We start from the raw sequence: 62,559 nt of genomic DNA on the forward strand, positions 1-62,559 counted from the left end.
GAGAGCTCGTGCAATTTTTTGCTTAGACTTGTGAGCCCATCAGAAGCAGAGAGCTGTGATTGAATTTCTTGCTTTGGGAGGGGACTCACCACGGAACATTTTCAAAAGGTCACACTCTCCGAACTGTCTCCTTATTCTCGCCCGTTTCCTCTTATTTGGGGCCATCCGCTTCTTCATTGACAATCACGCCATGTTTTTGTGGTTCAATAAAAAAAATATTACAGTACAATATATCACATGTTGAGCATCAAATCCCGATACGGTTATAACATTTCCATTGCATGCCTGATGTGACAGTCAAGAAGGTAAATAATGAATTTAGGCGATGAAAGGAGTGGAGTCCCACTGCCCACCAGAGGCATTGCAACATAGTAGGCAATTGTCCCAATAGCAGACGTTGGCAATAAAAAAAATAATTAAAAAAGCACTGAGTGCTACGACACTGCGTGGCTGTAAAATTCCCCGCAAAAAGGGTCTCCTTGATAGCGGCTACCTAGTGGGCCCTATCGCGGACAGAGGGGGGGTGATATTTGTCCAAATCAACGATACACACCCAAAAAAATTTTTTAGGAAAATTTACATTTCTACAGATTCGAAGCCGGACAATGAATGAATGGGAAAAAAACGCGCAAAATTTAGTGAAATAAATCAGGCTTTTTTTCTTATCATTTTAACTATACACATTCACCGCCATATGATAAATTGCTTTACTTTTTTTTTTTTTTTTTTTTAAAGCTTATATGTCATTTAAGGGATGTTAACATTTCTGATGACAACAGTTTAACCCTTGAACCGATACATAATTTGTACATTGGTAACGTGAATTATGACCCCAAAACTACAACCAAGTGAGGAGAATGGCGCTCCATCCTGTAAGAGTCTCAACCCTGACCCATATTGACATAAAACCAACATCGCTCATGCTTGGCGCTCATTGGTCCTGGAGTAAGCGCTTGCGTGCACGCGCACGGCCTATGTTTCCAAGCGATTCTCCTGCACGCGCGCGCGCGTACGCCCACGCCATTCCCCTGTCGCCTTTCTCGGCTTCTCTCTGAACCAGCGAGATCGCGCGCACGTCGCCCATCTGTGCCGGGCGTGCCCGCCGGTGGAATGCGCGCGCCCCCGTGGACCTCCCGACGCCCCAGCCTGGCTCCTCCCCCCCCCCCCACCCCCTGCCTTCACTGCAGCTTGCATCGAGTCGCTAATTTTGCAGCGCAGCGCCGATGTTCGCGTATAGTTTTCACATTTGCTTCCAGTTTAGTTTCTGCCATCATTAACTAGGATGGAGTGCGCGTGCGCGCACCTGGCGTGTCTTTTGTGACGGCCGTGGCCGCGCGTGGAGGCGACAAGTTGAGCGTGCTTGCTTGGAACAAGTGCATCTCCCCAAATGGGACAACTATTGTGGATTATCCCCACGATATTGGAGCGTTTTGGTGCATGTTAAACGAGGGGAAATCCGCCCACTTGGGAGCTCTCTTGCAACACCTGCGACTGCGGTTTCTTTCGATTCGTATTGTTTAAAAAAAAAAAAGGAAATGCTTTTACAACGTTGAATGGTTGGAGTAACCACGGAATATTTGCGCTGGTCGTCCATGTAGCGCAAGAAAAAGGCGCAGAGTGTTTGCGGCTCTCAGGCTTACATAAGCAGCAGCGTCATGTATGCAGGACGCAAGAGGAGAAAACCGGTCCAGAGAGCGTAAGTTAGTTTTATTTTATTTAAAAAAAAAAAAAAAAAAATATATATATATATATATATATATATATATATATATATATATATATATATACGTTTACTTTAACATGAATGTAAATAAAAGCAGTGGGGGGAAAAATGATTCGTTTTTTTGCCCAGAAAAAAAAAAAATCAAATAGTCACCAATGTGCAATTGAATATATTTTTAAATAATGTATTTAAACGGAACGAAAATCATTAAAAATATGTATCTATTTGAATTTGTATTTGAAAGTATTGCTTGTTAACAATTAAAGCGAGCTTTCGAGTCAATGTTGTGCACCAGGCTGCTTTAATGCCTTGGGATTATTGCAGGCCTGCTACTTCCAAGGCCGGATTTTGACCTTCAAAACAAACATGCATGACAAAAATACAATAAAATACAAATAAATCCACGCACAATTTTTAACTCATTGCTGTAAATCACTGAAAACGAATAATGTACATTTTATTCTTTAGATTGAGTCATTTAGATTCCGTAAATTATCTCGGTGGGGTGTGTTTTCGTACGCCCGTTGAGGATATTATCGTTATTTAATATGATGGGGGGGCACGAACGATTTTATTCCTAAAACAAAAAAATATATACATTTATTTTTATAAATTTAAATATTTACTTTAAATTAATTGCAGCTTTCACATGGTTCACCCCCAGCAGTTTCAATTCATGAATTAAAAAAAAAAAAAAAAAGGAATATTTTTTTTCAAGTAAAATTATTTTGTTTACATCCAATGTTCGTTCATGAATGTCATCAAATGCTTCTTTCTACAGATGCGAAGTGACTGCAACTGTAAACAAAGAATCTCATGACGCATTATACCGTTAAAATATATTGTTAACATATTGTTATATACATACGCACATATGTTATTCGACCACTGAACTAACCTGCGACTTTAATCAACTGATTGAATCTATAAAGACGATTTTTAAGGTGGAATTTCGTTTTTTTTAAGTAAATAAATAAATAATAATACAACTTAACCACTCATATGGGGATTTTTTTTTATATTGAATTATGATATGATGTGCCAGTCGAAAAGAAATAAAACACGCATAACGACAAAGGCCAGCAGAGCAGAGCAGGTCAAGCATGCTGACATCGATCAGTGATGCAGTCTAAACACATCTCATGGTCACTGATAAAACTGATAAAGGAACATTTTGACTTGAAAGGAAGAAAAAAAAATCCTCCGTTTTGCGTTTTTTTTTGTTTTTTTTTTAGCTCAGCACAATCTGTTTTTTAAATATTATTTTAGTTACACAACAAGCTGTCGCTTCCTTTGACGTGCCACCTAAATGTTTTTGTTTTAAACAGTGCCTGATTTGATCGAGGAATATAAGGCCCTCGTACACAATCAAATGAGGTCCAACACAAAAGCTGGATCAAACATGTTGAATTTCCTGATACAGCAGCTGTACAGTGATGCTCATTTCTGATTGACACTGATTGGCGGATGCATGGTGGCATAAATTCAATTGGACTGCATCACACAGACAGCATTTTTCTTCATATTTTGGTCAGCTCTTTATTCATATTTTGTCCCCACAAGCAAAACAAATAACCAAACTATCAAAATCAGCTGTCAGTATGATGCAAACTACAAACACCACAATCGCCCATGGATGGTCATTTGTTATACAGAGTGCTGTACAGGAAATTACAGTTGTTATATTACTCGGTAATAGTAATTCAAATTTGTCCTTAAACTTTCTTTTCCATTCAGGATGTCTACTCAAAGCCCAACCAACAATTTAGCATAAACTTAAATTTTATGCAAATTAGAAAATATACTATATCGTCAACGAAAAAGCAATGCCGGATATGCGGACCGTCACATGACCTACCCCGCAAAACAGGTTAGCTGACTTCCTGTGGACTAACGAGCATGACTTACGGAAAATGTTATTTTCTTTATGGCTGGTGTCTTCGGACAAAAGTTAAATGTCATTTATTTATACAAATATACGTAAACACGAACAAAGCCTAAACATTAAAGATTGTCATCTTTGGTGGCTCTATGGTGACATTTTGTGTTAAAAAAAAAAAAAAAAAGACAAGTTTGTATGGGCGCCATTCACCCGAGCAAGGAGGAAGTACTTCGACCTGTTAAGCCAAATGCGGAAGTAGGTTGCGCATATATCCGATTGTGCTCGTATGATTCAAAATAATTGCGTTCCGTCCTGCAGGGTGAAACAGCCGCCCAACGAGGGTGCCAAGTCCAACCCGTCCAAGCGGCACCGGGACCGGCTAAATGGGGAGCTGGAGAGGCTGGCCAGCCTCCTGCCGTTTCCCGAGGAGGTCACGGCCAGCCTGGACAAACTGTCCATCCTGCGACTGAGTGTCAGCTACCTGCGAGCCAAGAACTTCTTCTCTGGTACGTTCCGTCCCAATGACGCGACAATGACAGTGAGATGAGCTCACTGTGTGGTGCCACAGTCTTGGGTGTTTGAGTGCCAAACAGCACGTTGGCTTCACCCTCGAGCTGAATCAATTCAGTTTACTGCCATTGATATTGTAAAAGAAATCACACAAGAGAAGAAGAGGACAAGCGGTTGGTCTGAGGCAATTTGACTACTTGGCAGCAGAAGGCAAAAGTCATTTAGACCCAACTAGTTTACGGCAAATGGGTTGCTATCGGAACTGAAACCGAGTAATCATGAAGATGGCAAGAGTTTTGCGTGAGACCATTTGACTACTTGGCAGTAACCAACAGTGAGCAAGAGATGTTCAGGCTTGAAATCAAAACAGAATGCAGACATTAAGATCGCCAGTTGCAGGTGCAAGACCATTTGCTACTATGGCAGAAAGTCATTCAGTCCCAAATTGGTTTGCTGGGGAAATGGGTTGGGATAGAAATTGTGGGACGATTGTGATTCTACGTGTGGTATTGACAACTAATAGAGTTGTTGCATTTACCTCTGATTGTTGTAGTAAGTTAGGCTAGTGTCCAAATTCTGGCCATTTGTGGCCCACCTTTTAAATTTTTTTTTTTACTGATAATTACGTTTGACACGGGCCGCATCACCAATATTTAAAAACGAGGCAGCATGAAAAGTGTGTGTCGAAAAGGAGGAGACACGACACCTATAACTAACACGAATTTTTTTTATTTAATATAGAGCTTTTCTAGATATGGTCAGGCTGATTGCATAATTACCATATTACCATTACCAAGTCATTTATTAACGTTTTTGGGAAAATAACAAAGCATAAAACGAATTCAACAATCAACTAGAATCCAGTAGCCTCAATTCTACCTTTGCTGATTTCAATAATCTGGATGACTGCGAATCTACACAGACATGAAGAAAAACAATTGTCTTTAGCAAGCACATTAGTATTTTCTATTGATATTGTGACAGTGAGTTACAAATGACTCAGACTATCATGCGATTGGGCTTACAATATGCAAAAATGCAAACAAATAATTGACATCTAAAATAGTAAAAAAAAATTCTGTTCCTTACAGTGAGTGAAACTAATAAGCAAAAACTGTTACCTCTACTTTCTGCTTCTTGTCAAGGTCCAATTAATGATCGTAAAAAATGTCAGCTTACAACACATTTCTCTTGTTTTGGTACTGAATGTGGAGAGCAACACAATGCAGGGGCAGATCTATTCTAGTGGGTTAAAGGGCTGCGGGCCACCCCAAAATTAGCTTCATCACCTTTAACAGAAAACTGTGATCTAGTAGGTTTTTAAAATAGCTACAATTTATAAACAATATATAATTGCTTGGTAGATCGTTTTTTTAAAAATCACGTTTAATAAATTAAAGGTGAAGAATTTCAAAGTGGCCCTTGCATCCTTTGATTTTTCTGTATACGCCCCTCAGAGGAAAAGGTTTGGACACTCCTGGGCTAGGTAACATACCGAATATATGAGATAAACAATGGTTTGTTTGCGTTGCCTTTTGTTCTAGTGTTGGATGTGTTTGTTGGCCGACATCTTCTAGTTGATCGGAGTTGTTGTGATGACAAGTGTGAGCAGCCACCACCTTATTCCAATGATTTCATCACGGGGGGGGGGAGTAGCCTCAATATTTAATTGAGACAGCATGTCAACGCGTGGCGGTGACGTCAAGCGATTTGAGGGTGAGGAGTGACCATTAACACTCCGCGAGAACGTGAGAGTCGCACACCAACCGACAGGCTACGATCCGCAAAGACGGAGAAGGCGGCATTATTTCAGGCCATGATCTTCCAGAGAGAAAAGCTGCAATGCGGCCATCAGATGCTCTCGACGGATGAATAATTCACAAGAACCTTTGACGTTTAAAGAATTTATGAAATGGAGGCAGAGCAATGTTTGTTTAAGACGACGCCTGTTTGGGGCGGGACGAAGGTGGGCAGGATGAAGGCGGCCAGGATCCTTTGATACGAACTCGATGCACATATGTGTTGGCTGTTGGGTTTGAGAATCCTCTAAACAGAAACCAGGGTGTTTTTTTTTTTTTTTAATATTTCATGAGTCTTTTTAGATTTCCCCTCCAACAACGTATGGACATTTTCAGCTTCGTCTGAGTAAATTATTGATTATGGATTTTTTTCATAGCAATAGGTCAAATTGTCTTATTAGACACATAGGCTAGTCCTCTTGTCTAACTGCATTAGCCTACTTCCTGTACACGCTTACTAAGTAATTAACGAGCTCAAAGGCGCTTTCGTAAAGCAAGCAGCTCCACTTGAGGGCTTCGTTGCTTTGGGCTGCCTTTGCGGTCAGCCATAATTTGTTGTATGTAAACACACTAAAGCTTGCTTGTCAGAGGCATCCCAGTGCAGACGCTTCGAGGAGGAGGGGGTTGTGGGAATGCTTGAATATGGTGTTCACGCTGGGACTGTCGCAAACGCTGTTGTTACAAAAACATCATAAACGACTGAAAGTATTCACGTTGTTTTTAAAACTGCTAAAATGGTGATTCTTCTGTCTGCTGTATAATTTTGAACAAAGCCTCAGCAGTTAAGCTGGCATTATCCAGCCTGTCGGCCATCTTGGTTGTTGTCAGGAGCTATAATGAACTGGCACGTCTCAACCAGGCTGAGAAGAAGAAGGAAAACTGGGGTGTTTGATGGGAGGGTGGAGGATGGGGGAATAATGCATTAAAGCATACAGCACCACCAAGTATGACCCCAGCTCAAGCAGCAGCAGCCCAGCTACCATTTGAATTGGAAATTGTTACATTTGATCATTTCAAAACCGTGTGTGCGTGTGTGTGTGTGTGTGTGTGTGTGTGTGTGTGTGTGTGTGTGTGTTTGTGTGTGTGTGTGTATGAAGAGATTTTGGTTTCGTATCAAAATATTCATGAGACAAACGTTTAGAATTCCAGCTTTTATTTCATGGTCTTTATATCTAGATGTGTTAAACAACTCAGGACAGAGCACCTTTTGTTTGAACCCACCCACTTTTCAAGTGACCAAAAGTATTAGAACATGTGACTGATGGGTGTTTCTAGTTGCTGTTATGGCAAAATGAGAAAGCCAAGTGCAATCTGAAAAGGCCTTGACACTTCAGAACAACAACACTCAACCTTTCAGTGTGACCAAATCACTGGTTCAAAGCCCTTTAGATACTCATACTGTTTGTTGCAAAGTATCTTGGCAAATAATCATTTTCAAGGATGATAGACATAAAAAAAAGACCTATTCACAAAATTAGATGATCTTGTCCATAAGAGAAAAGGGAGGTTGGTACAGCTACAGAGACAGTATGACGGAAAGGACTAAGACTAAGAAACAATTTGGCTACTCGACAATTTAGCTATTAGGCCACACAAGAACAAAGGACTATTGAAGTAATAAAATCACACACAAAAACTATGGGATAATACAATAAAAGAGTATATAGACTATATTTTGTCATTTTACCATAACATTGCTCAGGTGTTTCCTTTTAGATTGATTGCTTAAACATTAGATAGTGCTTGTTTTCGGCTTTGGGTTTCACATGTGAAAACTGCATTTGCAGTTAAGCAAACATGAGAAAGCTGTCTATGGCAGAAAAGCTTTTTGAAACAGAGAAGAGGGAAAATCGATCAGAGCTATTGCACAAACATTAGGCATGGTCAATTCAACAATTTGGAACGTCCTGGAAAAGAAAGAAACTACTGGTGTACGAAGCAACAGACATCTAACAGGTCAGCCAAGGGTAAAAACAGCAGTTGATGACAGAAACATTGTGAGAGCTGTGAAGGAACACCCAAAGACAACAGTCAGTGACATCACTGACAACCTCCACATATATATATGTGTATATATATATATATACATACATACATATACATATATATATAAATATACATATATATATATATATATATATATATATATATATATACATATATATTTTGTCCCGAGGCCAGCGATATGTATAATATCGTTGATCCATATTCAGTACAGTCGTCACATACGGTACAACGAAGCGACCTATTCTTATTGCTTATTTGTATAGTTGTCACTCTACTCTGCTGATGGTTAAAACTTGATACTATATTCCAGTTTGCTGCTATATAAATATAATTTCCCCCTAGTGGGACTAATAATGTCTCAATATATATAGAAAGCTATTCTCATCAATTTGGCATTAATGGATCACTTAATTCTACAAGTAAGTTTTCTCTGTTGTTCATGGTTTTCCAGGAGAAGTATGGTTAACTGATTAGGATTATAGCAAAATAAAGACTGAAGAGTTCTAAAATCCATTTTGCTGACTAATGTGTAGCATTAGCCAGTGGAACAGACGGCTTGCTTGTCAGGGTTAGCGGTTAACGGTTAGCCCAGCGCCCCATTTGTCCTATATTTTGGGTCTGGTTGAAGTTAATCTGGTTTGGACTCCTTATCCTTTGGGTATATTTAAATAAGACAACATGCAGAGTCAGCAGTTACTGTAGATTGGCGACCTGCATGTGTTTGCCAAACTTTTTACACAACACAATCAGACAATGTGGATCAGTACTTCTGCTTCTGGGAGTGTTTCTTTACCGCCAAGATCCTGACGAGATCCAGGATGACACAAGTAAGCCAATAAGGACTTTCCCTGCTTTCACAGAAGTACAACCTCTCCTCCCCACCTTCTTGCCTTAAACCCACGGTCACATGATCACCACAACGTAACTATCAGTCTTCCTGGTGCATGTCACATGGCCATTATTATGCCGCTACTCAAGACGATGTCCTTCATTTTGCTGTGATATTGATAGTGTTATTGAGAATGAAGGCTTTAGTGGTGGCATATAACAAAAACAATTGCCATATTTCAGAGTGTTCTGGTTGACAAAAGCACGTTATTTAATAATTACTAAGTTACTTTGGAGATTGGGATTTTCTACATCCATCCATCCATCCATTTTCTGAGCCGCTTCTCCTCACTCGGGTCGCGGGCGTGCTGGAGCCTATCCCAGCTGTCATCGGGCAGGAGGCGGGGTACACCCTGAACTGGTTGTCAGCCAATCGCAGGGCACATAGAAACAAACAACCATTCGCACTCACAGTCATGCCTAAAGCAATTTAGAGTCTCCAATTAATGCATATTTTTGGGATGTGGGAGGAAACCGAAGTGCCTGGAGAAAACCCACGCAGGCACGGGGAGAACATGCAAACTGCACACAGGCGGGGCCGGGGATTGAACCCGGGTCCTCAGAACTGTGAGGCTGACGCTCTAACCAGTCGGCCACCATACCGCCGGATTTTCTACATATACTATTAAAATGTATTACTTCAGTATAGAGTAGCAAAACTCGTATAAATTGAAATGCAATTCATGTGTATGCTGAAGAAAGTGTGTATTGAATGGTTATTTAAACATAAAATGATGAAAATACTGCTTTTATTGTCAATATTTGATATTGTAGATTTCAACGCTGCTTGCAGCTTCTGGTATTCTCCTTATTACAAAAAGTAAATTGCTTGTTTGGCGAGTTTAACATACTGTACATGAAATCTCACCAACCTGGTGCGCGATTCCAGGAGAACATTTATGTTTGCTGTCTGTTACCAATGTGACACCCCCAAATTTGACTGGCTCGTGAAGGGCAGAGCAGGGAGCAAGTACCTCGTATTATCCTTCAGCATTGAGCATCAAAAATTCACAAGATAAGTGCACATGATTTGATCGCCTCCAAAATACACAGGAGTGAACTGTCTGGCCATGAACCCAACTCTTTGCATTTCCAAGACACACTAATGCCCCCCACCTTCCCCAGAAAGTTTTGCAGTTTTAAATCTTTCATTTTATCCATTTTTTTTCTTTTCTGGGAGACATGACATGGTTCTAGTTAAGAATACAGGGTAAATTTTTAATACTGACGTTACTAATTAAGATTCCTTGCCAGATAAGGTACTGCTATTGTATAGTAATGTAACTATGGGAAATGTTCACAATTCTTATCTTTCCCCCGAATTTTTAGAAATATATTCTGCTCCTGGAATTGTAAACTTTAGAACTACAACTTTAAAAAAAATGTATGCAGTACATACCAAGCACAATCGAGCTAAGGGATATGAATATTTAACATGTATCCATAAGGTAGAGCATTATATTGCTTATAAACGCATTCCATTCATAGAGCAATGGTAAACATGGTGCTGTGCGCCTTTTATGTAAGTCCCACTGGAAGTAGCAATAGATATGGACAATGAATTATGCACATCTCCAACAAATAGTGCATGCTCAAGAACTTGATAACAATGAGGATAATGGCATAGAAACGACATGTGAAGTCTTCAATCAGCTGGCGGCATATTTACCAAATTAAAGAAAACAAGGCCTCTGTTCATGCAATTAACATCCATATTGTTAGCCTAATAGCATAGTAGCCAAAGTCATATTTGAATGTTTTTGGAAGACAAGGGAAAAAATCTACAAATTCAACAGATTCAACCTTTGCGGATTATCAGGACCTGATGACCGAGATTCTAAACAGGCATAAAGAAAAATCCAAATTTTTAGATTAATATTTTAACAGTAAGTTAAAAATTACTTCGTAATTATTGTATGAGGCTAACGATAGGTGGATGATGCGGTGGCACAGCACGTACATGCTCAGCAGACAGCCACAACCATGTGGGGGCAGCCATGTTTTGGGAGCATGTGGAAGAGCTCGCCACCGCCGCTACAATCATTCCCCCACAGCAGGGATGCTTACATAAGCTGTAAAGTCCTAACTTGTCATGACATTTGTTTGTTTTTATGTCATATATAAAGCGACCATCCTCCACATCTTCCTGTAGGGAGAGCTATGTGGGCTACATAATCAGCAGTGGGTCATCCCTTCATAACCAACCCCCATCCTGCCCTTCCATCCGTCCTTCCCCCTCCCTGTCAGCGACATAATACGCCACTACGAGGAATGCAGGCCAATGGAAGAGAGAACCTGTTAATCACCTGTGAGCCCACCCAAATCCCATCACCGCCCCACCGTTAAGCAAATATGCAAGCATGTGATGGAGAAAACCTCAGAAGACACGAAAGCAGCACAGGATGTGCGTGCCCACCCCACTACCCTGCATTATTGACTGTGTGTTCTTTGTCATGTGTGTTGCGTGCATCCACGTGTATGTGTGTGGTGGGTATGTGTGTGGGGGCAGTGGAGGTGGTACGTGTACATTTTGTGTTCACTCTGCAGTGTTTGAGAGTTGAAGGAGTTGAAACGTTCTATAGTTACTCGCTGCCATTCACACTCTGAGAATAATTAGCACACAAACACACATGCACAGTGTGTATGAATGCATGAATTGGGCGCACTTCATGCTGAGACACACATTCACTCTGCCGCCAGACTTACACGTTGAGAATGACTTTTTACATTATGCACAGTAAACCAGAATTTGTTTGATAGTAGCGAAAGCATCTCAAGTCCTGTCGAAGTAGCGTATCGCACCTTGTTAGTTGACCTGTACATAAGCGACGACATGAAGTAGTCAACATTGCACTTAACTCAGGTACACACAAAGCAATTTTTAAGCTCTTAACTGATTCTTAAAATGTGAAAGGAACAAAATCGACATGTGTTCTTACTGCTCTTACAATTTATGGTGTAATGGCGATGACCAGCAGAGCACACTACACAAAGAAAGATCTCCACCGATAATCGAGAGTCTCCTTTCCCAAAAGCAGATGTTTGTTGTAGTATTAAGACTGACCTGGGTGAGGCAACATGGTGCCACAGGTTATATAGACTGCTGGAAAATATAAACAAGAAGAAAGAGTAGTTGTTGTAGTAGTAGAAGAAGAAGAAATATAAGAAGCTTGGGCAATTTTTATCTGATCTGGAATACATTGCATTTGTAAATCTCTTTTTGTTGTTTATATTATGGTGAATGACTTACACATTATACAAACAAAAAACCAAACCAGTTGTTCCTCTGTTTGTGTCCAGCAACAGCGCAAGGTTTACGTCACATTCTAATTGTCTGTTATTCCCGTTTCACATCACAATCCCTCCATGGCTTGGCCAAACTTGGTGTTTACCACACACAAGGATTTGTGATTGTAAGTAATGAGCAGGTTTAACATTTTACATTTTGGCTAATCACTTTTACCACACCACTCACCACACAGTAACTGCGCAGAATCATCTTTTAGACGCATCCAATAACACTTTGTTAGTCACAAATAACGCTACTGACCATGTCAGTGTGACAGCTGTAATGCTGCCTTGCCCTCCCCACACTACGCCACTGTCCGGTCACAATTAGCTCTGCATCTAAGCGGAGGCTAAAGGCAGCTTAAGTGTGTTTAGTTTCGACTCTGGGAACAGCCAGTAATCCCAAATCAGCCGACCTCCAAGAGGTCTGCAATGTTTCATAATGGGTCAGGAGATCCCATAAGTATTTGGGACCTGATCCATTCACTGGTTTTAAGTTTTGAGGTTGATTCTGTGAGAAACTGCCAGTTAGTAGCTCCAGTCAGAGGAAATTTTAGTTCTCAGTAGTTGGCACTTTGTGTTTATGGTGCTTGGTACTTTTATTACTTGGTTTCTGTGGCCCATTGTGTGGGATTCAAACTGTTGACCCTCCGGTTTAAAACAATCAAGTCAAACAACAAAAAAATCCTTTTCATTGTGTTTTTGGAAAAAATAAAAGCAAATTTCCCCAAAACTAATTGACATTTATTTTTCATGTTGTTTGGATAATAAGGAAAAAAACTTTTTTTTTTTCCAAGAATAGACACAACTATCTCAGTTGTTTACTGTTAAAATGACAGGCTACTGGAATTTCAGTAGCCTATTGATCATACAAAACTGTTGTTTATAATTAGCAGCAAACCTTATTCAACATCTGGGTCTGATGAATAAATCAGCCTCAGGGGTTCTTGCATAAAACAGCAGCGAACTTATACACAATGATGCCTGCTTTGTCCTGTGCCCTACATTTTCAACTCTGGCTCGCAGCCACGGCCGATTGGAGTCAACTTTGCTGAACTTGCGGGTTTATTTTTAATTTTGGACCACATTCTGACATGTTGCGTCTCGGGACATTGGATTTGGATCATTTGCCATAATTCTCTGAATGACTGTGTGTTATTTTGACCCCAGAAATGCTCCATGGATGCTGAAAGTATTTCGTACTGTCGAAAAAGCATTGAAGTCAGACCACTTGATTTCCATCCAATACGCAATTGTTTTGGGATGTGTGGGCGGTTCTCATCTTGTAATGGCCTTTGTCACTCTTCATCACCAGTCTAGCCCCGCCTTCATCGGGCTTAATACGGCGGGTTAATGCTGTCCAAAAATAGCAGCGTTTCATGTATCAGAGCGCTGCTATTGTTATCTCATGTGACCCGACAGTGGCGACATGTAATCAGGGATGTAAACAAACAAGTTAATTCTCCACAAAGAGAACAGTGTTTCAATTATGTATCGCCTTTTATGCCACAACGCTAAAAAACAAACTAGTCCATAATGCTAATGTCAACTGAAACCGTCCACCTAAAAATACTTCCTTAATGACCAATAAGCGAAAGTGTAACCATCTTCATTTTGGAACGGCAGCTTGTTGTTTTATGCATCTGAAGTCAAGGAAGATTTTGCTAATTCTTCTTTGGCTGAGTTGTGTGTTTTTGTTATCAAGCGGCATGCTGGGATGACGTCAAGATGACATGTAGGGATTGGGGAGGGAATTGAAGCAGCACAAGCCCAGAACATCCGCACTAATCCGGTTGTAAATAGCATGATGGAACAAATTGAAAATGATCCAATATTTTGTAAATATTTGCAGTTGCTTAATTTAAAAAAAAGTATATTAATGGATAACCGAGGTTGGCCATGGCTCTGCATGAAGCCATGTTACTAAGCTTCATGCTGGAGGCTGTATGACCGAAGCCAAGATGGCCTTTCTGCATAAATAATGTTCAGATGCTAGTAGCAATGTCTTAAAAGGCCTTTTTTTTTTTTTTTTTTCTTCTTCTCCCAAGCAGCATTTGTCCAACAGGACAATGTTTTCCTGTAGTCCCTATTAAAAGATGTACGCTTCCATGAATCAAATGTTTTACTTTTGCTCTATTAGTATTGATATTATGTTATGTTATGTTCAGTATCGGCTGTAGAAGGTCCTAGGGCGCTGCCCTACCGGTCACCTGAGTCACCTTGAATGATACAAAAATTACATGAAAATGACATAATAAAAAATATTTTAAAATATTGTCATCTACTTACAACCCCAATTCCAATGAAATTGGGACGTTGTGTTAAACATAAATAAAAACAGAATACAATGATTTGCAAATCATGTTCAACCTATATTTAATTGAATACACTCCAAAGATATGTAATGTTCAAACTGATAAATTTTATTGTTTTTAGGAAATAATCATTAACTTAGAATTTTATGGCTGCAACGCGTTCCAAAAAAGCTGGGACAGGGTCATGTTTACCACTGTGTTAGATCACCTTTTCTTTTAACAACATTCAATGAACGTTTGGGAACTGAGGACACTAATTGTAGAAGCTTTGTAGGTGGAATTCTTTCCCATTCTTGCTTGATGTACAGCTTCAGCTGTTCAACAGTCCGGGGTCTCCGTTGTCATATTTTCATAATGCGCCACACATTTTCAATGGGAGACAGGTCTGGACTGCAGACAGGCCAGTCGAGTATCCGCACTCTTTTACTACGAAGCCACACTGTTGTAACACATGCAGAATGTGGTTTGGCATTATCTTGTTGAAATAAGCAGGGGCGTCCATGAAAAAGACATTGCTCCGATGGCAGCATATGTTTCTCCAAAACCTGTATGTGCCTTTCAACATTAATGGTGCCTTCACAGATGTGTAAGTTACCCATGCCATTGGCACTAACACAGCCCCATACCATCACAGATGCTGGCTTTTGAACCTTGCGTCCATAACAGTCCTGATGGTTCTTTTCCTCTTTGGCCCAGAGGACATGACGTCCACAATTTCAAAAAAATAATTTGAAATGTGGAATCGTCGGACCACAGAACACTTTTCCACTTTGCATCAGTCCATCTTAGATGAGCTCAGGCCCAGAGAAGCCGGTGCCGTTTCTGGGTGTTGTTGATAAATGGCTTTTGCTTTGCATAGTAGAGTTTCAAGTTGCACTTATGGATGTAGTGCCAAACTGTATTTACTGACATTGGTTTTCTGAAGTGTTCCTGAGCCCATGTGGTGATGTCCTTTACACATTAATGTTGGTTTTTGATGCAGTGCCGCCTGAGGGATCGAAGGTCACAGGCATTCAATGTTGGTTTTCGGCCTTGCCGCTTACATGCAGTGATTTCTCCAGATTCTCTGAACCTTTTGATGATATTATGGACCGTAGATGATGAAATCCCTAAAGTCCTTGCAAATGTATGTTGAGAAACATTGTCCTTAGACTCTTCGACTATTTTCTCACGCACTTGTTCACAAAGAGGTGAACCTTGCCCCATCTTTGCTTGTGAATGACTGAGCAATTCAGGGAAGCTCCTTTTATACCCAATCATGGCACCCACCTGTTTCCAATTAGCATGTTCACCTGTGGGATGTTCCAAACAGGTGTTTGATGAGCATTCCTCAACTTTCTCAGTCTTTTTTGCCACCTGTCCCAGCTTTTTTGGAACGTGTTGCAGACATAAAATTCTAAGTTAATGATTATTTGCTAAAAACAATCACGTTTATCAGTTTGAACATTAAATATCTTGTCTTTGTAGTGTATTCAATTAAATATAGGTTGAACATGATTTGCAAATCATTGGATTCTGTTTTTATTTATGTTTAACACAATGTCCCAACTTCATTGAAATTGGGGTTGTACATAAGTAGGATAAATAGTGTACAGTTATATACATAATAAGTAATTTTTTTTGTTTAGTTAGTTTTTGTTTTACTGACTCTTGTTATAAGTTTGACATGTTTTGAGGAATTGACACTGCCACCATGGAGTTGACACAATAAAGCTGACATCAAATCTGGATATTAATAATATCCAGATTTGATAATCAATCAAGCATTGATTGCTACCTTGATATTATCTGTCTTGTACGTGCGTTGTGTGTTGGGGCTTCCTTCTGTCACGTCAGTGCTGCTCTTGTTTAAGGTAATACATTTTAAATATATCAAAAACTGTTAGCCCTATTAACAATATTTGGTTCCCAGAATGCCCCTCCTTGAGCCGTCACCTTGTCGTGGTGGAGGGGTTTGTGTGTCCCAGTGATCCTAGGAGCTAAGTTGTCTGGGGCTTTATGCCCCTGGCAGGGTCACCCATGACAAACAGGTCCTAGGTGAGGGACCAGACAAAGCACGGCTCAAAGACCCCTAATGATGACGACAAACAATGGACTTCGTTTTCCCTTGCCCGGACGCGGGCCACCGGGGCCCCCCGCTGGAGCCAGGCCTGGTGGTGGGGCTCGAAGGCGAGCGCCTGGTGGCCGGGCCTGCACCCATGGGGTCCGGCCGGGCACAGCCCGAAAGGGTAACGTGGGTCCCCCTTCCCATGGGCTCACCACCTGTGGGAGGGGCCATAGGGGTCGGGTGCAGTGTGAGCCGGGCGGTGGCCGAAGGCGGGGACCTTGGCGATCCGATCCCCGGCTACAGAAGCTGGCTCTAGGGACGTGGAATGTCACCTCTCTGGCAGGGAAGGAGCCCGAGTTGGTGTGTGAGGTCGAGAAGTTCCGACTCGATATAGTCGGACTCGCCTCCACACACACCTGGGGCTCTGGTACCAGTCCTCTCGAGAGGGGTTGGACTCTCTTCCACTCTGGAGTTGCCCATGGTGAGAGGCGCCGAGCAGGTGTGGGTATACTTATTGCCCCCCGGCTCGGCGCCTGTACGTTGGGGTTCACCCCGGTGGACGAGAGGGTAGCCTCCCTCCGCCTTCGGGTGGGGGGACGGGTCCTGACTGTTGTTTGTGCCTATGCACCAAACAGCAGTTCAGAGTACCCACCCTTTTTGGAGTCCTTGGAGGGGGTGCTGGAGAGCGCTCCCGCTGGGGACTCCATTGTTCTGTTGGGGGACTTCAATGCTCACGTGGGCAATGACAGTGAGACCTGGAAGGGCGCGATTGGGAGGAACGGCCCCCCCGATCAGAACCCGAGCGGTGTTCTGTTATTGGACTTCTGTGCTCGTCACGGATTGTCCATAACGAACACCATGTTCAAGCATAAGGGTGTCCACACGTGCACTTGGCACCAGGACACCCTAGGTCGCAGTTCGATGATCGACTTTGTGGTCGTGTCATCGGACTTGCGGCCGCATGTCTTGGACACTCGGGTGAAGAGAGGGGCGGAGCTGTCAACTGATCACCACCTGGTGGTGAGTTGGCTCCGATGGTGGGGGAAGATGCCGGTCCGACGTGGCAGGCCCAAACGTATTGTGAGGGTCTGCTGGGAACGTCTGGCAGAATCCCCTGTCAGAAGGAGTTTCAACTCCCACCTCCGACAGAACTTTGCTCATGTTCCGGGGGAGGCGGGGGACATCGAGTCCGAGTGGACCATGTTCCGCGCCTCCATTGCTGAGGCGGCCGACCGGAGCTGTGGCCGTAAGGTGGTCGGTGCCTGTCGTGGCGGCAATCCGCGAACCCGTTGGTGGACACCAACGGTGAGGGATGCCGTCAAGCTGAAGAAGGAGTCCTATCGGGCCTTTTTGGCCTGTGGGACTCCTGAGGCAGCTGATGGGTACCGGCTGGCCAAGCGGAATGCAGCTCTGGTGGTCGCTGAAGCAAAAACCCGGGCATGGGAGGAGTTCGGTGAGGCAATGGAGAAAGACTTCCGGACGGCTTCGAGGAAATTCTGGTCCACCATCCGACGTCTCAGGAGAGGAAAGCAGTGCACCACCAACACTGTGTATAGTGGGGATGGGGCGCTGCTGACCTCGACTCGGGACGTTGTGAGTCGGTGGGGAGAATACTTCGAAGACCTCCTCAATTCCACCGACACGCCTTCCCATGGGGAAGCAGAGTGTGGGTTCTCTGAGGCGGGCTCTCCTATCTCTGGGTTTGAGGTCACCGAGGTAGTTAAAAAGCTCCTCGGTGGCAGGGCCCCGGGGGTGGATGAGATTCGCCCGGAGTTCCTAAAGGCTCTGGATGTTGTGGGGCTGTCCTGGTTGACACGCCTCTGCAACATCGCGTGGACATCGGGGACAGTGCCTCTGGATTGGCAGACTGGGGTGGTGGTTCCCCTTTTTAAGAAGGGGGACCGGAGGGTGTGTTCCAACTACAGGGGGATCACACTGCTCAGCCTCCCTGGTAAGGTCTATTCAGGGGTGCTGGAGAGGAGGGTCCGTCGGGAAGTCGAATCTCAGATTCAGGAGGAGCAGTGTGGTTTTCGTCCTGGCCGTGGAACAGTGGACCAGCTCTACACCCTCGGCAGGGTCCTCGAGGGTGCATGGGAGTTCGCCCAACCAGTCTACATGTGTTTTGTGGACTTGGAGAAGGCGTTCGACCGTGTCCCTCGGGGAGTCCTGTGGAGAGTGCTTCGGGAGTATGGGGTACCGAACCCCCTGATACGGGCTGTTCGGTCCCTGTACGACCGGAGTCAGAGTTTGGTCCGCATATCCGGCAGTAAGTCGAACTCGTTCCCGGTGAGGGTTGGACTCCGCCAAGGCTGCCCTTTGTCGCCGATTCTGTTCATAACTTTTATGGACAGAATTTCTAGGCGCAGCCGAGGCGTAGAGGGGGTCCGGTTTGGTGGCCTCAGTATTGCATCTCTGCTTTTTGCAGATGATGTGGTTCTGTTGGCTTCATCAAGCCGTGACCTCCAACTCTCATTGGAGCAGTTCGCAGCCGAGTGTGAAGCGGCTGGGATGAGAATCAGCACCTCCAAATCTGAGACCATGGTCCTCAGTCGGGAAAGGGTGGCATGCCATCTCCAGGTCGGGGATGAGATCCTGCCCCAAGTGGAGGAATTCAAGTATCTTGGGGTCTTGTTCACGAGTGAGGGAAGAATGGAACGGGAGATCGACAGGCGGATCGGTGCAGCGTCTGCAGTGATGCGGACTTTGTATCGGTCCGTTGTGGTAAAGAAAGAGCTAAGCCGAAAGGCGAAGCTCTCAATTTACCGGTCGATCTTCGTTCCTACCCTCACCTATGGTCATGAGCTGTGGGTCGTGACCGAAAGAACAAGATCCCGGATACAAGCGGCCGAAATGAGTTTCCTCCGCAGGGTGTCCGGGCTCTCCCTTAGAGATAGGGTGAGAAGCTCGGTCATCCGGGAGGATCTCAGAGTAGAGCCGCTACTCCTCCGCATTGAGAGGAGCCAGATGAGGTGGCTGGGGCATCTGATTCGGATGCCTCCCGGACGCCTCCCTGGTGAGGTGTTCCGGGCATGTCCCACCGGGAGGAGACCCCGGGGACGACCCAGGACGCGCTGGAGAGACTACATCCTTCGGCTGGCCTGGGAACGCCTCGGGATCCCCCCGGAAGAGCTGGATGAAGTGGCTGGGGAGAGGGTAGTCTGGGCGTCCCTGCTGAAGCTACTGCCCCCGCGACCCGACCCGGATAAGCGGTAGAGAATGGATGGATGGATGGATGGTTCCCAGAATGTTCTATACGAGTTTCCACCTCGCGCTGTGCTTTAATAGCATTAAAACCGTCATTGGCTGTTGTGACGTCATCTGGCCGCATGGCTCAACAGGTAACTTTAAAGCTGGTGAGCATGTCGTCAAGGTTAGAATCTTGGTTAGGACTCTGTCAGAACACATTTGTGTATACTATGTGTTTACTATGTCAAATTTTGCTCTCTTGTTATTTTTTTTTGCCCTGCGGTTCATCTGATCATTTTAAACACTGTATTAGCCTTGGAAATATGTCACCGAGGGTAATCAAAAACTGATTTGCAATACTATGAGCAATCATAATACATTGCAAAGAATTGATCAGGTTGTTAATTGTGGCCTATGGAATGTTTGGTCCATGTTTTCAGGTTCCAGGAATTGTGTATATGAATGGCACAGAGTGGGCCTCAGGATCTCACTATGGTATCTCTGAGCATTCAAAATACCATCAATAAAATGCACCAGTGTTCATTGTCTGAAAGATACCCCTGCTCATACCATAATCCCACCTCTCTTACGTACACAAGAGGTGGGACCAAGTCATTGCTTTGTAAGTCACAAAGAAGGCGCAAGTCTTTGCCCTCAAGTCCCAAGTCAAGTCTCAAGTCGAGGCATGCAAGTCCCAAGTCCTTCAATTTGAGCTTTGAGTCCTTTCGAGTCTTTTTACCAACAAAATAAAAATATATTTTAATATATATATACATTTATACTTAATTAATATGTACATATTATATAGGGCATTTATATATTTACTCTATTTTAAAATCCATATTGTTTTATCAAAGCATTTGATAAACAAGTGCACTGAACCTTTATAAGAAAACAAGGAGGCTGTCAAGGGGGGGCTTAGTTTATTGCACTTGAGGAACACAAGTTTGTCAGCTTCTTGTAAAGGTACAATTTTATCCAACTGCGGTATATCAGTCAGAACACTAGGGGGCACTATATAAAGAAATACATAAAAAAGAGGTGAGGAAAAGGACACGAAGAAGAATATAGTTTAATGTTGAATAGATGGTAGCTGTGTGCTGGTCAATTTGTAAATAAAGTGAATAAAAAAAAAAGAAATACAGTACAAGACTTAGTCTTGACAACACTACACTGACTAAACCAAACTGTAATGAACAGGAAGCTCAGACAGCACACAGTGTAACTATTTACGTGATCGCTCACAAAGCTAGCTGCTAATGCTAACGAAACAAGCATACGTGATGTCAAGCGGCGCAATTCCCACAATGTAATATGGATTTTGTTGTTGTTGTTGTTGCAATAATTAACATCCTTATTGTTACATTAAATATGGTGGTCATTTCTGTGTATGTTAACGGTGGTTCTTGGAATGTATACCTTATTTAGATGTCACATTTATTGTTGATTTAAGTTGTACTTTAGGTAGTGTGTGAAAGAAGGATCTATTGGTCAATTCGCCAACCAGAGCGTGGCCAACAGTTAAATGAACTACACATTAGCAATATTGACATGAGACAATCCAACCTAATAAATAATCATTAAGACCTTCAGCATTATGTTGTTACTTATCATTTTCCTGTGGTAAAATAGTAAGTTGCACAAGTAGTTATAGAAAGACAAAGTGTTGCTTTCTCAGTGCTTTGGTCAAAGTAGCAAGTCTTTTCAAGTCAGTGGGTTCAAGTCCAAGTGAAGTCACAAGTCATTTGCTGTTCAAGTCCAAGTCAAGTTGCAAGTCTTTTAACATATTGTCGAGTCTGAAGTCATCAAATGCATGACTCGAGTCTGACTCGACTCCAAGTCATGTGACTCGAGTCCACACCTCTGCCGCACACCCACACGACGCTATACACGCTTTCTGCCATCTGCATTGTACAGTGAAACACAGGATTCATCCTTGAAGAGAACACATCTCTAAAGTGTCAGACAGCATTGAATGTGAGCATTTGCCCACTCCAGTTGGTTACGAACGTCACTCAGGATGAGATTCCAGTTAGGACAACGAGCATGCAAATTAGCTTCCTTGAGATGGTTTCAGAGAGTTTTTGCAGAAATTATTTGGTTATGCAAACCCATTGTTGCAGGAGCTGTCCGGGTGGCTGGTACCAGATGATCTTGGAGGTGAAGATGCTGAATGTGGAGGTCCTGGATTAGTGTGGTCTGCAGTTGTGGGGTTGATTGGATGTACTGCCAAATTATCTGACACGCTTTTGAAGATAGCTCATGGCAGAGGAATGAACATTGAATTCACGGGTGACACCTCTGGTGGACATTTCTGCAGTCAGCATTCCAATTGCACGCTCCCTTAAAACTTGCGACGTGTGGCAAGGTGCTATATGAAAAAAAAATGCACGTTCTAGAGTGGACTTTTATTGTCGGCAGCCTAAGGCACACCTATGCAAGAATCATACTGTCTAATCAGCACCTAGGTATGTCACACCTGTAATATTATTTCAGCAAAGTAAAAGTACTCAGTAACACAGATTTCTGAACAATATTTGAGAGAAACAGGCCTTTTGTGTACATTGAAAAAGTCTGAGATCTTTGAGTTCAACTGAGTAGTATCTGCAACATTTGCACAATCAACATTGTCCCAGATTATCCCACTATTAGTCACTTTAAACTGCATACAGTTCTTGAAGTCTCGTCCCCCTTTGCACAATGGTCATTGCACCGGACTATTGCTCTATTAGTTATACAAACTGCTCTCATTGCTAGAGAAAAAAATAATAATTGTACCGGCATTACCAGATTACTAGCAACCTTTTATTGCTCAGTGACTGTTTTTCTCAATGTCTTTATGTCTCAAAAGTGTTCCCTGTCAATTGACTGTCTGTTGTCGTACTAGAGCGGCTACAACTACTGGAGATAAATTCCTTCTGTGTATTTGACATACTTGACAAAATAAAGATGATTCTGATGAAAAATTGGAGCAAGAATAAAAGTGTTGCATTTATATTTTTGTTCAGTATAAATTGCTATTTATCAGGCAGGCTTTATTCATTGTTTATAGAACTCAAAACAAAACACACAAACTAGAAGTGGTAAAAATGTTCAAAGCTGCTAAGTCAGAGTTTCGCATGCTGCAGTATGAGCTAGCACACAGTAACAGGCAGTGCTATGGTTACTAAAAGTTTTTATCTGTGTGAATCAAACGTTTCACATTTGGTATATTCATATTATTCAAGAAGTAGGATGTGTGCATCAACCAGATACTGCTACCCACAAAAATATATTTTAAAAGGGTAGACTGTTATTTGGTCTTTTCCATTTTTGTTTATGTGTCACATTAAGTGGTAATTTGTCAAATTGATTTTCTGCTAAAGCGTATCAGCTGCAGCGTAGACTACACACTGGAGTATTTATGAATCTGTATTGTAACTATTAGTCTTGTGTTTTATCCTCGCTGCTGTGTACAACACTTTGGTCAGTTTATAATAATAAAACTTTTAATGGATTGGAATATATTATAGGGTGGCTGTAGTTACTATTTCTTTTTTTGATGCCTTAAATATTTAAAATAAAATATGAGTTTGCCTTTCACCGAGTGACAGAATAATGTCCATTGAGGAAAAATGAATAAGACCTCTATTTAGTGCAAAGTCAACAAAATGAAGGACAAGCAATGGATTAAAAAAGCTCCTGAAGGCAGCTGAAGTATGATGAACTGTCTGATTTTCAGGGTCAGTGCTCATCTGTCAGCTTTCATTTATCAATCATCAGAGCATACGTCAAAGCTCATGAAGTCTTTCTTGTTGTCCAAGCACATTAACGATGATATCAATATCTTATTGCATTGGACATTCATTTTGTTCAATTAGGATCATTGTCTGACAGTAATGAGGTGCTAACCAAGCTGCTTTTGTATGCTAATGGTTAGCATGCACAGATGGTGTAGCCTCAAAACGTTGTTGCTTATCCAGTGGTTCCATTTTCACAAAGAAATGGTATACAAAATTCAGTCATATGAAACATTATGTCAGGTGGATAGGCTCCAGCTCACCCATGACCCTAATGAGGACAAACAATACAAAACAATGGATAAATGGATGGAAAAATGAAACCGTATTCTTTGCATGCTCGGTTGACTGGTCGTCGGTGTGGGGTAAATTACATGAAGTCTCTTGTTCATGTAAAATGGCTTGTGTTAGACATGCAATTTAATCAGTTGCAAAAGATCAGTCAAATGTGTAAATTTCACATACAAATTTAAAAAAGGTAAGGTAAAGCAACAATAATGCTTGAAAGTTGCTTTGAAAGTCACGTTGCACTATTGTCTGCTTACTTATAACATAAAGTGTGACCCTTCAAAATAAAACTCTTAACAATGGAAATGATTGCCTTCATGTTTGAACCGCTTAGTTTGGTTCTTTTGTGGTTCTTGTTTGGTGTGCAGTGACCTAGTAAAAGAATAACAAATAATGGGATTTTTGGGGGGGGGGGGGGGGGAGAATTCATTATTATAAACTCCGGCGCAAAGACAAACATTGTAGTCGAGGACACTAGTGTTGTAGTGTCGTGTCATACAAGGTCACTTGGGCCTTTTCCATGTATATTCTTTGTTTTGGTGGCACCCCATTATGCTAAAATTAACCCATTTGGGAACGGCAAGATGTTCCATGCAGTTAACTGGAAACGCCCGTGGGTGACTGCTGCAGTGCTAGCTATTATGCCACATGTATGTTATGGCAGCGGGGGAATGTAAATTTTTCATAGCGTACACTTCTGCCCACTGAAGCTTGCTAACGAGAGCCGCTCTTTGTCCTCCTTTGGCCATTCAAGAGGCTTTGTGCTGGCCCACTTTTACAAGCTGGATTAAGCTGCTAGCCATGTTGCTGCATACCTTCGATTTACGATGTGTTGGGTAAACCAACCAAATATAACAGACATTAGGATACTAATAGTAATACTATTGGAACATTTTGGAGTTATTTGATTTACTACGGGTATTTGTATTTTTTTTAATTATTATTGTTTATATTAGTCTTTTTGCAGCCTGATGTTGACGCTTTTGGTATGCATTATATTTTGCATCTCTTGTACTGGATCTCATATTATTGTGTAGGTGTACCTAATCAAGTGTCCAGAGTGTTTTTAATTCGTGCTTGCCCTCATTAGGGTCACGGGTGAGCTGGAGCCTATCCCAATCCCTAAAATTGTGCAAGATGTGGGGTACAACCTGCGCTGGTGCCCAGTCATTTGCAGGGCACATACAGTATAGATAAACAGCCGTTCACACCTATGTGCAATTTAGAGTCGTCAGGGAAACCCCACGCAAATTCCAAACAGAAGGGCCTGAGACGAGAAACCAGACCAAGCCAAACCCAGGACCTCTCGGTGTGAGGCAGGGGTGCAAATGGCTGATTTGAATGACTATTTGGTGAAAATATCTGAATCAAATGGATATGATCATAACTGGGATGCTCATGAATGAGGTCTCCAACATTGTGAGACAAAAGGGCTAGTCGATCATGAGGTGATGTCATGAGAAAGAGAGCAAGGGGCCAGCACATCAATCTCTGAACCCTGCAGGAGCACCGTGCCGCGACCCATGATGACCGCTGACCTGGGGGTTCGAGGGAGTGACGTATGACATGATGGGACAACGAGGTTTTGGGTTGGCACTTTTGTTGTTTGCAAAGGACGGTTAACTTTTCCTGACATTTTTGTAGTCACATCCTAAAACACAAGCCACGTTGTTCTGCAGCACCCAAGGGGTTTCATTGTTCAAAGGTATTAATTAGTCTTTGGTCTTGAGCAAAAGGGCAGGTGCTTGAGCACCACTTGGGGTCTATGCGTGCACGTGCCTGTGTCTTTTGAATAACCTTGCAATTGGCTGACGACCAGTCCAGTGTACACCACCTCTCGCCCATTAGTCAGCTAGGCCCAGCTCCATCTTACCCGCAAACTCAATGAGGACAAGTGGAATAGAATCTTTCCTTTTCTCCCATGATGAAATCTCAAGTACTCTTACAAAAAAAAAATCTCTGATTAAAAAAATAATCTAGGTGAAATTGGATTAACGACTAAGAACACAATGTGGGTAGCCCAAGACTGTTGTGTGAAGATGAAAGTCTTCAGAAATATAAAGCATTCCCGATTAATTACAATTTTGTCTGTAACCCTAGTGAGGATAAGCGGAACGGAAGATGAATGAATGAATGAATGTTGATCATTTATCATGGCAACCCTCATCAATTTAGACCGGTTTTGTATTTGGGAATTAAAGATGCAATGAGCCAAAGTACACTAACATTCGCCTCCTTAGCATCACAGGACTAAACCATGTCTGCACACCCCCAACCCCCACCCCACCCCCTCTATCTAGCTTCATGTGTCTCCTCTCCCCACCCACAGTGGCCCTGACCAACCAGGACAGAGTCACTCCAGTCAGCGAAAATAATGTCGATGGAAAAGCAGCAGGAGCTGTGGACGCTAAGATACCTGAAGGAGAACTTTTGCTGCAGGTCAGTAAAGGCGTAAAGTGATCAAATGATTATTTGAAGATGTCATTAAATCCCAACAACTGTTCATGGGCTGACAACTTCCTCTCAACCATGTATTTTGCAATCTCTGAAAAGTCCCCAAAATTCTATTTAGGCCATCGTCAGATGCCAAGGTCCTCATGGTGGCTTTTCCACTCGACACATCTGGTTTGCTGAGCACTCATGCAACAATACTGCACTATTTTGTGCACTTGTACAGTCTGCCGTTTGCTGAATAAAATACTTGTCATCTGAAGGTGCAGTAAAGCGCTCAGTTTTTGAGAGCGCTTAGAATGCCCTGCATCTGTTTGTTTGTCAGCAGGATAATACAACATTAAGACTTGGCCAGTTTTCCAGACTTTTTTGGGGACAACGTCAAGGAGGAAGCCATTACATTGTAGGGTAGTTCTACATGAGCACAGGAGCAGTCGAGAAGAAAATCATTTACAACTTCAATGATGAGCAAATCTAGATTATGTCTGAGGACTGATACAATTGGCTGGTAATAAATGAGTGGACCCATCAGCATCCTTTTTGGTGAAAATTTTGGCACATAGGGGTTTTGATGTGGTCAGCTGATGCTGTTTAGTGTTACAGGGAGCTGGCGGTTATCCCAGCAGATTTCGGGAACCCAGTGCTGGTTGCCAGTCAGTGACACATTTTTCACATTGATAAGTCTTCACACTCACATTCACATTCACTCTGAGTAGGAACTGAACCAACATTATCTGGATGGGAGACAGGCCACTATACGAGGGGTACTCACATACAAATCTTAAAGGGCCACACATAATTATTTCAATGACGCAAAGGTCCATTTATCGAGGTTGGTTAGGCCGTATGCGATAATACTGTGATATTCAAAACAAAATTGTCATGAACCGCCCTGCAGTCCTATGGTTGGAGCCTGGGTCGCGCTTTGGGCCAGCTCGCCCTCTCTCTCTCTCCCTTCTCTCTCTTTCCAGCACCTTCCTTGGCCGCGCACCTGACACCAATCAGCCCTCACTACCACCTGCATAAAAGCCTGCCAGATCCCGGGAACTCTCGCCAGAGTATTGAAGCTTCCCCAGCGGTACAACAGCTCCCCAGTTTCCATGTAAGCTACGCAAACCCTTGTCATCGTTCTGACCTCCATGTTTTCCTTGTCCTCAGTGTTTCCTCCATGTCCCTCGCCAAGTGGATTTCTGCCATCACGCCGCCAAGCCAGCCGCCTGTCCTCGTCACTGTCTGACATGCATCTTCTGCCTCAACAACTGCCAGCGCATCTCAAGGACCATCTACATTTTCATTTTCAATAAACTGTTCATCACAACCTCTCAGACTCCGCCTGCTCTTGGGTCCAGTCTCCATCCGTTCGTGACAGAATACTCTGGCCACAAATGGACCCAGCAACCCCGGAGGCGCTAAAACATGCACTTACCCTCCAAGGCACCCACATAGGGTGACAAGAAAAGACTCTTCAAGAAATCATGGAATCTCTACACAACAAGTATCCCTCCTTTCTTCGAAGATTCAATCTGATCACCCCCCAGTAAGTACTACTTCTGAGCCCGCAGCTTCCGAGCCACCCCGCCTCCTGTACAAAGAACCTCGTGTCCCTACTCCGGGGACCTAGGTGCATGTAGCCAGTGTCTCCTCAATTGCTCCCTAGTTTTCAACCTTCAACCGTACAGTTATCCCACTGAACAATACAAGGTTATGTTTGTCACTAACCTCCTTCACGGCAAAGCAGCCAAATGGTCCACCACGTTATGGCACAACTCCTCCCCGGTACTCCAGTCATTCAATTATTTTTCCGCCAAACTTAAAAAGCTATTTGATCACCCCGTTCAGGGCAGAGAAGCCACCCACCGCCTCCTTAGGCTCACTCAGGGTGCTAGTTCTGTAGCTGCATATTCCATTGAATTTCGGATACTTGCGGGTGGCGATGACGCTACGCTGAGGGGGATTTTTCTGAAAGGCCTTTCGGAGCAACTTAAAGACGAGCTCGCTGCCCAGGACGAGCCCTCCTCTCTCTCGAGGATCTTATTACACTTGCCATTCGCCTAGATAACAGACTACGTGAGAGAATACGAGAGAGGGGGGTCCGAACGCATAAAATTACTTTCACCGTGAGTGCCGCGCTGTCAGCATCTCACCCGCCTTCTGCACCACCTACTTCCCCTTCGTCACCCCCCCACTGCACCTGATGATCCCATGCAAATTTGTAACACACGTCTAGATCCCCAGCAACGTCAGAGTCGCGTAATCCAGTGGCTGTGTATTTATTTATCAGGCCACTTCATTGCCACATGCCCCTTGCGGCCAAAAGACGAGGCTCGCCACGATCCGAGAGCGCCGTGGTGATCCAAATCACCATGTCCTCTAGCGCTCCCTCCCGTATGACCGTTCCTGCTTGCATTCTAGGTTCTGCTCATAACACACCCGTAGTTGCTCTTATAGATTCCGGTGCAGACGATAATTTTATTCACGAAGGTATAGCACATCAGCTCCAACTCCCTCTCCAACCACGACCATCTCCTAAAAAAGTCACAGCCCCGGATGGCAGAATCATCTCCCCTGTCACCCACCAAACAGTGCCATTCATTCACCTTGCTCATTTTCGGAAATCACCGCGAGAACATTTTTCTTTTCGTTATCCTTTCCCCTGAGACCCATTAGTCCTTGGAATTCCTTGGCTTAAACAACATAACCCCGCCCTTGACTGGTTGCGCTTATCCATCACTGGATGGAGCCCTCACTGCCATTCACACTGCCTGCTCTCTGCTATTCCGCCCTCTGGAAACCCACCACCACATACCACACCAGTTGACCTCTCCCGAGTCCCCAAAGAATATCATGATCTCTCTCCGGTGTTCAGTAAAGACCTGGTCATTTCTCTACCCCCTCGCCCTTACGACTGCGCAATAAATCTCCTGCCGGGATCCCCTCTTCCCTCCAGCCATCTCTTCAATCTCTCCCGCCTGGAGAAAAAGGCGATGGAGGACTACATCCGTGATTCCCTGGCTTCTGGACTCATTCGCCCTTCCTCGTCTCCGGTTGGGGCCGGATTCTTCTTCATCTAAAAGAAAGACACCACTCTCCGCCCATGCATAAACTACTGTGGACTCAATAACATCACCATAAAGAACAAATCACCACTACCCCTCATCAACCCGTCATTCGAACCCCTGTGCGATGCCCAGATATTCACCAAATTGGACCTACGAAATTCCTACCACCTCCTCCGTATCCAAGAGGGGGATGTATGGAAGACCGCTTTCAATACCCCCCTCGGACACTTTGAATATCTGGTCATGCCATTTGGATTAACCAATGCCCCCGCAAGTCTTCCAAGCATTCATCAACGACGTCCTCTGTGATATGTTAAACCGGTTTTTTTTTGTTTACCTGGACGACATCCTCATTTTCTCCTGCTCCCCCGAAAAACACCGGGGTCCTACAGCGCCTCCTCGAAAACCGGCTGTACATCAAACCAGAAACATGCGAATTCCACCTCTCCTCCGTACATTTTTTAGGCTATATCATCGCCAAAGGACAGTTGCAACCAGACCCTGCCAAAATCCAAGCAATCATTGACTGGCCCGTTCCCACCACCCGGAAAGAACTACAATGTTTCCTTGGCTTCGCCAACTTCTACCGCCGCGTCGTCCGCAATTACAGCAAGGTCGCACTTCCCCTCACCAGCATTACTTCCACCAGCTCCGCCTTTCAGTGGACTCCGGCAGCATCCAAAGCTTTCAGCCAACTAACTAAAAACCCTTTCCAGTGCTCCCATCCTACGCCACCCCGACCCCTCCCTCGAGTTCGTGATGGAGATTGCCGCCTCGGACACTGGGGCAGGAGCCGTCCTCTCGCAGCGGGACTCCTCGTCCCAGAAACTTCATCCATGTGCCTTTTTCTCCCGTCGCCTGTCCTCTGCCGAGAGGAATTACGACGTTGGCAACCTAGAGCTGCTAGCCATAATATGGGCATTGGAAGAGTGGAGGCACTGGCTGGAGGGGTATCATCTTGACTGATCACAAGAACCTTTCTTACTTCCGTTCCGCCAAACGCCTTAACCCCCGACAATCTCGCTGGGCCCTAAGCCGATTCAAATTCAGCCTTTCCTTCCGACCTGGATCCCGCAACAACAAACCTGACGCCCTATCCCGCATATACTCACCCCCTTCCAGCCCGGTAGAACACGAAACAATCCTCCCTTCCTCCTGCTTCGTTGGTGCTGCCACATGGAAGATTGAACGTATTGTCAAAAACGCTCAAAAGACTGACCCTGACCCCAAGACCGGACCTCTGAACCGACTATTCTTACCCAATTCAGCACGCTCTGACGTCCTTCAGTGGAGCCACAACTCCTAGCTCACGTCATCCCGGCATCACCCGTACAATCCAGTTCATCCAGCAGCACTTCTTCAAAGACACCCGGGGGTTCGTCCAAGCCTGATCCGTTTGCGCCCGAGGGAAGTCGTCACACCTGCCCCCAGCTGGTCTGCTGCGCCCCTTACCCATCCCGAGCCGCCCCTGGTCCCATATCGCTTTAGACTTCATCACCGGTCTGTGCCCTTCTGAAAGTAACACCATGATTTTCACTGTTGTCGATCGATTTTCTAAATATGTCCATTACGTACCCCTTCCCAAGCTACCCTCTGCTTTTGAAACTGCTAACCTCCTTGTTCATCATATTTTCAAACTCCACGATATCCCCATCGTCTCTGACCGGGGTCCCCAGTTCTCCTCCCTGGTCTGGAAAGAATTCTGTAAAGCAGTGGGCGCAGCAGCCAGCTTGTCTTCAGGGTACCATCCACAGACCATCGACCAGACGGAGCGGGCAAATCAATCCCTGGAGACTGCCCTTCGCTGCGTTGACGCACGCAACCCCACCTCCTGGAGCGCATTCCTTGCATGGATCGAATACGTCCACAACTCCTTCACCAGCTCCGCCACCAGTATGTCTCCGTTCATGGCCTGGTACGGTTTCCAACTTCCATTGTTTAAGGAACAGGAATATGCGGTGGGGGTTCCCGCGGTGAGGGATCACCTGAGAAGGGTCAAGTCTGTGTGGAAGGAGGTCAGGGCGGCCTTGGTCCGATCTGCGCCGAGGAATAAACGGCTTGCTGACCTTCGCTGTTTCCCTGCACCTGATTACAAGGTGGGCCAGTCAGTTTGGCTTTCCTCCCGTGACCTCCCACTCCAAACAGAATCCCGCAAACTCACTCCACGATTGATCGGTCTGTTTCCCATCACTAAAATAATAAATCCCACGTCTGTTCATCTCCAACTCCTGCAGTCTCTAAAAATTCCTCCGACCTTCCACGTGTCATTGCTTAAGCCTGTCTCCAACTACGCCTTGAGCCCTCAGGCCGTATCCCCTGCGCCCCCCCCGTGTTATCAAAAACCATTCGGCCTTCACGGTTTTGCGCATCCTGGACGTGAGGCCCAGGGGGAGGGGTTACCAGTACCTGGTGGACTGGGAGGGGTATGGTCCGGAGGAGCATTCCTGGATTTCCAGTAAGCTTATCCTTGACGACTCCATGCTATCAAACATTTATGCGGCTAACTCGTGGAAGCCTGGCAGGATGCCGGGAGGCGTCCGTTGAGAGGGGGGTACTTTCATGAGCCACCCTGCAGTACTACGGTTGGAGCCTTGGTGGCCCTTTGCGCCATCTCGACCTCTCTCTCTCCCCTTCCCTCTCTCTCTTTCCAGCACCTTCCTCGGCCGCGCACCTGTCACCAATCAGCCCTCATTATCGCCTGCATAAAAGCCTGACAGATCCCGGAAACTCACACCGGAGTATTGAATCTTCCCCAGCGGTACAACGGCTCCCCATTTTCCACGTAAGCTACTCAAACCCTTGTCATTGTTCTGACCTCCGTATTTTTCCTTGTCCTCAGTGTTTACTCCGTGTCCCTCGCCAAGTGGATTTCTGTCACCAAGCCAGCCGCCTGTCTTCATCACTGCCTGCCACGCATCCTCTGCCTCAACAACCCGCCACTGTATCTCAAGGACCATCTACATTTCCATTTTCAATAAACTGTTCATCACAACCTCTCAGCCTCCGTCTGCTCTTGGGTCCAGTCTCCATCCGTTCGTGACAAAAATGTCCTTTTCATTCAAAACAACAAAAATACCAACTAAAATAAAATGTAATTTCCATTTTGACATAAATTAAAATAGTTGGATAAAACATTACACAACACCTGTCATTAATCCAAAACACATATATCAGAAGAGGGTTAAGAACATAGAGCATTTCTTTTTAAAAATGCAAAGCCTGCCGCACACTGAACGATGCGGCCGAACCCGACTGAACCGTCGTGCAGTGTTTTGGGTTTGAGAACTATTTTAATGAACTGCCAATCAGCCTGCCACCGATTTTGCCATGATTCAAAATTTGAATAGCCGCAATGTTGCCGCTTACAGCAAATCAAAATGTACATAAGCTTTGACATACTGCCTCAAGCCATACAAATACTATATAAGGCATCAAATATTGTGTTTTACATCAATACTTAACTTTATTCAGAATTTATAATGTGCTTGTGACCAAAATGTCCACAAGAGGTACATACATTACTGGGTATGTTCAAAAGAATGGAGTCAGCGAGACTCCTTTAAAATATCCACTTTCTCGCATTTACTGTCACCCTCATCCTCTCTCTTGAGCAACCTGCTTCTTCCTTAACTATTAATCTATCTTTTTATGGTTTAATAAATGTGATAAAGTACAATATACTCTACATACAGCATCAAATGCCTATACAGGCTCACTGTTCATGCCGTCCATATTTCTAATCCCTCAATGTACGGGGGTGCATAGGTACTGCAATTTTTATTTTTATGCAATGGTCCGCTCCAATCGGGTTCGACTGCATCACGCAGTGTGCAGCGGGTTTAACGTTCACTAATAAATAAAACGTAAACCTCTCTAATAACATATTCTGGTGCAGCAAATAATGGCTAACGCTAACAGGCACTTAAACTTACTTTGTCATTGATACGCACAATCAAACGAAATTTATACCGATTGAGTCGCACCTCTGCTTCCAGCCACTGTGAAGTCACTGTTCATGCACAAGCTACGTGAACTGGACCCCTCGAAAAACAAATATACAAATGAACACAAAAGTAATAAAAAATAAAGGCACTTAAATTATAGCTGTTCATATTTTTTTCTTGAACAATTGATGACTTTGGGGCCTTTTCTACAGGCTGTCTGTGTATCGTTAGCATAGAGAGAAGTCCCGATCTACACGTGCTGACCCAACCAGCACCCAATGTAGAAAAACATTTTTCAATTAAGGTGCACTGCCATGCGCCCACGTAGTGCAATGCCAGCCTCAAATACACAATTAATGGACTGGTCATCCGCGCACTGTCAAGTCAAGTCAGTCACAGTCAAGTGTGGCTTACGGCCAAACCACTACTCTGAGAACACCCAAGCTCATCTGATCTTGGAAAGTGCCGTAACCGTATTGAGTATCCCTCCATAACACCATCAATGACTTGTACGAGACGCCCGTAAGAATGTAAACAATGACTGATGGATATCATCACGGCAGACGTTTATTGGAATCTCTGTGTAAAATAGGCTTTAGTCTGCCTTTCTCTACACAAGTTCTATGAGCTCTTTTCCATGTGGACAAACAGTTTTGTGATATAAACCATCTGGCACATCAGGTTAATTAAATCTGTCTGATGTGAACATTTGCGGGAAGTCTGGCCTCAACTTTGCCCCGAATTAAATATTATTTAGTACGCTGCTAAACACTGTCCAATCTTATCATAGCGAAAAACATTTTAATGATACCATACATCTAAAAAATAAATGAAATTTGTCCATACTAGATTAATATTGGTACTTTAAAAAAAGGCTAAACTCAGTGGCTCAAGTCTTGTTTTTTGTACTGTATGTGAGATTGTATAGAGCGAAAACTCACTGGCTGCCAGATCGCTTTTGATCTGCTGGAGTCATTGATTTTCCAGTCCAGTTCCTCTCAATGTGCACCACACTGGCATTCCAGGAGGGGTAGGCGCAAACTACCCACCCACCGCAACCCGATCCTACAGGGGAGATTTCGTTCTGTCTTTATAGTCTGAAATTCTTTTGGCTCGCTCATAATGAAACATGAAAGCTCCTACGGAGAAACGGGCTCGGTCAGGAGGTGACCATTCCAAAAAAGGGGGCCTCTCCCTGCTCGCTTCTGGTTGATTTGTGAAAATGATCTTTTTCTTTGATTTTGTACCTATCTGAAATACATAATGCCACCATTACTTCAAAACCTAAACTTTGATTGATGTCATGTGGTCCAGGCTTCACAAAATGGTTTGGATCGGTAAATCCTGATCAAGCCTGCGATACCACCACAAGATAGGCGATTTCTGCATCAGCTATGTAAATAACGCAACATCGGAGCAGTGCTGCATGCCAGCATTCTCCATGAAAAAGTTTCCACTCCCATTCCCATTTCCATTCCACTCCCTTCAGGAAATCATATGAAAGTGTTATTTACGGGTATCCCAGGAACATCATAAACAAACAAAAAAAAAATTATAGACAGAAAAATAATGAAAAAAATGCAGAATATGGGTTTCATTACAATAAGGGAAAAAAGATTAGGTGTGTTTTCAATGACTTTTTAAAGGCTGGGTAAGATGGTAGCTAGAAGATATATCCAGGTCATTCCAAGGTTTTGGACCTCTAAATCTACCGTAATATTGATGACTAGATGTCCAGGAGAAGGGTAGATGAAAATTGGTACATCTAGTTGGATAAAAATTAGTCAACTGAAAATGCAAAGAAAAGTGTCAGGTATCATCCTCTTCCTTATTGTTGATTTACTTATACATGAACAGGCAGGAATGGAAAATATGGAGCCTATGAAAAGGTAATATTGAGTAATGTCTAAAAAGAGGTGCAGATGGTTCATGTCTGCCAGACTGACAAATTGTTCTTAATTATCTCTTCTGGATGATCAGTAATTTGTTCAGATACTCTATGGTGACCGACTGGTTAGCACATCTGCCTCACAGTTCTGAGGCCCCGGGTTCAAATCCGGCCTCGCCTGTGTGGAGCTTGCACGTTTCCCCCGTGCCTGCGTGGATTTTCTCCGGGTACTCCGGTTTCCTCCCATATCCCAAAAACATACATTGGAGGTTAAGTGAAAACTCTAAATTGCCCGTAGGTGTATATGTGAGTGTGAATGGTTGTTTGTCTATATGTGCCCTGCGATTGGCTGGCGACCAGTTCAGGGTGTACCTCGCCTCTCGCCCAGAGTCAGCTGGGATAGGCTCCAGCACGCCCGTGACCCTAATGAGGATAAGCGGTTAAGATAATGGATGGATGGATTTTGGGTATGTTGCAGCTAGGGCTGTCACTATCGAATCTTTTTAGAATCGATTAACCTCGATATTTGTTCGAGTGCTTGAGTAATCGTCGCCCCGACCTCTTTTTTTTTTAAAAACTACTAACTGGCATTTTATTCTCTTGTATGAGGGCTGGACTTCTACCCTTAAACTGTATACAGTATGTTGGTACTGAGTGTATGGCATACATTTAGTCTACAGAATTTGAGACAACAGAAATAGCCGTTGCTGAATGGTTAGCATTCCTGATTAGCATTAGTGGGGGAAACAAAACGCTTACTACCTTTTAGTTACACATTTTATAGCATCTTCAGTTACACATTTTATAGCATCTTAAAAATCACTTACAAATGCTCCTCTGTCATTTTGGCAATGTTTTTTACTTGTCCAACAGTGCATCCGTCTACAACTAATGTCCGTGCGGTAAACAAAGACAGAGGCCAAATGGTTCCGGGCAATGCAAATTCGGTCCTGGCTTTGCAAATATGCTTTTATTAATATTTTCTATCGCCTCAAGGTACACATTTTTGCATCAACCAATTTTTTTGGTTAACTTATCCGAGTTAGCCGAATTATTTTTTAAGTTTAATTTTTTTTCTCACTGCCCTAATTGCAGTCCAGACAATGTTACAATAGTTCATGAATGGAAACAAAATACATAATACAAAGTGAGTAAGTACTGTACACAAACAGCTAAGACTTCAATCCCTTTTGTTTTCTTTGTATTCCATTGTCAACACACAAGTGACCATTCTCTATTGACCAATCAATGGTCAGCAGCAAATTATACCAAGCCATTGCAACCAGTGGCAAGAGTATGGTGAGAAATGGTACGGTTACACGTCAGATACTTTGGGAGTCATTACGATGGAAATAATGAAAAATGCATACTTATCCAAATTCAACATATGACGTCAATCCCAAGTAAACTCCAGTCCATTTGGTGGTAGTACAGTAGGTTTACCAATATGGGTAAAAAGTGAAGAGGGTCCCGTGGACCAAATGTAAGGATGCTGGAAAGCGGGATAGTAAGGGAGAGATATTTTGGAAATGAAGAAATATCCTTACTGTGCCAAACATTGACGTACTGCTCATCGGAAACACGGCTGGAGTGACTACATAACATACCCTTATACGATGAGCTCAAAATCCACGATGGACAAAAATCAGTTAACTATTATGGCAATACATAGTTAACCAGTCATTCCACTTCATGGTAGTACAGTTACTTTGCCCCTCTCTCAAGGAAACAACCCCTCCCCCACAAAATAATCGATTTTAACCTATTAAATTTGGATGATTTTTTTTCAAAAGTAATATGTTTACATGAAAACAATATACCTCTTATATCATTAAACTGCTTCTCACATTTTGGCGGCAGCTAATGTGAAATCCTCAACGTTGACATTTGGGCGTTGATGTTTATCGTGAATGAAGTGTGGCAGATAATTGTGGCGACTATGTGTATGTGTGTCTGTCTAAAAGAATAACATGAAATCTTTAGCATTAGTCACTCGCTCAACCCCCGCAGCCGCCCCTGGCCTGGTTTGGCAACGAGAAGCCTGTACTTCTATGCATGTTAGTGTTGACATTTTTGTGTTTTTATTGTGACCTGTTTGTTTACGGAACGTTGGTAAATGCAGAAAGGGCATGTGCGCACATGGTGAGCTGGAAATATCAGCGCTCCTATTCAACTAAGAGGCTTCTTCTTTCCTCCTTTTTTCCTCCTTTTTCTACCTCCTCTGTATTCAATTTAGCTGTCAGGTTTTGCTATAAACCGTTAACGAGGATCCCAAAGCAAACTCTGGACACCGATTAAATAATAATAAAAGTTTCATTACACATGGGTGCACATAGAACTTGAGTGAACGAATAGAAATACGGTAACAAAACACAAAAAGACAAAAGGTCAATGCAGTGTGGGGGAAAAGTCATAACGTATACCTGTACAATATAACCAAAGCCACTGGACGGAGCCACGGTAAAAAAGGAGATGCCAAAACCAAAAATCTAGTCAAAATATCAAACAGCAAATAGTAAGCAGGTGCGTAACAAGGAGACTCCACCCACCAGTGTTCATCAAGGCAACTGAAACACAAAACAGAAACTAAAACAGGAACATAACAATTGTACTCTAAATGTCCCCAGTGTACTGTATTAAATACCAGAGGAAAATAGATTTTCAAATGCAGCTCATCCGACAAAATTCTTTATTGTATCTATGTATATATTTTTAAGGGTTGGCCGTTATTCATCAATTATCAGGTAATTGATTTTGAAGAATTTTGTCCAGCATAACCTCACCAGGGAGACTGAGGAGTATGATCCTTTTGATGAGGTTTTTATGTTTTTATCTTTGTCTTGATAAAATAAGTGTAAACAAATGTATTCAGTGGCAGCAACGAGCTAGCGTCAATATTAATTTAGGTGTAGAAGTGTGATGCCTAAACCAGCCTTACCATGGTGGAGGGGCTTTCGTGTCCCAGTAATCCTAGGAGCTAAGTTTTCAGGTGCTCCATGGCACTGGTAGGGTCACCCAGGCAAACAGGTCCTAGATGGAAGACCTGAAAAAGTGTGGCATTCTGTGACAAATAAAAAATAATTATTGAAAAACATTCTGCCTTACTCGGACGTGGTCCACCGGGGCGTCTCTCTGGAGGCAGGCCTAGTGGTGGAGCTCCATGGCAAGTGCCTGGTAGTTGGCACCCATGGGGCTGGGCACAGTCTGAAGAGACAACGTGGGTTGCCCTTCCCATGGGCTCACCACTTGTGGGAGGGGCCAAGCGGGATAGTAAGGGAGAGATATTTTGGAAATAAAGAAATATGAGTGATGGGCCACAGTCGAAGGTGGGGACTTTGGCGGTCTGACACCTGGCTACAGAAGCTGACCCTACGGACATGGAACATCACCTCTCTGACAGGGAAGGACATTGAGCTGTTATGGGAGGTTTAGAAGTTCTGATTAAATATAGTCAAGCTCGCCTAAACGCACAGTTAGGGCTCTGAAACCACTCCTCTGGAGTGGGGTTGACTCCCTTCCACTCTGGAGTTGACCCCATGAGAGGGGCCGAGTACGCGTGGGCATACTTATGAACATCGGGGACTGGCCTTTGCCCAGGGCCCTAGAGAGGTGCCTTAGCACTTTGGCTGTGCGGGATGGGAAGGTTTCCTGGACTCCTGGCAGTTTTTCTGTGCTTGGGTCCTTGGCTTCTGTGTCATGGAGGTTTCCCTTGCTTGGGGGCGGGATGGTCTGAGCACCTTGTCTCGCTGGCGAGAGGTTGGCTGCGTGATCTTACTTGTAGATCAATACATCAGCAACCATTGCAACACAATCTGCAGTACTGGTTGGGCCCAGAATCAGTACTGTGTTTGCGGCCAAACTGTTCTACTGTATATATGTATATAAGGACTTGCAAGTTTTGTGGTGGAAGGCAATGAATATAGAACAAATTAGTTTTAAGCTTAAATTATTTCTGCCTTTCTTTGTCTGTCCCTTTCTGGATGAGCTATCAATAGCTTTAAATAATAAGAATTAAAAGTACTCTTGTTTTATCATGAATGTTTTTGTTTATTTTATTTCATTTTTGTTTTCAAGGTTCATAGAGGGCAGGGATACAACACTCGCAGTAAACAAAACAAACTTGTATGCTAGAAAAAGGAAAAAGGTGGATTGGTGAATGGTTTGCTACCTGAACGGGTTGCCATAGCGATGGAAAATAAACTAGCATCAGTGCAGTAATGCTCTTTGCTAATCCAAATACTCAAGTGAGACGATGATGGCACAAACACACCGCTTGTGGCAGGATTCATGATTTATTAGTTAACCGAGTTTAGTTTCTGAGTAGGTGTTTTCAGTTGCTATCACTGGGCTATGTTCACACTACTTCCATACGTTGTCTCTTGAATTTCTTAACAATAATCATAATTCTGGAGAGGTTTATATCTCCTTGCAGGCTTTATTTCCACTCATACTGTATATACCACAAACACACTGCCATCGCTAAATGAACAAAAAAAAAAAAATCAAGGACATTGCATTTCTTAAATATTTTTGAAGATAAAAAGCTTTGACTTAATAGCCACTTTTAGTATGGCTAAAGAATTGGCAGTGACCTTTTAACAGTAGATGCTCAGAAGGCCAAAATATATACGTTACCACCCTCACACTGCATGTTATTACAACTTGAGATGGCCTAAATGTGCTCACTGATCATCCCAGTCCCCAAGAAAACTACAATCTCAGGTCTGAATGACTACAGGCCTGTCGCCCTAACATCTGTTGTCATGAAGTCCTTTGAACGTCTCGTGCTGGACCACCTCAAGAGCGTCACAGGTCCCCTGCTGGACCCCTTGCAGTTTGCCTATCGAGCAAACAGGTCTGGGGATGATGCAGTCAACATGGGACTCCACTTCATCCTAGATCACCTCGACAGTGCAGGGACCTACGCGAGGATCCTGTTCGTGGACTTCAGCTCAGCGTTCAACAACATCATCCTTGAACTCCTTTCCTCCAAGCTTCTCCAGCTCAGCATCTCGCCTGCCATCTGCCGGTGGATGTACAGCTTCCTGACGGGCAGGACACAGCAGGTGAGGCTTGGAGAGACCACCTCATCCACATGCAGCGTCAGCACTGGGGCACCCCAAGGTTGTGTCCTCTCTCCGCTGCTTTTCTCTCTCTACACGAACGACTGCACCTCAATGCACCCGGCTGTCAAACACCTGAAGTTTGCAGATGACACCACTGTCATCGGCCTCATCAAGGACGGTGACGAGTCTGCGTATCGACAGGAAGTGGAGCGGCTGTAGCTGTGGTGTGGCTGACACAACCTGGAGCTGAACACGCTCAAGACTGTAGAGATGATCGTGGACTTCAGGAGGCATCCTTCGCCACAGCTGCCCCTCACGCTGTCCAGCTGCCTTGTGTCAACCGTCGAGACCTTCATGTTCCTGGGAATTACAGTCTCTCAGGACCTGAAGTGGGGGATCAACATCAACTCTGACCTCAAAAAGGCCCAGCAGAGGATGTACTACCTGCGGCTTCTGAGAAAGCACAGCCTGCCACAGGAGCTGCTGAGGCAGTTCTACACAGCGGTCATCGAATCAGTCCTGTATTCTTCCATCACAGTCTGGTTTGGTGCTGCTACAAGAAAGCACGAACTCCGACTGCAACGGACAATCAAAACTGCTGAAAGGATTGTCGGTACCCCCCTACCCACCCTTGAGGACTTGCACGCTGCCAGAACTAAGACAAGAGCGTGCAAAATCCTCTCGGACCCTCCACATCCCGGTCACCGGCTCTTCCGGCTCCTTCCCTCAGATAGGCGCTACCAATCAATGCAAACTAGAACTAGCAGACATTCCAACAGCTTCTTCCCTCTTGCAATCAACTTCTTCAACATCTAACTTACAATTCCATTGCAACATGCTGCCAATTTCTTTTGTCTGAGTTTGTTGTCACATTTCTGTCGGGCCAATTATATACTACTCGTGCACTCACTGTAGTCGTCTCGCCACGCTGCACTATTTGCATATCTGTTGTTGACCAATACTGGCCACTCATGCCAGAGTAGCATCTGCCCCATTTGCACACTGACTGAGGAGTATCTGCAACATTTGCACAATCAACATTGTCCCAGATTATCGCACTACTCGTCACTTTAAACTGCATACACTCGTTGAAGTCTCGGCGCCCTTTGCACAATGGTCATTGCACCGGACTATTGCGAGATTAGTCATTCGAACTGCTCTAAGTGCTAGAGGACTCTGCATCTTTTTGCACAATTGTCAAAAAATAATAATAATTGTACCGGCATTACCAGATAACTAGCAACCCTTTATTGCTCAGTGACTGTTGTTCACAATGTCTTTATGTCTTAAAAGTGTTCTCTGTCAATTGACTGTCTGTTGTCGTACTAGAGCGTCTCCAACTACCGGAGACAAATTCCTTGTGTGTTTTTTTGGACATACTTGGCAAATAAAGATGATTCTGATGTCTGTTGTGTTCATTTCATACTGGGTAAACATTATGTAACAATCATACGTGACTAAAATTAGCACCATGACTTTGCCACTCTGCTCACTGCTGGAAGAGTAAACAAAACACCAACTCTGTGCTTCCTCCTCAAGGCTCTCAACGGGTTTGTCCTGGTCATCACTGCCAGTGGTACCATCTTCTTCTCTTCTCACACCATCCAGGATTACTTGGGCTTCCACCAGGTCAGTGATCACATATATCATTCAATCGCATACAATTTGTCTTTGTCTTTATCATCCCACATTGAATGGATAGGTTGCGTGCAACATCTGCTGGAAGCTGCTCAGCATCCTGGGGTTCACTCCCTGCATGGTACAGAGAATCACAATCCCCCCTCAGCCAAACAAAACAAAAAATCTGACCTTATCAGGTTTGGCCTTTTGCAAGAACAGCACAGGTCCAGCAGTGGACCACAACAATCACCAATCTTGACTATCTTGGACAGTGTTTCCAAGATAGTGGAAACACTGTCCAGTGTTTCCAAGATAGATAAAATTATGTTCCAATTTTACATAAACATCTTACCGCACACCAACCAATAAAAATACTGAAATAATGATGCTCTTGTCTCAATTTACATACAAATTGACTTAATCAGTGTGAAATCACTAATCAACAGCAGGATATAACTTGATACAGTATGTCACTACCATTTAATTCTCTTTTCCATTTCCAATTAGTATCCATCAACTAACTGGAGGGGAATACCAGTCATCCATCTGTTGGTTGTGGCTCAGACTTTCACTCCCCACTTGTTCCTTTTTCCCTAGACCGACGTGATGCACCAGAGTGTGTATGAGCTAGTCCATACGGAAGACCAACAGGAACTCCGGAGAAACTTACACTGGGCGTTGAATCCACCTCCTGCAGCTCCATCCACCATCTCCCAGGACTCACCACAAGGTTGTTAGTCTCTTCCAAGGGCGTGCAGAGACCTTTGCAGGGCAGGTGCTCAAAGCTATAAGTGTGGCACATGGAACAAGAGTTTGAAATGCCTGAGCATAGCATTGCAGGCTATTCATGAAAACAGAATAAGACACTCACCTTAAGGACACCAAGAATTGCGGTTTCTAGCAAAAGTGCGCACCATTTGCTTAGTTGTTAATCGGAATGATAGCAAACCTACTAATTGGTTTTGTGTGCGCAAATTACACACGTTTTGTTGTCATATATTAGCATTTTGTGTGCAAGTCACAACTACAGTATATTGTGGCCAAAATAAAATTCCCATGTCATGCCTGAAGGTCGGTACGTTAGTGGATTTATTCTCTAGAACTGTTTTTGTTTTCAATGAAACACAATTTAGAAATCGATTTTAAAAGGCAACCAGTTCAGGGTGTACCCCGCCTCCTGCCCGATGACAGCTGGGATAGGCTCCAGCATGCCCGCGACCCTAGTGAGGAGAAGCGGCTCAGAAAATGGATGGATGGATTTTAAAAGGTGGTCCACCTCACATTCTCTCCCCTGAATTACTTTGTAGTTATATAGATTTTGTTTTTTGCAGTGTAAAGTTAGACATTTTAACTAAGCAACTTCTGCAGGACCGTAAATAAAATATCTCAACAATACATTCATACCATTCCTGATCGTGACTAAATTTACCAAACCATTATCATAAAAGGAAAATGTATTAATGTAAATTTTAAAGTTTGAGTTTTAAATCCAATGAAGTTGAATCACAACTGGCCAGATAATGAACTGTCCAATGATAAAACAAAGTGGAAAGGAAGTGAAAAGGAATGGAACCACTTTTTATATATAAATTAAGATTTCAAATCCTCAGATTTTTAATCAAATTGGACTACTTTCTGATTTCTTTAGTCCTCTGTCAAACCAAACAAGTTACCTTTGTGTTTTAATCAAAACAAAACATTCATGGATTTCAGCTTTTGGAAACGCGATTATTGCCAATTTTCTGACATGTTTGGAATTAAACACTCAACCAATCATTCCATACGAGTTCCGGGTCTGCCCAATTAGAAATGAATCTCTGATTCTGGTGAAACTTGTGTAACTTTTATGTCTGATCAACGTGAATCTCACTTGTAGATGAGCAGCTCACGTTGGCATGCGGAGAGACTGCCACAAACCCTCCCCTCTCAAAAAAAAAATAAAAAAATGACAAAGGGGCATCAAGGGCAAAAGGGCAGGTGCCCGGGCACCTAAAAGCACCCAGCCATCCACCCCCTGAAACTGTGGAATACATCCTCTTCCTTCCTCTGATTTGAGACACTAAATTTGGGGTTAATTGTGTTTATCTAATAAGACAGCAGTGTGTGGTTTGTAGTAGAAGGCGACTCCCTTTTTTCAATGATGACTTAACTCCAACAAAGCGCCTTGTGTTGGCATCCACAAATTGGGAATTCAAAATCAGGTGGTTAAGTTACACACAGTGTAGGCAGTAAGCCATAAGGGTTGGGTCACATGACCTCGTAATCTTCAGTGGGCTTACAAGGTGAAGTGGTCCCCATCTGTATTTTGGTTGTAAGATGCTTATGTCTGTGTCTTTGGTTTTTAGTAATGTGTTCAAGATAAGACCCATAGCTCTGACACAAACTCTTGATCCTAAGCCACAAGTGGCATTGGTTTTGTGCACGGCCGATCTACACAAGGTGTTTTTAATGCTGGCAAATTGACAATGTGTCATTAAACTAAGGTTTACTATGATTTAACCATTCTGGCAACAAAACGGTTTCCCTTTTATAACTCCGGAATCCTATAGTGCAATTTATTGTATGAAAGCAAGTCAATAATATATTCATCATGTTTTGTGTTGAATTTTCCAGCAATATGCTCTTTTGCGATCATAGAGCTGGAGCCGGACAGCAGCTCATCCTTGGTCACCTATAACCCTGAGCAACTTCCTCCAGAAAACTCGTCATTCCTGGAGAGGAGCTTTGTGTGCCGCTTCCGATGCCTCCTGGACAATTCCTCTGGCTTCCTGGTAGGTTTTGCGGTAAACCAAACAAAAACTACAAAATGATTAAATGATACTGAACAGACTTTAGTGGGGCTATGCAATTACTAGATTTTATTGATTAATTTGACTTTTTGGCTCAAAAATGAAATAATTGTCTTACCCAGCTGATGTGGAATGCTTATACTATAACAACACGGAGCTAGTGAAAGGCAATCACAGAGTAAGTCATGCTGCATATTCCCAAAGGCATGGTACCCATTAATACATTGAAAAAGCAGGGACATGTTGATCCACTTCAATGGCTGAAGCAGCATAAAATAAACTTCCCATGGCTGAGTAACATAGCCAAGAAATGCAAGTGGGCCATCAGAGGGGGTTTTCAATGTCATTGGTGGCATTGAAACAGTAACAAGGTCCCGTATTTAAAGGTCCCGTATTTTGGCTATTTAGACCTCCATAGAGTGACTCTCTAACATGGGCTTAGTATAAAAGTATCATTTTCATTTAAAAAAACACCTTGGTTTTATCATACGAGTGTCCAGAAAAGGCTACTCTGACAGGTACTTCTGTTTGACCCAGTTTTGTATCCACTTTGTCCATATTTGGCTAATACCGACCTTTCCTCTGATTGGTTGTCTCCGTGTAGAAGACCCACATGTTTGTTAAGTTGACAACATGGAGATCTAGGGACATAGATAAGCTCGAGAAAGTCGAATGACCTGATTTCAGGCATCTGCAGAAAAACATCAGGAACTCAGGAATGCGTGGACGATTTTAATTCATATTTCACGTTTACTGAAGCACCATAGAGACAATATTACATGCCAAATACTAGAAAAAGTTGGTTTGGCAAAATACGGGACCTTTAAGCCTGATGTTATTAACAGGCTTATTTTCCTTGCCAAAAATTATTTAAAAAAATATATATATATTTTTTTAAACTCTATCTGGAGTGCTAATACATATATGTATGCAGGACACAATTCTATTTGCATTTAATGGACAGTATGAAACACCATGTTTTATTCATGTGTGTAATTTTAATTAAATTTATTATGCACATATAATCATACTGTACATATAATCCTCCAAAAGAAATTACCCCTACACTCTAGTGTATATTTTTTGTTGTACATCACATGGAGAACCAGATCAAACACATGCAGGCATGCAAGGAGACATTCAAAGCGAAAGAGGCACACAAATAGTGCTGCACCACTTGAGCTGGGTGTGTAAACAGTGCCTTGCTCAAGGGCACCGCCACAGTAGCCAGCAAGCAGACGAGCATCCCTTCAAAAAATAGGTGCCATTTTAAAGTTTTTTGTCCACAGTGAACTCAAACCCATGACCCTCCAAAGTCCAAGTCCTTATCCAATATCTTGTCAAAAGTATTCGCTCACCTGCCTTGACTCATATTTGATTTTAAGTGATATAACATTCTAAATCTATATAGTTTAATATGATGTTGGTCTACCCTTTGCAGCTATAACAGCTTAAACTCTTATTGCTTTCAACAAGGTCTATATAGGAGTGAGATTATGGAAATTTTTGTCCATTCTTCCAGGAGCATATTTGTGAGGTCACACGCTGATGCTGGACGAAAAGGCCTGGCTCACTGTCCACTCGAAATCAACCCAAAGGTGTTCAATCAGGTTGAGGGCTGTGACTCTATGCTGGCCAGTCGAGTTCATCCAAACCAAATTCTCTCATCCATGTCTTTATGGACCTTGCTTTGTGCACCGGTGCACAGACATGTTGGAACAGGAAGGGGTGATCCCCAAACTGTTTGACTGTCCAAAATCTCTTGGTATACTGAAGCATTCAGAGTTCCTTTCACTGGAGCTCAGGGGCTAATATTTTGGACATTTCCAACTTTGTGGGAACAGTTTGGATATGGCCCTATCCCGTTCCAACATGACTGTGCATCAGTGCACAAATCAAGGTTTATAAAGACACAGATGAGAGAGTTTGATGTGGATGAACTTGACTGGCCTGCACAATCCTGACCTCAAACCTATAGAACGGTTTTGGGTGAATTAGAGTGGAGACTGAGAGCCAGGCCTTCTCGTCCTACATCAGCGTGTAACTTCACAAATGCGCTTTTGGAAAATTAATAAATTCCCCCTCCTTGAGCCGTTACCTTATCGTGGTGGAGGGGTTTGTGTGTCCCAATGATCCTAGGAGCTAAGAAGCTCCTAGGCTACAGAAGCTGGCTCTGGGGACGTGGAATGTCACCTCTCTGCCAGGGAAGGAGCCTGAGCTGGTGTGTGTGGTCGAGAAGTTCCGACTAGATATAGTCGCACTCGCCTCCACGCACAGCTTGGGCTCTGGTACCAGTCCTCTCGAGAGGGGTTGGACTCTCTTCCACTCTGGAGTTGCCCACGGTGAGAGGCGCAGAGCAGGTGTGGGTATACTTATTGCTCGGTGCCTGTACGTTGGGGTTCACCCCGGTGGACGAGAGGGTAGCCTCCCTCCGCCTTCGGGTGGGGGGGACGGATCCTGACTGTTGTTTGTGCCTATGCACCAAACAGCAGTCCAGAGTACCCACCCTTTTTGGAGTCCTTGGAGGGGGTGCTGGAGACCGCTCCCGCTGGGGATTCCATCGTTCTGCTGGGGGACTTCAATGCTCACGTGGGCAATGAAAGTGAGACCTGGAAGGGCGTGATTGGGAGGTACGGTCCCCCCCATCAGAACCCGAGCGGTGTTCTGTTATTGGACTTCTGTGCTCATCACAGATTGTCCATAACAAACACCATGTTCAAGCATAAGGGTGTCCACACGTGCACTTGGCACCGGGACACCCTAGGTCGCAGTTCGATGATCGACTTTTGTGGTCGTGTCATTGGACTTGCGGCCGCATGTCTTGGACACTCGGGTAAAGAGAGGGGCAGAGCTGTCAACTGATCACCACCTGGTGGTGAGTTGGCTCCGATGGTGGGGGAAGATGCCGGTCCGACGTGGCAGGCCCAAACGTATTGTGAGGGTCTGCTGGGAACGTCTGTCAGAATCCCCTGTCAGAAGGAGTTTCAACTCCCACCTCCGACAGAACTTTGCTCATGTTCCGGGAGAGAAGGGGGACATCGAGTCCGAGCGGACCATGTTCCGCGCCTCCATTGCTGAGGCGGCCAACTGGAGCTGTGGCCGTAAGGTGGTTGGTGGCTGTCGTGGCGGCAATCCCCGAACACGTTGGTGAACACCAACAGTGAGGGATGCCGTCAAGCTGAAGAAGGAGTCCTATCGGGCCTTTTTGGCCTGTGGGACTCCAGAGGCAGCTGATGGGTACCGGCTGGCCAAGCGGAATGCAGCTTTGGTGGTCACTGAAGCAAAAACTCGGGCATGGGCGGAGTTCGGTGAGGCCATGGAGAAAGACTTCTGGACGGTTTCGAGGAAATTCTGGTCCAGGAGGGGGAAGCAGTGCACCACCAACACTGTGTATAGTGGGGATGGGGCGCTGCTGACCTCGACTCGGGACGTTGTGAGCCGGTGGGGAGAATACTTCGAAGACCTCCTCAATTCCACCGACACGCCTTCCCATGAGGGAGAAGAGTGTGGGTTCTCTGAGGCAGGCTCTCCTATCTAAGGGGTTTAGGTCACCGAGGTGGTTAAAAAGCTCCTCGGTGGCAAGGCCCCGGGGGTGGATGAGATTCGCCCGGAGTTCCTCAAGGCTCTGGATGTTGTAGGGCTGTCCTGGTTGACACGCCTCTGCAACATCGCGTGGACATCGGGGACAGTGCCTCTGGATTGGCAGACTGGGGTGGTGGTCCCCCTTTTTAAGAAAGGGGACCGGAGGGTGTGTTCCAACTACAGGGGGATCACACTCCTCAGCCTCCCTGGTAAGGTCTATTCAGGGGTGCTGGTGAGGAGGGTCCGTCGGGAAGTCGAATCTCAGATTCAGGAGGAGCAATGTGGTTTTCGTCCTGGCCGTGGAACAATGGACCAGCTCTACACCCTTGGCAGGGTCCTCGAGGGTGCATGGGAGTTCGCCCAACCAGTCTACATGTGTTTTGTGGACTTGGAGAAGGCGTTCGACCGTGTCCCTCGGGGGCTCCTGTGGGGGGTGCTTCGGGAGTATGGGGTACCGAACCCCCTGATACGGGCTGTTCGGTCCCTGTACGACCGGAGTCAGAGTTTGGTCCGCATATCCGACAGTAAGTCTGACTCGTTTCCGGTGAGGTTTGGACTCCGCCAAGGGTGCCCTTTGTCACCGATTCTGTTCATAACTTTTATGGACAGAATTTCTAGGCGCAGCCGAGGCGTAGAGGGGGTCCGGTTTGGTGGCCTCAGTATTGCATCTCTGCTTTTTGCAGATGATGTGGTTCTGTTGGCTTCATCAATCCGTGAACTCAAACTCTCACTGGAGCAGTTTGCAGCCGAGTGTGAAGCGGCTGGGATGAGAATCAGCACCTCTAAATCTGAGACCATGGTCCTCAGTCGGAAAAGGGTGGCGTGCCCTCTCCAGGTCGGGGATGAAATCCTGCCCCAAGTGGAGGAGTTCAAGTATCTTGGGTTCTTGTTCACGAGTGAGGGAAGAATGGAACGGGAGATCAACAGGTGGATCGGTGCAGCGTCTGCAGTGATGCGGACTTTGTATCGACCCGTTGTGGTAAAGAAGGAGCTAAGCCGAAAGGCGAAGCTCTCGATTTACTGGTCGATCTACATTCCTACCCTCACCTATGGTCACGAGCTGTGGGTCGTGACCGAAAGAACAAGATCCCGGATACAAGCGGCCGAAATTAGTTTCCTCATTCCTCAGGGTGTCCGGGCTCTCCCTTAGAGATAGGGTGAGAAGCTCGGTCATCTGGGAGGATCTCAGAGTAGAGCCGCTGCTCCTTCACATCGAGAGGAGCCAGATGAGGTGGCTGGGGCATCTGATTTGGATGCCTCCCGGACGCCTCCCTGGTGAGGTGTTCCGGGCACGTCTCACCGGGAGGAGACCACGGGGACGACCCAGGATACGCTGGAGAGACTACATCCTTCGGCTGGCCTGGGAACGCCCCCGGAAGAGCTGGATGAAGTGGCTGAGGAGAGGGAAGTCTGGGCGTCCCTGCTAAAGCTACTGCCTCTGAGAGGAAGTACTTTTGCTTTCACATTATCAGGTTTTTGTTGTTGTTTTTTACAGATTATGTGAAAGCAAAAGTGGAAATTGATACAAAGTAATGCTGGGTGAAAAAAAAAAAAATTGCTGGAAAATAATTCAAAGCCTAATTTTGGTGAAATAAAGCAAACCACAGAAGGTGCACTAATATATATATTTAAAAAAAAAAAAAAAGAAAAAATTGTTTTCAATAATTTCATTGTCATTTGCTTTTCCCCATTATTGGGGTGGGGGCTGGGAAATCAGAGATTTTATTGTAAATATACAGTATCGCCCAGCCCTGTAATCCATTCTATTTGGTACAAAGGGATCAGGCATATTAAAGAATTATGGTGCTATCAACATGCCTCATTGGAGGTATTTGACAGTTTGCCAGTTAAGATTTTGTGACCCCCTACTCTTTTTAAATTATCCCAGTCTAAATTTCTAGTCGAGTGGATTTAACATCTGGCTGTTAGAAGTCCCATCGACTGCAGCACAATGAAACTCTTGCCCCATCTAACCACACTGGCCACCACCACGTTCTGCTGTGACAATATGATCACAAGTCAACTTTCTCCTCTTTATAGGCTCTCAACTTCCAGGGTAGGCTCAAATTTCTCCACGGACAGAACCAGCGGCAAGAAAACGGAGGAAAGGCGCCACCACAGCTTGCACTTTTTGCCATCGCAACTCCTCTGCAACCTCCATCCATCCTGGAGATCAGGACCAAGAACATGATCTTCAGAACCAAACATAAGCTGGACTTTACACCGCTGGCTTGTGATGCAAAGTAGGTTATACAAATGTGGTTCCAGTGCAGGAAATGTAACATTTAAAGATTGTGCCTTGATCACTGATTTGGACCGGATATCTCTTCAGGGGGAAGATAGTCCTGGGGTACACAGAGGCTGAACTGCGGGTACGAGGATCTGGTTATCAGTTCATCCATGCAGCAGATATGTTGTACTGTGCAGAGAATCATGTCAGAAGTAAGTTTCATTTTATTGCAAAACACAAATCATGTCATGACTGACTGATGTAAATTAGCGGTTCCCAACCTTTTTTTGCGCAACTGAACGGTATGAGATAAAGCAATATTTTTTTTAACGACCGACACGGAAACATAAAAATTATAAAATTATGAGTGTAATGAGTGGGACCCTTGTGCTCATTTCTCTCCAACGAGCTGCTCCCATCTTGGGGTAATATTTTTTCTTTCCAAAAAACAGGTGCCAGGTACTTGTTCCCCATGTTCCAAAGCAGTTTTGAAGGCTTCATTGCCTCATTTGTAAGCCTGTTGCCACATATTACGCAGAGCGGGCTTGGTGTACGCACATCACCTGTAGCAATAAACCCATATTGTGTACGGACTGCTGATATTGTTATTTAAATGCAACTTTATTTTTCTTGGAAGTTGTAGGATCTTCTTCAGACTCATCAGCCCTTTCTGATGAAGTTCTCCAAAGATGTTTGTTGTTGTTTTTGTTTTTTCTTTTTTTTTTAAATTTTTGCTAGCTTGGTTGCGTACTTTTTTATTTATTTATTTAAATTAAAGTCCAGTTTGACGTGTGTACAGAGACACAGACAGATGTAACTGATTTTCCAAATAGAACTTCTTTCAAACTCTGATGATCATTAAACAAACAAAAAAAAGTTCAGTCTCTCTGCGTGGCGGGTACTAAATGGCCCACTTGTCTCAATCAACCAACGCTTAAACTAGACAGTGGTGGCTCCTGAGATGCCCATATGAAACATGCATTTCGAATGTAGTCCTGTCAAAAACGTTCAGGATGACCAGTCCAACCCTGTCGGAGAGTTAAAACAGCTTTTTCTAGTAATCCCCAGGGATTACGGAGCAGATTGAATAAAACCGTAGAGCTGCCAGAGAAGAAGATGGGAAGGGGAGGGGAGTTCTACAAATCCTCTGCATAAGCAAAGCATCACCCGAGCACCAACACATTATCAGGACAAATACCTCAGATGCCAGATATGTTACTCTCGCCAGTGTGGTTCAAGGGTCAAAGTACTTTAGTCCATGTACAAAACAAACAAACAAACACAAGACGACGTATGAATCCACACTGCCCTGAAAGGGTCAGCAGCTGCAGTAACACTGATTGTATGTGTTTGTTGTAGTGATGAAGACAGGGGAGAGTGGACTGACAGTGTTCAGGCTGCTCACCAAGGAGAATCGTTGGAAATGGGTGCAGGCCAACGCTCGGCTGGTTTACAAAAATGGCAAACCCGACTACATCATCGCCACCCAGAGGCCCCTTTTGTATGTTTCTGTACTACTAAATTCAAAACAAAAAAATGGATTGTTATTCATATATGGATACAAATGGAACTTTTGTTTTGCAATTGTATAATACTCAAATTAGTATCCACATAATAATCCTTTTTTCTTTTTTGCAGGGATGAAGAAGGAGGAGAACACTTGCGTAAACGCTCCATGCATTTGCCCTTTACATACGCTACAGGCGAGGCCTTACTTTACCAGTCTAACCATCCCATTGCGGGCTTCAGAGATGGTGTTTCTGAAAAGAACGGTAGTAAGTCAAAGAAGAGCCGGACTGACAGGTTGTTGAGGGATGGTTTGGATCCAGGCTCACTTCTTGGGGCCCTCATGAGTCAGGATGAGTCTGTTTATGTTTGCCAGCCTGCCCTGGAGCCCAAAATCTCCTTTCACAGCAGCTTCTTTGGAGACCAAATGGGCTTCTCTGACTCCAAATCCAGTTTGCACAGAAGCTGGGAGCCACCAAGCAATGGTGATGTGGATCAAAGCATCACAGAACAGGGCACCAGCTTTGACCCACTGCTTGCTACTTTGGACTCCCTCTCACTGGAAGGCCAAGGTGTCATGGATTCAGAGGATGGTGGCTGTTCAAACGGGGAGTTGTTTGGAGCGCTGGAGGGTTTGGGGCTGAGCGCTGAGGATCTGGAGCTTCTCCTGTTGGATGAGCGGATGATTCGAGTTGAGATAGACCCAGAACGTGTGCCCACCTTGGATGACCTTCTCACGAATGATGAAATTCTTTCATACATCTATGACTCCATTGAAGGAAAGACTGATTCCGCACACCAGGGAGAACAGGTGCCACCTTGTGATCCCTCAGTGAGTGCAACAACAGTATTAGTATCCGAAAGCACTCTCACCTCTGACACCAATGTGAAAATGCAGTTTCCTCACCATAAATCCCCCATGGTGGCAAAGGCTCCCATCGTCCAGTTGTCCCAGCAGATGCAAAAGCATCTCAGCATGTGCTCGGGCAAAGGGGCACACAACTGGGGCCACCAGAGTGAGCATTTGGCCAATACAATAGTCAACGGAGACCTAATGGAGCATGTTAAAGCTGCCCCCAATGGACAATGGTCAGCCCAAGACATTCTCATGAATGCAGGGATACAACTGGAACACATGAACTCACAACAGACTGTTTTCAATGGCAAGACTTCAGAAATAGATGGGGAGCTTCATCAACAGCATCAAAGCTACCTTCAGCAGCAGCAGCCCTTGGTTAGGAACCAGCTCTTACAGCAGCGACATGCTAAACAGAAGGTAACCAACCTAAACGGACTGTGTGGCATCTCCAGCACAGAGCAGACGGCAGTAAAATCACAGTGGCAGGACTTTGGCTTCACAGAGAGTCTGGGTCCATGTCTCAATAACAGCCAGAAACCTCTTGCAGACACTTCATTAGATTCCTGCACGGATTACAGCATGCCCAACATTGACAATTCGGATTATTCCATGAACGGCGGTGGTTTGTTCGGGAGCAGTACGCTCCAGCACAGGGCCGAGTCTACAGTGTCATCGTCACAGGGGATTACCCACAAGCGGCAACAGGAGCCAATCCCAGTTCCTTTGGCTCAGGTCATCTCCAGCCTGTCCCAGTGTCCCCCTCCGAATGCCTCGCTGGAACAAATCCTGGCAGTCGGCAAACCTTGTCGGCAGTTGGACCATTACGGCATTGTGGCCTCGGACATGCCTCAGGAACCCAGTCATGGCAAGGTAAGGAACAATTTAGGAACAACAAACTTAGATCTGACACTAGTCAGGGAGCCACATTTAAGGTGATGGTCAGTAATTCTCAGGAAGTTTACTTTAATTTTCCAACACCAAGTTTGTTTGATTTCCCCAAATTTTTTTTTTTACATTTACTCCAGATGGCGGCACGGTGGGCGACTGGTTAGAGCGTCAGCCTCACAGTTCTGAGGACCGGGGTTCAGTCCCCGGCCCCGCCTGTGTGGAGTTTGCATGTTCTCCGCGTGCTTGCGTGGGTTTTCTCCGGGCACTCCGGTTTCCTCCCACATCCCAAAAACATGCACGTTAATTGAAAACTCTAAATTGCCCGTAGGTGTGGATGTGAGTGCGAATGGTTGTTTGTTTGTATGTGCCCTGCGATTGGCTGGCAACCAGTTCAGGGTGTACCCCGCCTCCTGCCCGATGACAGCTGGGATAGGCTCCAGCACGCCCGCGACCCTAGTGAAGAGAAGCGGCTCAGAAAATGGATGGATGGATGTACTCCTGATATCTGTAAGCGTAAGCATTAGCAAAGGACTTAGAGATCAAATACTTCCACCTGGTTCCTGGTTGGCTATAATACATTTGGAGAAAATTACTTTAGCAGTGTCTACTATACCATTATACCAACCATTCCATTTATACCTGCATCAAGAAATGTAACTACAGTATACATGGAACCTCGATAGAACGTACTAATTGGGGGTCGGGGGGTTGGTCTTCCAATATAGCTGATTGTCCTTTACATTGAAGCACTTTTTTTTTTTTTTTTTTTTGGGCCATTTGCATCCATATTACCGGTCAGTATAAAACTATTGTTTTTTAGGGTTTTTTTCATGGCCGAAAATGCTCAGAACAGTACAAACTGATTATAAATGAGTCTATTCTATCGAAGTTCCACTGTATATATAACTGGATGTATAAATAAACAGAGTAAAGTTAAATATCACAATCGCACAAAAGTACGGCCAAAGTGTAGTGGCTTAAGTTTCTATCCAACCAACTGGTCATTTTACCACGCCTTTTCATCCGTTTATTGTATAGGTCATTAACAAGATGTTTGAAATAAATGGTTGTCAGATCTCCTTTGGGGTAGAGAAAATCGTCATTCTTGGCATGCTGGAGACAAAGATTCCTATCTAATGAGTAGCAGATATTTACCACAAAGTTTGACTTCAACAGCATACCCACCTTCAAGTGAAGCGCGAACTTCCTCATTTTGCCTTTTTTTTCCCCGCACTTAGTTGCTTCCAACTCTTGGTGTCTTTTGAACGACATGTGAACTCACTTTTTGGTCTGCAGTCTGCAAGTGCCAGCCGGGCACCGGTACATGACGCATCCCTCTGATTGGTCTGAGTGCTGTCATTGCAGCCCTTCCTCATGCTAATTTGGTGCTCTCTGTCCCGCACGTGGAGCACCTCACGGGAGCAACATATGCACATTCATTGTGCATACTGTATACGCAAATGCATCCCCTAGCGCAAAATGTGGCCCCTTCATGGAGGACGAGGCCCTACGCACAGTGCATGCTCTGCGTTTCGGGAGGCCCTGGTGCAGCCTCGAAAGCTATACAGGCATTTATATATCAAATCTCTCAATGCGCTGGTGTGAGTCGCCAACTGTCATTTTTTTTGCGGGTTCGGCTGCATTGCGCCGGTGTGTGTGATCCTTACTGGATCTGAATCAGAGTGTCCAGGTGCACTAGGTTAGAGTATATTACATGCTACTAATTCCAGTGTATATGAAGAGGAACTGTTGATGTTTATATCGTGTCGGCCATGACCCGAGTGAGGATAAGCAGTACGGAAAATGGATGGATGGATGCGTCAGAACATGGCATGTCATTATTATAAATCTCCTCTTGTCGGCACGTCAATCGAAAGCTATGTGAATGTCAAACATGATACCATATACGCACCACGTTGCATCATTTCCTGCCTTCTGTTCTTACCTCCTGGACTGTACAGACGGAGAACGGCCACATCCTGACCACAGCTTACCCCGCCATGCCCAATGGGAATGGTGCAGTGCCCCCTGCTGTCCAGATACCCTGCCCGGAGACTTTGTCTGGCCTCCCCGATCCACCAGCCACCGGCTTCTACCTCTGACCAGCTGGCCCGTGCACTGCAAATGGGCAGAGGCATTCATACATACACAACCGCGCACACACACACAAACCACACTGATTGGACCAGCCTTATAACACACAGATAAGACAACAAACAAAACTAATAAATGCTGTCCTGTTTTTTTTTCATTTCGTTTTGGCCGAGGGGGTTGAGCGATTATTGTATTATTTTGAAAGTCATATTATCATGAGTCCTTTGTTTACAGCAATGCAGTTAGAGAGTTATGTGAATGAATACAGATGCGACAGATGATTCAGGGTTTTTTATTTTTTATTTTAGTGAAGAAGTTGCAGATGAGCTGACAGGTTTTGAGCCAAGGTATTTGTCTGCGCTTCATGAATGTACAGACACTCAAGCGGAAAAAGGGAGGGAGGCTTTAGCACTAAATGCAACTTTTACTTTATCCATCCATCCATCCATCCATCCATTTTCTGAGCCACTTCTCCTCAGTAGGGTCGCGGCCGTGCTGGAGCCTATCCCAGCTATCATCGTGCAGGAGGCGGGGTACACCCTGAACCGGTTGCCAGCCAATCGCAGGGCACATACAAACAAACAAGCATTCGCACTCACATCCACACCTACGGGCAATTTGGAGTTGTCAATTAACCTACCATGCATGTTTTTGGGATGTGGGAGGAAACCGGAGTGCCCGGAGAAAACCCTCGCAGGCACGGGGAGAACATGCAAACTCCACACTTGCGGGGCCGGGGATTGAACCCCGGTCCTCAGAACTGTGAGGCAGACGCTCTAACCAGTCGGCCATACTTTATCCATACTTTTACAAATGTCTTCAAATTTTCCTGTTTATAACATAACTGTACGCTCACCAACCAGTTCCTTAGATACACCTGGACAGTCAAATCCATTTTGAAATCATGATGCTCAGTTATGGTTGACACAATCAGGTGTTGGGGGGGGCTAAACAGTTATCAGATTTCTACTACTGGATTCAATGTGGACGTGCAGTTGGATCCTGGCACGTGTCCCTTAACCCACCCTGTAATAAAAATGTCAAAATAGAATGGCCACTCAATAGGGCATGGACCGCTGCCAAGGCTAAATGATCTAATTTGATGACTTGTGTCACCAATTTGTGCAACTTCAATATATCCTTAAGTTGGGATGTCTGTCCAGATTTGCGCCATAATTGAATAGGTTTTTTTCTTTGTCACACCCTACAACAAAGATTCATGGTAACTGCTAAAGTACTAGGGGCAGTCAAAATTTAATGAGCCCAATTTAAGTTGAACCTACTACTAATCAATTTCATTTTTTTCAGGAATTTTCACAGTTTGTAGTTTAAATACTTGTTTGATGGTTCTTTTTGTTTCAGACTGTCCTCTTTCTGTCAGCCATTTGTGGATGGCTGACAGAAGCGGAGACCTGTGATTAAATTTCTTGCTTTGGAAGAGGAACCAGCACTAAACATTTTCAAAAGGTTGCAAAATGTGTACTGGGAAACTGCAATAGGCTACAGCACAGTCAAAAAGTAGGTGTCCAGGATCAGGGGTGAAGAAAAAGACCTCCATGACAAGCAAAGGAGCTCATAAAGTTCATAAAGTTTCTTTGGCTGGACCCCCGTAACCCATCACCCATACTCACCTGATCTGGCACCATCGGTGTTGAGAGAACGTGAGATTATATTGAAAAGTAAGAATGGAAGCCACACTTTTTGAGCTTCATTTCTATGCCTTTCTATTGCAATAAATAAAGCTCGAGGAAAAATTGGGCTCATTACTTTTTGACTGCCCCTCACAGTTTTGCATATTGCTGATTACTAATAGTCATTAAATAAAACATCATCTTCTGAGGTAGGCAGTACTTTAGCATGTTTCTGTTTATAAAGGCAGACTTTTTGATAGCTTGTGCAGGTGTACCTAATGAGGTGTCCAGGGTGAACATCATTCGGTTATTTGCTTCACATTACATCTCGACGCGCCAAGAAGAAAAAAAACACACACACACACACAAGGGAGCAAACAAAACAGTTGTCCGTTATACAACAAGAATGTAATGCGTCATTTCTTTGTTGAACTCGTCAACAATGAGATTAAATGTTTCTAAGGAAGTATAGAATATGAAGAAAATGATGCTCGGACGATATCCTGCACTTTATTTCAAGCAGCCATTTAACGCAGCAGCTCTGCAGTCAGGTCAAAACAACTTTTATTTCGTTTTTTTTTTATTGATTTATGAAGTGACTAATGCTAACCAGACAAGTTGGCATCCATTTTCAGATGACGCCCTCAAAAGCACAAACACTTCTGTACAATTGTTCGTGTTCTCTTTATCTTTCTCCAGTTGAATTATATAGTATATAGAGAATTTTGATTTTATTTTATTATTATTTTTTAATTGTTCACCATGTTGAGGAAGGTTAACCTCTGGGTGATTTCCGGACGTAAATGCGTTGAACTGATCTGATTAGGAGGATTTATTTAGAATTTTTGTTTTGTTCACAGTCTGCGGCAATTATGGGTTTTTGATTGTTTGGAAGATAAAAGACATTCTCATACACACATGAAAACCAGAAGAGGAAAAAGATTGCTTTGTCATGCAGTGGCATAGAGTGGGTAACCAAGTTCCACCAGACTTGTGTTGAGCTTTTTTCCCCCCCTTTAGGGCCACTGAATTTCTTGCTCATGTCCAGAAAGTTTACAAACTACTGTACATTTGTTTGAAATATTGCACATCACTTTTTTTCCATCAACAAGTTATGCAAATGTCAGTCTGAGAAGGAAAAGAAAACGTAGTACGATACACCCAATTGTTGGTTAGTACGTATTAGTAGTTAGCGGAGCGATACAGCAACTTGGCAATTTTGATTTAAAAAAAATGATGACTGTCGAACGCAATCACTTTTGAAACGCTGCTTGACCGCCAACTTCTTTACAATAGAAAAAAAAAAAAGTTTGAATTGAAATTGAAAACTGTTGCTATCATAAAACCTTTATTGACTCTACGTGCAATGTTTTAAGAAATATTTAGACATTCTTAGCGGCCATGTGTAAAAAAATAATTTAACCCATGTTAATATTATGTTAAAACAATACAACAAGACATTATGATGATGACTGACGAATAGCGGCCTCACATTTTTCATAGAAGTGTAAAAGTTAACAACAATAAAACGACTTTTAAAATCAACTAACAATAGCGGCCAGCCAGACAGCGGAGTGATGAAGGTTGAATATCAGAGTTTTTGTCTAACTTTTGATTCCCCCACCCAAATTTATGGTCAAATTGTCAGGGGCATACATTATACAAGTATATTTATCTCCTTTTAAAATGTCACTCCAATTCACAGACCCTCTTATTGCTACGCCACTTTGCTTTTACAAAGGATGAGCTTTGCGCAAATGCACCCCAGAATCCATCGCAGTACCATTTAGGGATTGGCGTAACAAGTGAGTAGTCGATTAATCGATTGTTACGTGTTTGGCCATTGTGTACAAGTGACTTTTGATCTGTGGAGTCGTGTACTACTTAGCCTCAACCAGAAAATACTATATGTTGTCGAGTCAGTCTCAACTACTTTGTATTCTTAAGAACATGACCTCAGCTCATGCTATTTGTTACGGTTAGCATTTTGATTTTTTTAAATTGAAACAATTGACATTAACATAATATTAAAATAAACATATCTATGGGGGAAAACAAATTTAATATGAATATAATAATTTACAAATACAGTAAATGGTTAAATAATCGGTAGAGGAAATGTAGTCAGATGTTGATTTTTCGTACCAATAAATGACTACCAGGAGGCATAAAAACTGAAGATAGATATATACAAGACACTGGACGCACAGAAATAAAGAGATTGTATCAATCTTGTCACCTGACTTGTCATCTGAGTTACAAAAGAGCCTACTTCTCGAAAATGCACACTTTTTAAACAGATGCTAGTAAGTAACGCCTATTGATCACTAACATTAATTTTGGGAGCAGTTAGCAAGCAAAACCAAATGTGAGGATTCAGGGGAGATCCATACAGGAAGGACACAGTTGTGAATGTTTCTTATTCCTAGTTGGGGGGGGGGGGGGGGGAACAAAAACATTTTTACAAAATAGCTGACGAGTGGCAGTGGCAGCGGAGGAGAGATGCTGAAAAGAGATTTTAATTGTGGAGATAATGTAATTCCTAGTGGTATTAATATTATTGTTCTCTATGTTTTATGTTAAAATGTGATACACACGTGGTTACGTCATTCGGATTGACTCATTTCCTTCCCGCTTATTTTTGTCTTTTTCTTTTTTCTACAGCAGAACTGTTTTTTGCTATATTTAATATGATTGATGTGACTTATTAAAGATATGAAGACAAATATGTGTTCTGTACATATAAACAAAATAATAATAATACAGGCATGTACATAGTTTGGCGTCACTACTTTCATACACTGTTTTCGCAACACTTGTTCCTTTGTCTGATTAATTTTTTATTTTTTTTTTGCTATGTTGTTCTTTATTTTCTAAAGAAGTGTAAATAGAGCAGCTCACACGAATGAGAACAAAACACTATGAGAGCCTGGAAATGGTGCCATACTGCTGAGTCTTCTAACGTCGGCGATATAATGTGAAGTCAAACATGCTAACGACAGGACAAGGTTGTTTGCGCTTTGTCTTCTGTTCTTCCTTCTTATAAAAAAAAAAAAAAGATCTCAGTGATCATATTGTTGGACGAATAAATGAATAAACACCGACATGTTTGCGAGCCTGTTGACTGACATCCTCCCACAACAAGGGGACGCCCTACCATCTTTGTCAGTAACAATTTCATGTGCGAGCCCGAACACGTAAAGGTGCTTTGTGTAGCATTTTGACATCAATAAATCATTGCCACATTAAGCTTGGGGAGTGTGTGTTTCTGTACATTTAGCATTTTATCACAGGATTGTATAGCAAGATGTATTTTGTTTTTTTTCTTACAGGAGAATGTTGTACAGTTGTAATAAGTGGTAGGAATGTGAAGACAATGTAAACTGAAGGAGGTTACTGACTGTAAGGTAGTGGTTGGAGAGAGTGTGGCCAGACAGCAAAGGATGGTGGTGTGTAAGATGACTGGTGGTGGAGAGGAAGATTAAGAAAGCAAAGGGAGAGCAGAGAACAGTGTGGTGGAAGCTGAGAAAGGAAGTGTTGTGCAACTTTTCGAGAAGAGGTGAGACAGGCTCTCGGTGGACGGGAGGAGCTTCCAGAAGACTGGACCACTACAGCCAATGTGATTAGAGAGACAGGCAGGAGAGTACTTAGTGTATCTTCTGGTAAGGAAGGGGAGAAGTACAGGAAATCATACAAGGAAAGGGGTTAGCTAAGAAGAAGTGGGACAATAAGAGGACTGAGGAGAGGAGAAAGGAATACATTGAGATGTGACACAGGGCAAAAGTAGAGGTGGCAAAGACCAAACAAGAGGGATATGATGACATGTATGCCAGGTTGGACACTAAACAAGGAGAAAAAGATCTACACAGGTTGGCCAGACAGAGAGATAGAGATGGGAAGGATCTGCAGCAGGTGAGTGTGATTAAGGATAGAGATGGAAATAGGTTGACTGGTGCCAGTAGTGTGGTAGATAGATGGAAAGAATATTTTGAGGAGTTGATGAATGAGTAAAATGCGAGAGAAGGAAGAGTAGAAGAGGCAAATGGACCTGGAAGTAGCAATGAGGGGAAGTTCGAAAGGCACTGAAGAGGATGAAACATGGAAAAGTCAGTTGGTTCCTGATGATATTCCCGTGGAGGTATGGAAGCATCTAGGAGAGGTGGCTGTGGAGTTTTTGACCAGCTTGTTCAATAGAATTCTAGCGGGTGAGAAGCTGCCTGAGGAATGGAGGAAAAGTGTGCTGGTGCCCATTTTTTAAGAACAAGGGTGATGTGCTGAGCTGTGGGAACTATAGAGGAATAAAGATGATGAGCCACACAATGAAGTTATGTGAAAGAGTAGTGGAGGCTAGACTCAGGACATAAGTGAGTATTTACGAGCAACAGTATGGTTTCATGCCTAGAAAGAGTAAATCGGATGCATTATTTGCCTTGAATGTGTTGATGGAGAAGTACAGAGAAGGTCAGAAGGAGCTACATTGTGTCTTTGTAGATCTAGAGAAAGCCTATGACAGGGTACCCAGAGACGAACTGTGGTACTGCATGCGGAAGTCTGGAGTGGCAGAGAAGTATGTTAGAATAATACAGGACATGTACGAGGGCAGCAGAACAGCGGTGAGGCGTGCTGTAGGTGTGACAGACGAATTTAAGGTGGAAGTGGGACTGCATCTGGGATCAGCCCTGAGCCCCTTCCTGTTTGCAGTGGTGATGGATAGGCTGACAGAGGAGGTTGGACTGGAATCCCCGTGGACCATGATGTTTGCAGATGACATTGTGATCTGCAGTGAAAGCAGGGAGCAGCTGGAGGAACAGTTACAAAGATGGAGGCATGCACTGGAAAGAAGAGGAATGAAGATTAGCCGAAGTCAGACCGAATATATATGCATGAATGAGAGGGGTGGTGGGGGAAGAGTGAGGCTACAGGGAGAAGAGATAGCAAGGGTGGAGGACTTTAAATACTTGGGGTCAACCGTCCAGAGCAATGGTGAGTGTGGTCAGGAAGTGAAGAAACGGGTCCAAGCAGGTTGGAACGGGTGGAGGGAGGTGTCAGGTGTGTTATGTGACAGAAGAGTCACATAAAAACAGTGGTGAGGCCAGCCATGATGTACGGATTAGAGACAGTGGCACTGAAGAGACAACAGGAAGCAGAGTTGGAGGTGGTGTAAATGAAAATGTTGAGGTTCTCTCAAAGAATGACCAGGTTGGATAAAATTAGAAATGAGCTCATCAGAGGGACAGCCA

General features: G+C 43.9%; 1 protein-coding gene across 5 annotated transcripts; it reads left to right on the plus strand.

Moving 5' to 3' along the window:
* Positions 1-1,170: 1,170 nt before the first annotated feature.
* Positions 1,171-60,568, plus strand: LOC133486524 (aryl hydrocarbon receptor-like). 5 transcript variants are annotated; one of them, XM_061791823.1, is made up of 11 exons: positions 1,171-1,696; positions 3,924-4,111; positions 26,042-26,151; positions 41,660-41,749; positions 42,338-42,470; positions 44,354-44,511; positions 50,152-50,354; positions 50,444-50,553; positions 51,701-51,842; positions 51,980-53,576; positions 55,556-60,568. In XM_061791823.1, exons 1-11 carry the CDS (start codon positions 1,656-1,658, stop codon positions 55,694-55,696), a joined length of 2,913 nt encoding a protein of 970 aa, XP_061647807.1. In that variant the 5' UTR covers positions 1,171-1,655; the 3' UTR covers positions 55,697-60,568. The 5 variants fall into 5 exon arrangements, with proteins under 5 accessions (XP_061647807.1, XP_061647808.1, XP_061647806.1 ...); XM_061791824.1 differs by having other exon boundaries at positions 44,378-44,511; XM_061791822.1 differs by lacking the exon at positions 1,171-1,696 and adding an exon at positions 2,964-3,593 and having other exon boundaries at positions 26,013-26,151.
* Positions 60,569-62,559: the final 1,991 nt, after the last annotated feature.

Source organism: Phyllopteryx taeniolatus, chromosome 12, assembly GCF_024500385.1.
Source record: "Phyllopteryx taeniolatus isolate TA_2022b chromosome 12, UOR_Ptae_1.2, whole genome shotgun sequence".
NCBI lineage: Eukaryota > Metazoa > Chordata > Actinopteri > Syngnathiformes > Syngnathidae > Phyllopteryx > Phyllopteryx taeniolatus.

Coding starts and splice junctions, on each gene's coding strand:
- LOC133486524 (XM_061791822.1), top strand. CDS start 3,573: ATGACCTACCCCGCAAAACAG. Junction 51,843..51,979: donor GCCACCCAGAGGCCCCTTTT/GTATGTTTCTGT, acceptor TCTTTTTTGCAG/GGATGAAGAAGGAGGAGAAC. Junction 53,577..55,555: donor AGGAACCCAGTCATGGCAAG/GTAAGGAACAAT, acceptor TGGACTGTACAG/ACGGAGAACGGCCACATCCT.